Genomic DNA, 60,948 nt, shown 5'->3' on the forward strand with positions numbered 1-60,948 from the left:
TCCTCTGTTTCTCCATCTGTTAAAGGGGGAAAGAGGCCTGACTCCTTCACATATGTTGTAAGTATGGAGGAGATCCTGAAGGCATCTGCTTTTTTTTTTTTTTTTGAACTATAGGGCTCCTCTTCTTGCCAGAGTCTGACACCTTCAGAGAGGCCCTTGATAGGCAGCTTACCTCATGGTGCTAAGTTATCCTTAAAGGTCATTGAGGAGAGTTGAGGAATTTGGCTACAGTGGATCCATCACTAGGTGACCATGAAGCTAGAGTATTTGCATCCTTGGGTAGTGGCAAGGAACAGTGAGGTAGCCTCTCTCAGGATATTGGGAGTGAGGGGTTTAAGTCTAGAAAGGAGGGGTATGGTCTGCATTGTGTCTCTGTGGAGATGCTAATCCTAGAGGTGGCTATGATGAAAACCTTGCCTGGCTGAGGGTAAGGTGACCAACATTTACTCCCAGCCCTGACATTTATTATCTGTGTGATTTGAGACAAGTTGTTTTGAATTTGGGGCCCTCAGTTTCTTTATGTATGAAAAAGGGCCATGTGAATGTAACCTATCTGGGTCCTGTCATATAGTGGACTTTTGGTAAATAGTGGTTGACATTAAATCTGATAGTTTCATACCTCTCAGGGTTAACACCATATATTCCAATTCTCTGAACAATAGTTTTTGGGTGGCTGTAGTGAGTGTGCTGGGCCATTTTGGAAGGGAGAATATGTTTGTCTTGCCAAGTATAAGATTGAGTGTCACTGTTTTGCTTTCTGGGAATAATGGCTAGACAGATAAATAGATTTATGGCAAGGTATGTCAGAGAACAGATTTTCTTTCTCCCCCCCCCCTGCTCTTTTATTTTTTCTTGTGAAAGTTTCCTGATTATTCTTACTTTAGAATTTTTGGGAAATTCCCAAAAAAGGAGAAAATAAAAACATCTGCCTTCCTACCCAGAGATGAATTCTACTAACATTTTGATGTATTGCCTTCCATTCTTCTTTGAAATAAGCATACTTCTCTTTCTTTCTTTTTCTTTTTTACAGAGCATACAATTTAATCTGCCTATTCATTTATTGTAGCATACTTCCTAGATCATTACATATTCCTTAAAAGCATTTCTATTTGCTACATAATAGTCTGTGGCATACATGTGTCATAATTTTTTTCATCACTGTCTGTTCAATAGTTAGACATTTAGGTTCCTTCCTCTTTTCTCCAAAGACACACAAAAAATATTTGACTATACTTTTTACTATTAGATTCTTAGAACTCAAGTTCCTGGGTCAAATAACTAGCACATTTAAAAGTACTATTAGTGGACAGTTCAATTTACCTTCCTTAAAAAACAAGCTGTGGTGCCTCAGGCAGCTGTGGGTAGCCTGGGTGAGGTCTGTGCTTGTGGGCAGCTTGGGTGAGGTGTGTGCTCCTGGCCATTGTGTAGGTAAGGCTGCCTCCTCACTGCTCACTTGCTTCCTGGCAGACTGTACAATCAACCCCTTGTGGCTCCCCAGTGAAATTTAAGTAATGGGTCAGCCTTTCCAGTGCTTCCCTCTGTCAGGAAGTTTGTCTGTGAATCTAACCTAAATCTCATCTGCTGCATTTTAAATCTTCACCTGCTGCCAGTTCCCCTCAGTGGAGTGGAGCAGAGCATTGCTGTTTACCATCTTGAGGCAGCCCTGCTCAACTCTGGCCACCAGCCTTATGTTACCCTGGAGGAAACTCGAGGGTCTCTGGCTACTGCTGATGTGACTGGGAGGGCGGTCCCTGCATCAAGTTGCCACTGATAAGGCCAGGTAGGATTTCTGAATCCTGGAGTGCTCATGCTATGGAGGCCTGCATGCCGGCCTCTCTCGTGCTTTCTGCAGGGGCAATTAGTATTCAGAGTGGTGCTCTCCTATTGACACTGCGGGTCTATCAGATTCATTTTCTGGGGGAAAAAATGTGGCTGAGAAGGGATTAATTGTGTTTCATTCCTAAGAACATTGGCCAAGTGGTAAATGTGTGGTGAAGGAGGGTGGGCAGGCAGGGAGGGGAATTTCAGGGCATGCTGGAAATAGGACAGACAGTGGTTACTGTAGGAGGGTAGGGTCCCAGATAGGATCCCACCCTAGGCTGCCCACCTTTAGCATCAAGCAGCAGCTGTGCCTTTTGCTGGAATAGCCTGGGCCACCTTTCTTTGCCAGTGTCCTTTGTTGGGAGCTGACAGCTTTATTACTGGGCAATAGGATGTTAATTTGAAAATGAAATGAAATGAATATAGTTGGAACTTTATGGACAGCAAGAGTCCTCTTGCGTCCCTTACTTAGGCATTTTAGAGCTAGCTGGCAGTAGCCCAACAGGGTGATGCAAGTCTCACAGAAGAGAGACTGGGAATTGAGCCCTTGCAGCACCTGTGGGAGTATCTGCATCCCGTGGGAAGCCCATAGGAGATGGAGCTGAAGCCCCCCAGCATGTGGTGCAGGTTGACTGACCTCCTTCAGATCCTGATCCCACCTGAATGTTAACTCTTGATGCTCCCAGTTTGACTTCCAGAAGATTTACGCTCTTAAGAAGAGGTGCTTTGTTTTATACTCTGCTGTTCCTCCTTTAGTGCCTGGCACAGGGTTGTGCTGGATTGAAATGAAACCAGCATTTAAGAGACAAAACCCAGGGGTCTATGCACTTATTAAAGAGGTTTTTCTCTGAGATTCAGCTCCCATTTAAAAATATCCACGTCAGATTGTTATTCCTCCTTTTGAAAAGGGAGAACCTTTTCTTGACTCTCTTTATTGTTATCCCAGATTCTCTTTGGTGCTGAATGTCACTGGTACTTTCAGTTTACCCAGTTGGAGTCGGAGCCCAAGGTCCCCACTGCACAGCCTTAGCCCAGTGAATATTATCCCTGGTTTCACTTAGAATCCCTGGGGGAGTTTCTAAGAGTATTGACATTTGGGACCCAATGCTGGGCGATTAATTTCTTTGGTTTGAATTGGGGCTCTGACCTCATTTTAAAAACATATCATAGGTGATTCTAATGGTCACTGATTCTCCAAGGACATGGAGTAAGGTGTGTCTGTCAAAGCCTGTCAGCAATTTCCTTCATGGGAAGATAGTAGGAGAAGCCTGTGTGATAGCTGCCACGGAAGCTTGCTCCTCTTCTTTTTGGTAAGAAGGAAGAATAAAATGACAGATGAGAGCACTGAACCTGGCCATTCATGAGAGATGAGAAACCTCTACAGAGGCTCCTTGCAGCTGTGTCACTCTGCCTGGTAATTAAGCAAGTGACGTGGACAGGATGAGTGTGTTTTAGTTAAGGTTAAAGATGAAAAAGGGAAGAAGTAGGATAAGAGTCTATTTATATTTGGTTCATCAGCCAGGGCCTAGATGCACTTTTTTCTTGAACATTTAGAGCATAGTGGGAGAGGTGGGGACAGGGCTTCAGTGGCAGAGGGTGACTTCAGTTTGCACTGTAGAAAATAGTCAGGTCAAAGGATTGGGTGCCTGCAGTAAATGTTCAAACTTGTTTGGCTCCCTGAAATCCCTTCCAGACTGGAATCCCTGAGATTCTGCCAGTTTCTTTTTGGATGTTAAAGCCACCTTTCCCCAAAGGAGTTAACAAAGGACCAAGTTATTGGATAGAGCCCCTTTGCCACATGTTTGGGTTTGCCTGTGGGTTCCTTTTCAAGACATGAATATGTTTATGATCCTTGTTGGCTAATATATTTGACTAGATGTTCTAGGTCCTAGTACCTTCTCTCAGTTATTTGGGGTATTTGGCACTTTGCTCTGTGAGTGGCCTCTCAGGTTGATGGGCTACTTTTCAGTTTATGTGTGCTTCTTTACTTCTTCTGTCTCATGGATGGGCTTCCTCACCAGCCCTTTCTGCCTTGGAGAAGTTGGAGTTCCTTAAGAGAGTCCTTGTCACTTTCTCATTGTGAGGAGGAGGCCTCTAGGTTAATACCTGGGGTGCGATGGCACCATTCCCCAAACTTGTAGATCCTGCTTAGGAAAAGCTACCTACATTGTTTTGAGTTTTTTTGTGACATTTCAGACTGTAATTTGGCAATCACTTATAAGAAATTCCCTGGGGTGCTTGTTAAAAATGCATACTCCCTGGAAATGGAACCTAGAAATTTGTATTTTAGCAAGAATTTCAGGTTATAATCAGGTATACCTGTGTTTGAGAATCACTCCAGTAAAAAACAAAACAAAACAAACCACAAAAAAACAAAACAAAACAAAAAAACCAAACCAAACACAACACAGACACACTGTTTTATAGTAGGGACATATGACAGAGTGGTTAAGTGACTTGTCCGGGATCGCACAGTGAATCTGAGCTGGAGTCAAACCTGGAGAACTTGAAGCCAAGTCCAGAATGTTAACACTCCTTCATGTTTGCATCGAGCTTTGTTCTTTGCAAGGCATAGCCCATCTTCTGCCTCTCTACTTTGCTAAGATGGAAGAGTACTATCATGTTTTAAACCAAATTATTGCTTGCTTCGGGCAGCTATCTTGAACATTATGGGATGTTTAATAGCATCCCTGCCTTCTAACCCTTGGATGCCTGTGACCACGAAAAAAAAAAAAAAAAAAGTCTCCCGGCATTGCCAGATATCCTCTGGGGGACAAAATTGTCTCAGTTGAGACCACTGCTTTCATGGGAGAAACTGTTTTTCAGGGATGTACCCTATTGGCATCCTATGACATTTTTATGTTTGGGGACTTGACTTTTAAAATTTGCATAGTTGGCTTCTTTCTGACTCAGCTAATGTGCCAGATTATACACATAAATGAAGCCACATAAAATATAAGCTCACTTCTCATCTGTGTTTTGGCCTGCAGAGGAAAGGCATAAATCAACCTGGAAAAACCACTGGCTTTGGACGCCAATCCACGGTTTGCCTGCCAGCCTTGTGCTTTCTAGTTGTGTGATCTTGGGCAAGTTGCTTAGCCTTCTCCATCGCCTTCCCTTATCTGATTATGATAGAAAGAAATGTTTGTTGTGAATGAGAATTAAGTGATACCTTGGATGTGGAAATGTTTATAAAACATTACTCATCTATTAAGTGGCAATGATAAGATTCAGGTCTAATTACCAGCACTTGAGATTTTCTCAAATTTAAGAAGTGTAGAACTCAGTACAGCAATTCTAGACTTGTATTTGGCCAAGTATATTACCCTCATCATCTTTCTGCCCATAAAGTTAATCTTCCCTTTTCTCAATTTAGAATTAATCTTCCACTTCTTGGTGACCATTGCAGTATCGCTTTTGGGTCATTGTCTCTGCAAGATTGGTCATTAGGTTATTTCCTTTCACTGGCAAGAGCTAGTTTCTTTTTATGGTGGGATTTCTGAAGGGCTGTCAAATATTTTATGCAAAGCAAAATGCATGACACTTTCTCTTCCCTCATTGCTGGCACCCAGGGAGATGCAAGGTCATTGGTGCATGAGGCCTGAATTCAGGTAGTGAAGCAAGACTCAGTCTACAGAGAGACTCATGCAGCTGAACTTGGAGAATAGCTCAGATAGTGCTCTATTTTGTAGATAAGGAAACTGAGTCAGAGAATGGGCTTGTGTGAGGTGTCCCAATGGCAATAAGAGAAGAACCTAGGCTCTCCAGTTTCCAGACACTGGGCATAGGATGCTGCTGCCTCAGATGGTGAGGTGGGGGTGAGGCCCCTGTCTCTTCAGGGTGCTGTGGGTGCTTTCTTTCACTTTATTTTCTTGTGAAATGATCTCTTTCTGCTCAGTAATTTATGGATGGAATTTCCCCAGAATACACATAGCACATGCATGATTATCACTGATTCTTACAACAGACCATCTTGAGGGGGAAGGCAGTGAACATAAAGGTTCCAGCTTCTGTGTGAATGTATCACAGAAGAAAACAGCCTGAGAAGCCAAAGCTAGCTTCCTTCCTTCAGTAACATGAAACACTATTCCCCATCCTCACGGTTTCTCCCTCTGATGTGCTCCCATATTCATCACTAATATTATTAGTATTATTGATACTTGCTGCTATTGAGTACTTACTACATCTTGATACATGTGAAATGTTTAGCACAATATGCATCTCATTAAATCCACTCACACAGAAGACCCTTTAGCTGTCTCCATTTTGTGAGTGAGGGAACAGGTTTAATAACATACTCAAGGTCACAATAGAATGAGAATCAAATCCCTTTGATTTATGAAGTCAAAATTGACCTACTCCTTCCCTTAAACTCCTGATTTCTATAGGGGTGATTACAGTACACCCATCTGTGTACCACCACAGGGAAGGTTTAAACAACACACATTTATTTTCTCACCTGGAGGCTGGAAATCTAAGATTAGATTGTTGGCCTGCCTACCTGCCTGTGTGCCTTGCTTCCTTTTTAATGGTACTGGGGATTGAATCTAAGGGTATACTGAGCTACATCACCAGACCTTTCTCATTTTATTTTTGAGACAGGGTTTTGCTCAGTTGCTCAATCTTGCCTCAACCTTGTGATCCTCCTGACTCAGCCTCCTGAGTGGCTGGGATTACAGACATGTGACACCATGTTTTCCTAGGTTTGGTTTCTTCAGAGACCTCTCTTCATGTCCTGCAATTGTGCCTTCTCACTGTGTTTTCACATGGCCTCTTTGGAGTGTCCAAATTTTGCTCTTATAAGAACCCTAGTCATAGTGGATTAGGGCCCTCATTTTGTTTTTGTTTTCCAGATCAGGGAGGGTGTTGGTCTCACTACATTGCCCAGGCTGATGTTGAACTCCTGGGCTCAAGTAGTCTTCTGCCTCAGCCTCCTCAGTAAGTGGGACTGCAGATATGAAGATCTTATTTCTAAATATGGTTACATTCTGAAGTTCTGGGGTGTTAGGACTTCCAATTTGAGTTTTTTGGGGGGATAGAATTCAACACATAGCAGGCCCGTTTGTTAGGTGGCCAGTTTAAACTGTTAAGGCTTTCTTGACTGGGTGACACCCAGCTCTAAGCTGCCTCCCTGCCCCTGGCAGTGTCAGGACCCTTAAAGAAGAGCTGCCTTGGGCTGGGGTTGTGGCTCAGTGGTAGAGCGTTTGTCTAGCATGTGCGAGGCACTGGGTTTGATCCTCAGCACCATATAAATATGGATAAATAAAATAAAGGTATAAAAATGTGGTATCTGCTTAAAAAAAGAAGAAGAAGAAGAAGAAGAGCTGCCTCTTATGCTGGAAGAAAGAAGCTTGCTGCCAGGGCCCCCTACCTTTAGGAGCTAGGGTCTGGATTTGATGAGACAGATCTAACCTAGAGCCTCATCTCTAGAAGATTTCTGTCTCAGGTAAATTAAACCCTTCATACTGAAAATGTTTATAAATGTTCTGAATTTGGGTTTACTCAGTGTCTAATCCAAAATCCTCATGATTCTGGAAAGGATAGAGTAGGAGCTTGGGAAAGAACCTTTAAAGGGATATAGTATAGACAGGTGGAAAACACATAACTGAGTGAGTCTCCCTTCCCTCAACTCCCCCCGCCCCTTTCTTTTCTTAGTGGTACTAGGGTTGGAACCCAGGGGTGCTCTACTACTGAGCTACATTCCCAGCTTTTTTTTTTATTGTGAGGCAGGGCCTTGCCAGGTTGCCCAGGCTGACCTCCAACTTGTGATCCTTCTGCCTCAACTCCCAGAGTCACTGGGATTACGGGACATGCGCCAGTGTGCCCAGCTTGCTCCAGCTCTTTGAAGGCTTTCTCACCTAACCTTTCACCTGCAGTGCCATGGGCCCTGTGTGTGGGTGTGTTTCTACTTCCCTGTCCCTTCTGGAGGAAATGCTCACAGGTACTGATGGGGAGTGAGGGTTCCTGCAGGTCCCAGCCACAGAGAGCCCCATTCTGCTGTTGCCTTGGACTCTGCCTCAAAAAAGGCATTGAAGGTAGAGGATGGGGACCCAGATTGCTTAAAGGGAACTTGCCTAATAGATATTTTGGGCAGAGGACTGAATTTAATTTTTTTTTCTTTTTCTGCTGTGAAGATAATATAGCTACATTGCATTGAAAGTTGGATAATAAAGAGAAAAGCACCCATGTCCATTTCACTTTATGCATCTATGGCTTTTTGGAGAAGGTAGAGAAATAATTTTTATTTATTTTAAATAGGTATGCATAACACGACACAAATTTGACAGGGTACAAAGCAGTGAGGCAAAGCAGTCTTTCTGTACAAGGACTTTTAGTCATGTTGTACAGATGGTTTTGACTTTTTCAGTTAGCATTTCATCATCTGTCCAAACAACATTCTATATTCTCCATTTTAAAGATTTTTTTAAGTTTTAAAAAAAGAGCAATGGATGTAAGATATATTTATGAAATTTAATTCTTGTATAAATAATGGACAACAAAATACCAAATTACTAAAAATGGTGGCATATTACAGGTGGTTTTTGTTTAAGCTTTTATTTTCTAAAATGTCCACAAATGAGCAGGAATATTCAGAGAAATATGTAGAAGAGATGTTTCTATAATTTTAGAGTTAAACTTTTGAACTATTTTTATCCAGTCTTCATTTCTTGCATTTTATAAACAGGATTATATTTTATATATAATATGTGTCTTGCCTGATCTTCATTACATAAGCAAGTATTTAACTTAGATTTTTAAAAAGACTTTGTTCTCTCTTTGTGGTACTGGTACAAAACCCAGGGGTGCTCTACTACTGAGCTATATCCCCATACAGGGTCACTAAATGGCCCAGGTTTACTCCACGCAAACTTGTGTTCCTCCTGCCTTAGACTTCTCAGTAGCTGAGAAGCTGGGATTGCAGGTGTGTGCTATCAGGTTTTTTTTTTTTTTTGTTAACTGTCTCAGACTGTATTGGAACTTCTGGTTGTAAGTGATCCTCCCACCTGGGCCTCCTGAGTAGCTGACCTACAGTACTCACCACTACTCTCAGGTTAGACTTTGTTCTTAATTCCTATACAATGTTCTGTCCAGTTGAAACACCATTATTTTGGTTAACCCCTCCCTGATAGTTATCTCCATTTTTTTTTACTATAAATATAATACTATTATGAAAAAAATAGGAAACAGCATTTAGAAGTGTCACCCTTGGGGAAAAAAATCATGGTGGAGCTTGGAAGCACTGTATTCTTGGTGGATGAGTACACAGCAGGTACTCAGCCTTTGCTTTTGCCTAATGAATGAAGAGACACGAGTGAAAGAATGTTCTGTAAGTGATTTCAACAAATGATAATGTGAAAGAATAAAGACTGTTTAAAGGCAACGAAGGCCTGTCAACAGGCACCCCAAAATGAATCGCAAAATCCAAACCTGTCATACTCTGATAGCTTCAAGGTTTTTGAGAAGGTTCTGTAATTTCAGCTATGAAAAATATCAGGGATAGATAGTCATCTGCAAAATTAGACAGCAGGAATGTAGAGCTTGCTTTGTCTTTATACCTTGTCGAAAGAATCAAGTGATAGTAATAATTTTGTGGTCCCAGAAGAAAGGGAACATGGCGAGAATAATAGATTAGAGGGCTGTTTGCTGTCTGACTGTGTGCTGCTCAAATATATGGCTGCTGAAACTGAAACTATTTGTGAGAGGGTAGAGTGTTTTCTTGATTTGACTCTCTTTCAGAATTTAATGGGAAAATTCTCTGAAAAGTATCTCTCCTTATTTCTACTTGGAGTGCTCTATAATTTGGACCTTGTCAGAGCAGCCTGCCTATATTTTGAATTTGGAGCCATTGACTCCCCCTTTTTTTTCCTGCTGTGAGCTATTTATAGACCAAGAAACATAAGTGGAGGCCTTTTAACCTCTTCACTCATGACTAAAAGAAATTAAGAAAGGAAAGCAGCATTCTTTAGGATCCGTGATCCCTGAGAATTGGCAACAAAGAAATGAAAAATATTTTAATGCAGATGTCTGTGTGATGGTGATGCATGATGGAGGGTCAGAAAGAAACTCAGCTGCCAGTCCTCAGCAGTTTCTTGCCCTTTTCTGGGACCCTTTGTGGAAGGGGTTCCCCATTCACTTACCTGAGCATACATCCCAAACATGTTGTTTATTTACTCATTCCACTTGGTTCAGTGCAGCTATTGATCACCTAATGCTGTATGTCATGCAGTGTATAGGTGGTAGAATAGAGCCTCAACTAAGGCCTGTCTCCTTCCTGTTTCATTCAGGTTCACTGCTGTAGCTATTTTAGACAGAAATTGTGAGATACAGTGAATTAGGTTCTTATATCATTACTGGATGGGTAGTGGAGCAGGCTGTAGGCTAACTTTTGACAATGACAACCAAAACAAGACTATGAAAGTGATCCACTAATTAAAAGGTTTACTTTCCAAGTTTTCTCCTTTTTGAACTATCCTTGTACCCTGCCTCCAACTTCTCTGTCACAAATCTTGGACTCTCCATATATGACAAGAACTGTTCAAGGAATTCGTGGATTATGAAGTGTTAATCTTGGGTTATAAAATGTTAATCATCAAGTTTGTTATTAATAATGGTTACTTGCTATCCAGTTACTTTGTGCTCAGCTGTGTGTTAAGCCCTTTGCATGCCTAATCTCAATCCTCACACCTTCTAATAGTTAGTATTATTATCTACACATTACAGGCAAGGAACCTGAAGCTAATAAAAGTTAAGTAACTTGCCCAGGACAATTCAGTTAATAAATAACATTTGAATTCAGGTAATGTTCCTATGTGGTGATGCTTGTAGCTTAAAGGAAAAGCTGGACCAAACAAGATACACAGATGTCTGATAAGCACATGGAAAGATGCTCGACATCATCAATCATCAAGAAAATGCAAATCAAAATCATAACTAGATACCAGTTCACACACAGGATGTCAGAACTGTAGATATGTGTTCCAACCTGCCAGTGATATTCAAAACTGCAGATGGTACTGAACTCTAAATATATTGTGTTTTTTCCTATATGCTCAATAGTGTTGCCAGAGTTTATCTGCTCATGTTTTATGCCCAGGGGTGTCCTTTGCATGACTACTTTTACTCTTTAGGGCTATTAATAAGTAAAATATGGGTTACTTGCACACAAGCATTATGGTACCATGATGATCTGATAACCATGATGGTTACTAAGGGACTAATGGGCAGCTAGTGTATCAGCACAGATGTGTTGGACAAAGGTGTAATTCACATCCTGGATGGGATGAGCAAACACCACCGAGATTTCATCATGCTGAGTAGAACATCAAACAAGTTAAAACTTATGAATTTTTTATTTTTGGAATTTTCCAGTTAATATTTTTGGACCACTGTTGAGAGTGGGTAACTGAAATTGTGGGAAGTAAAACCTTAGATGAAGTAGGGTGGCTATCATATTTAAAGGAAAAAAAAACAGATAATCAACAGTCCTGGTACATATGTGGAGAAATTGGAACACTGTTAACAATATGCTATTGGTAAAATGGTGGAGCAACTTTGGACACTAGTTAGCAAGTTTTCAAAAGTTTAAATGTGGAGATGCCATATGACTCATCAATTCCACTCCTAGAAATACACCCAAGAAAAATGAAAGCATATGTTCACACAAAAACTTGAAAACAAATGTTTGTAGCAGCGTTATTTATAATATCCTGAAAGTGGATGTGAACCAGATGTCCATCAACTGATATGAATAAATATCATGTGGTGTATCCATAAAATGAAATATTATCTGGCAATAAAAAGGAATGAATATAATGCTACAAGAAGAATGTACCTTGAAAAAAATATGGCAAGGGAAAGAAAGCCAGTCATAAAAAAATGACATAGTTTGTTGCTGGGAGCCATCAGCCAAGTAGGTATGACAATCTCCTTGCCAGCGTACTCCCATGCTGTCTAGTGGAAGGACTTCTGAAAGGTGACCTTGCTCAAGGACCAGGGCGGTTTAGCATAATAGGAGATTAGGGTGTTCCCCCTTTAGAATAGGGCAGTTTAGCATAATAGGAGATTAGGGTGTTCCCCCTTTAGAATAGGGCGTATCCTGCTGCTGAGTTCCTCTTGAGTTCTTAGGGTCAGACAGTATATTTTGGGAGACAGAAGCCCATGCGGAGTGGATTTGGGCAGAGTAGTGGATTTGGGCAGAAGTGGATTTGGGCAGAGAACGTGGATTCCCCCAGAACGTGTTTGTAGAAGGCCGGTGTGAGATCGGGAATAAAGAATTGCTGTTTGAATCTACAAGCTGTGTGGTGGCTCGTGATTTGTGCCCAGCCAGAGACTGCGGCAGTTTGTGATCCTATTATAAGACAGACATGTCCAGAATAGAGAAATCAATGGAGATAGAAAGTAGATTTGTGGTTGCCTAGGAATGGAGTGAGGGGGTGATGACTAGAGATAGTTTTTGTTGTTCTTGTTTGTGTTGCTGAGGATTGAACCCAGGCCCCTGCACGTGTTAGGCAACCATTCCACCACTGAGCTACATTCCCAGCCCTTTTAAAATTTTAAGACAGAGTCTTACTAAGTTGTCCAGGCTGGCCTTACTTTCAGTCCTCCTGCCTCAGCCTCTTGTGAGCTGGGATTAAAAGTGTGTATAACTAACCCAGCTAGGGGCTTTTTAGGGTAATAGAATGTTCTAAAATTGAAGTGGTGATTGTATAACTCAATATACTAAAAACCTTTGTATTGTATATTTTAGATGGGTGAATTCTTTGATATGTATACTATAGCTCAGAAAAGCTGTTTGCCAAATTCCCCACCACTCCCAACTTTCTGTTGGGAAAGACCATACTTACCAAATAAATTGCTAGGTGGGATTGTGGCTCAGTGGTAGAGCGCCTGCCTCGCGTACGTGGAGCACTGGGTTCAATCCTCAGCACCACATATATAAATAAAATAAAGATATGGTGTCCAGGGCTGGGGATGTGGCTCAAGAGGTAGCGCACTCGCCTGGCATGTGTGCACCTGGGTTCGATCCTCAGCACCACAGACAAACAGAGATGTTGTGTCCGCCAAAAACTAAAAAAATAAATATTAAAGAATTATCTCTCTATAAAAAAAAGATATGATGTCCATCTACAACTAAAAATTCAAGAATAAATAAACAAATAAGTAAATAAATAAATTGCTGCCAGGTGCTGTGGCGCATGCCTGTGATCCCAACAGCTCCGAAGGCTGAGACAGGAGAATCATGAGTTCAAAGCCAGCCTCAGCAATGGCGAGGTGCTAAAGAACTCAGTGAGACCCTGTCTTTAAATAAAATAGGGCTGGGGTTGTGGCTCAGTGGTCAAGTGTCCCTGAGTTCAATCCTTGGCACAATAAATAAATAAATAAATAGCTAATAAAGGGGATTTAGAGGAGTGTGAATAAACTCCACACAGTTTTCTTAAATTTTTTGGCTTACGTTGCTTTGTTCTCACTAAACTCCCCTGGAAAAAAATAGTTAATTGAGCATAAATTTAGTTAATATTTTAAATTTAGCATAAATTAAATATTTAGTTCCCAGTTGATTGTCTGGTTGGTAGACTTAGAGGTGTTTTCTTGTTGTTGTTTGGGTTTTCCCTCCCCTCCTTTAGCTATCAGCTATTCTATGTCCCCTCCCTCATTTTTCTCCATCTGGAATCAAAAATAAATTTTTTCATGCAGTACGTATTCCATTGGGTTATGCAAAAAGAACATAATATGTAGCTTCTGCGGGTTGTGCCACTAGTTGCAGAATTTCTGTTCTAGAAAATAGATTTTGGGGGGTCAAAAATAAGTGTTTACATAAGAGTTTATCCATGAGCTGGATTGGTGTCATTATAAAGTCATACCCGGGAACCTCCTGCCCTCCACCTTCTCATTTTTTCCCGTGTCCTTCAAGTCTGCCCAAGGACCACCAAGTTGGTAATGATCTGAGGTTTTTATACAATTTTGGGTGCAACTTTGTTTATAAGGAAAAGACAATCTGGTGGTGATGGTGGGAGGAGTTGTATAGTTAGGTGAAGCTGAATAGGAGTAAAGGAAGAAATGTGATAGAGTGTCTATGGGCTTAGGTAATTTGTTTCAGTTTGTTGTACAGACATAATTGCTAATGCCAGACTTCATAATCTACTTGCAACCTAGTAAAACACCTAATGAAAGTTACAAGGCCTTAACAGAATGAGAATTCACTCCAGTCCTCTCCTTTGCACTCCACTGAGGGCTAACTGGACCATGCATTTTTTTTAAACAGTGTTTATGGATAAAGAAAGTAAAATTTATTGAGATTCAACTGTATGTTTGAAGGCAGACTATGCTGTCATGTTAGTAAAACAAAGCTGAAGATTTACAACCTGTAACAGACTTAAATGTAGAGAGTTCTTTACCCGTTATGCATTAAGTTGGCAACTTGTAGCATGACCTGGATTTCTTGGGCTTGAATGTGGCACACAGTAGGGCTTTCAGGCCTTCCTATTTACTATTCCAAGAATGTTCAAAAGCAAAGCCCAGGGCCTTCTCAGGTAATGTGGGGAGTAGGGAGTTAGGGGAGGAGCAGCTCCACCAGGGCTCCCTGCCTCCCTGCTGCTACCTGGGACCACCAAGAACAGCCTGGAGAAGCTCACAAGTATGGTAGGCCAAGAAACCCCAGAGATCAAGGTTCAGTTCCCAGCTTACCGCTTATGAGAGATCTTTGCCTTTAGGCGAATCACTCACACTTCTTAAGGTTTTTCGTAGAAATGGTCCTACCTGCTTTACATACTTTACATTCAGAAGTCGCAAATCATATGGAAGGCACATAGCACAGCACTTGAAACAGCAGCCTTTAGTAAGGATTATTATCTTTCTTCCAATCTGCTTTTCTTTTTCACCTTCTTATTTCCTGACCTCATGTCTGCACTAGGTTAGCAGAGAAAATTACCCAGTTTTCTTCACTCCAATCAGGGGTTACCTATTGTTATTTTATGAAAATATTTTGTCTCCTACTACTATTTTTATGTTAAATTTTAGTTTATATTTACCACATTTCCCTAAAGTAAAACCCACTGGAGCAAAAAAAATAAATAAATAAAAATAAAAATAAAAAATAAATTGTTAATTCTGGAATAACAGTGTCCAGTAGAAATTTTTGCAGTAATGGAAATGTTTTTGATTCTTATTGTTCTTTTGCTCTTTCATTTAGAGTTGCAGATCATTTTACAATGATCCATGAAACACTAAGAGATTGCAATTGGCACATTGAACTTATAGATTAATTTAGGGAAGAATCACCATTTTTTACCTCATTGGCATTTCCCAGCTCTCTGTTCATTTAGCTTTTGAAAATGCTTTTCAGTAAATCCATGTTTTTCCCTATGAAAGTCCTATTGAAGGTTTATACAGAGCAGAGTGACCACTGTAGGTCTGGATGTTGGTCTGGGTGGCCATGAGCACTGTGAACTAGAGAGAGCAGAGTCTAGAATCAGGGAGGCCATTTAGGAGGCTGTTGGGGGTAGTCCAGGTAAGAGAGGTCAGGAGCCTGAGACTGTGAGAAGGAACAGGAACCAACCCATGCCAGAGACATTTCCTAGGAAGAGATGGGCCCTTTTTTATTCTTTCAGGAAAAAATAAAGCAGAGTAATAATAATAATAATAACTTGCTGCTATTATTGATAACTTTCTATTGAATTGGCAAAGTATCGGTATGTCATGGTCATCATGGCTTTTCCTTGTAATGCGCCAATGTAGGAGTTACTACTTCTGTCCTCCAGACAAGTAAACAAAATCTCAGAAAGGTTAAGTAACTCACCCAAGGTTACACAGGGTACTGTGCTGGTATTCAAATCTAAATTTTCTCCTGTCCAAAGATCACTGAACACTAAGGTCTAATTGTGAGCTATGTGAGAATTTATGAAAGTACTTATGAAAATGTACCAGACATTTTGAATTTTATGAATGAAATAAAAATGACTAAAATTCCTGTTCTCAATCATAATCAGAAAATTAAATTGGAATGTTTACCTAGTTTTATAATGTTTGATAAAAGATCCAGACAAGTCTGAATTTATGAGATCTATAAAATTCGAGCTGTGGAGAGGGTTGGAGAGTGCGCTGTGGGAATGTAGGGCGAGTCATGTGACTCCACGGAAAGCAGCAAAAATATTTTTGAATTCTCAAAGTGTTCCTGGTCATGTATTTCTGGGTAACATTTTGTGGATGTTTTCTTCTATCAGTCAGGAAAAAAAAATGAATGGCCTTAATTAAAATTTCTATTGTCTTTGCCACAGAGGAAGGAAGCCTTTCCTTGGTTGTCATGGTGATGTCTGAATACATCATGGAAGTGGGTAGTGATTGCTACCCAGAGCCCTGAAATGAGCATTTGTTATTTTACTTACTCCCAGAGAGGCTTGCCTTACCAAACTGCATATTTCCTTAATCGCCTTTTAAATTCACATTTGAGCCAAATGTGTGTGTGTACAAGGGAATGCTCACCACTGCAGTCACCATTACAGCCATAAAGTCTGAAGCCCCATTTCTAATTGCTTTGTGTTCCTGAAGCAAAATGGCATATGTGATGTGCTCATGAACACTCCCAGAAAGTAATTAGGAACTATCAGCCTTTCACATGGCACAGCGGGACAGATTGCTTTCTGCCTCCCCCCCTGCCCCTCCCCTCACAGGCATTCAGAAGTCTTGCAGGATACACCTTCTCTGTGGGGTAGCCCCTTTAAAGCAGTGGGAACTTAATGCATTGCAACTTTGAATGCTGCCACTTATCACCAGTCCTCCACAATCCCATCCCTCCCCGCACCCAGCCAGCATACTGAGCCATCATGCTGCATGCTGGTAGAGTGTGGCTTTCTGACAGTAAAACCAGGCTCTTTGGTAGGCTTTGAGGTTTCTGCACAGTATGATTGGGGTATAGGATAGTGGGGTGCAGCTGGGTAATGTGATGGGTTTTCCAGAGCTGTCTGCAGTGAGGTCTAAGGAACACAGGATGATGATGTCTCCCACACCCACCTGGATGTCTATTCTGTAACCTTTCATGTAGGATGGTGTTGTGACAAACAGCAAAGAATTTACCATCAGAGAACCAGATGCAAGTCTTAGTTCCCTCCTTAGTCAATCATATTAAACCTGGGGTAAGAGACTTTATTTCCTCCATAAAACGGTAATAATGACAGTAACTACCTTTTCAGGTTATTGTCAGCTGTCAGTGCTTTATAAGCTGTAAATTCTAATTCATTGGCTATTTATTTAGCTTACATTGTGTGTGATGCTCTGAGCCAACAGAGGCAGAGTAAGCATGGCAGCAATTATCAAAATGGGCAGTAAATGTGATCCCACTGTGCACAAGCAGGCCCTTAACTCAGGATGGTGTCAGGGAAGGCTTCTAGAACAAGGTGACCCTTGCATTTGTCTTGAAGGACAAATAGATAAAGAAATAGGGACCCAGCCTTCAATAAAAGAGAATTGTGTGTGCAAAGATACTGAGGCAACCTGCAACCTGGGTATCCCTGTAAGAGTGCTGAACCCTGAGGCAGGGAAGAGACAAAGGGCAAGTTTAGAAGTCTTACAGATAGCTGTGGGAGAATCACAGAAAGTGAATTAGGGCCAGGTGTGGTAGTGTGTGTCTATAATCTCCACAACTTGACTGTGGAAGCTGAGGCAGGAGAATCAAGTTTGAGACCAGCCTTGGCAATATAGCAAGACTTTCAGCAACTTAGTGAGACACTGTCTTAAAATAAAAATGAAAAATGACTGGAGATGTGGCTCAATGGATTGAACTATGGGTTCAATCCATAGTTGTTTTTTTTTTAAAAAAAAAGAATTTTAAAAAAGAAAGTGAGTTGGGAATGGGTGAGTGGGTATGGGTATAGGAGGGTAACTTGAAGACCAGTGTGGTCATCCCCATATGGTTGTAGGGAGGGAGAGGATGGGCCAGACTGGGGATGTAGGAAGTAGAGTTGACTAGTCTTGAAGATGGATGAGGAGTGAGGGAAAGATGTAGGTTAACTTCCAAGTCCTAGTTGGTGTTACTGTTGATATTTTGGAGGGACAGATTTTCATTGTGTGGGATGGTATTGTTTAGCATCCTGGGCCTCCTGCTCACTAAATGTCCCTCACCCCCGGTTGTTGTGATAAGAAAAATGTCAATGCCATTCTTCCAAATACCCCTGGTAGAAAATCATTAAATGGTGGTAACATTCACCAAGATGGGAAATAAAAGATGGGTAGTAGTTTGGATATATGATGTAATTTTGCCTAGAGGACATTGTGATAAAAGTGTCCTGTAGACAATTGGATTTAAGGATCTGGGACTGAAGAGTAGGCAACAGCGACAGATTTAGGGGTGTCAGCTTTTCCCAGGGAGGAGAATAGCATAAAAAAGCAGGTAGGCAGAACCTTGGGAATCATTATGGATCTTGCTTATTCTTGTGAACTAGAGATCTGATAGTATTTAGGGCTATTTTACAGTAAGGGAAAAATTAAAGTTCTGTAAGAGCAAATGATTTTTCCATCTTACTCTTTCATCTTATTTACTTATTTGCTATTAATTGATTTATGAATGAATGAATAATTGGGTCTGTTTTAGTCTGCTTTTTCACCACTATGACTAAAAGACCTGACAAGAATAGTTAAAGTGTAAGAGTAAAAGAAATTGAAGTTAAAAAGTGAAGGACCAGGTATTGTTAAATTCCTCTGCTACACCCTGAGGCAGTTAAGACAACGCCCTACTAGGCTATTTTGCTGATTCATAGCCTAGAGCATACAGGGCCCGAACCAATCAGTTTGAATGTGTACCTGCTTAGGAATAACCAATCACCCCTGCCCAATCTGTTCCCGCTAATAAATGTACAAATCATGTCTCAGATTTGTTGTTCAATTTTTCTGCGCCTCATGCTGATTTGTTCTGATGTATGCAAAGCCCCCGCCCTCCCCAAGAAGTGTACTTAAGCTCTGCTCAACCCCTGCTTGGGGCTCTTGGCTGCTCACCCTTCTTGAGTGGGCCGGGAGCCCCAGCGCGTTGGAATGGATCCCCAATAAACCCCCTTCTGCAATTGCATGAGTCAGTCTCTTGGTGGTCTCTTCCTCCGACGTTTCGCCAGACCCTTACATTTGGTGCGTTGGCCGGGAAATGCGCATCGCCGGACAGGGAGACCCCAACGGACTGCTTTAGGGGGTAAGTAAGTAAGGCGCCTCTTCTTCTTCTTCTTCCTCCTCTTCTTCTCCTTCTTCTCTTTGTTGTTTTTCCTTTGCGATCGCTCAGGGCTTGGTTTTTGGCTCAGTGGAGTACGTGAGCTCTCAGAGCTTTTCTGGTTTTTCGGTTTGGGTTGGCAGGGTGGCTGCCAGCGGAGAGCGTAAGTTCTCCCTGGTGGTGGTGGACAGATGTGTCCTGAAGCCACAGGCCACGTTCTCCAAGGGACGCCTTGGAGGACTCGGGGAGGGACGGAAGAGCCCTCATCTGGTAAAGGGACGGAAGTGCCCTTAGAGGGACGGAGGCGCCCTCGTCAGGTGTTCTGCTGCCAACCCGTCTGGCTTTGCCGGCCATTCTTTTTTTTTTCAGGTTAAGTTGACTGTCTGTCTTTAATTTTTGCTTCTGAACTTGTGTTAAACGTTTACTGTGTGTCTGTGTCACGTTTGTATTGTCTCTGTTTGAGCAACATCCAGTATGGGACAAAACCATACCACGCCTCTGTCCCTGTCCATTCAAGGGCCCAGAATCTTTCTTTTTCAGTGAAACACCAGACCTGGCAGACACTCTGCACTTCTGAATGGCCCACCCTCGGAGTTAAATGGCCCCCAGGAGGGTCCTTCTACCTCCCTCTAATCTGCAAAGTCAGGGATATTGTCTTTCAGCTGGGGCCGCGTGGCCATCCAGATCAACAGCCATATATTTTAACCTTGCAGGACCTCTGTGAATTTCCTCCCACGTGGGTGAAGCCTTTTCTTGTCCCAGCTCCCATTCCAACCCCCTCCCCCACGATCCAATCACTCAAACCTTCCGCTCCTCCCCCTGGTCCCTTCATTCTCCCTGAGTCACAGGACTCTTCTCCCCCTCCTTATCCTCTACCCATGCTCCCAAACCCCCAACCCATCCTAGATGACCCTCCCGCCGCTGACTCGGTTACCCCGCCGCTAGAGGTAATTGGGTCAGACCCAAGCCCTCCCAGGGATTTCCCCGTGGCAGCGGCAATGGCAGCAGCGGCAGCAGCCCCTCCCCCACCGGAGGAACCTGAACCAGCTAAAGGAACCTGCAGGCGGCGGATAATGGAGAACTCGGAAGCCCTGGTGATGCTTCCTCTTCGTCCCTATGGGCCCACGATAGATGATGGGCGCGGGGGAGAGATGCAGGCTTACCAATACTGGCCTTTCTCCTCCTCAGATCTGTACAACTGGAAAAATAGCAATCCCCCTTTTTTTCTGAGGACCCCACCTGACTTACAGGTTTAGTCGAGTCGCTGATGTTCTCACACCAGCCCACTTGGGATGACTGCCAACAGCTTCTGGGGACTCTCTTCACAACAGAGGAATGGGAGAGAATCCTCTTGGAAGCCCGAAAGAATATTCTTGGACCAGATGGGAGACCAACTCAACTCCCTAACATCATCGAAGCTGGCTTCCCCTTAAACCGACCCAACTGGGACCCTAACACCTTTGAAGGTAGGGAGCATCTGTCCACTTATCGCCGGGCTCTTGTAGTGTGTTTTTGAGCGGCCGCTAGGCGGCCAACTAATTTGGCCAAGGTAAGAGAGATAATTCAGGGACCCAATGAATCTCCCTCCATGTTTCTGGAGAGAATTATGGAAGCATATAGGAGATACACTCCCTTTAATCCTCAGGCAGAGGACCAAAAGGCATCTGTTGCAATGGCTTTTATTGGACAGGCTGCCTTAGATATTAAGAAAAAGTTACAATGTTTAGATGGACTACAAGATATGACCTTAAGAGATTTAGTCAGAGAGGCTGAGAAAATATATTATAAGAGAGAAACTGAGGAAGAGAAGGAACAGAGGAGGGAGAAAGAAAGGGAACGCAAGGAAGATGAGAGAAACATAAGGCAGACTAAAGCATTGGCTAAGGTCCTGGTCACAGCCGCAGACAGGCCAGAAGTTAGAAAGCAGGGAGACAGGAAGGAATACCTGGGCCCACGCCAAAGGCTGTCCCTGGCCTCAGATCAATGTGCCTACTGTAAAAAAAAAAAGGACACTGGGCCAAAGAGGGCCCAAAAAGAGGCAATCACGTCAGCCCGCCATGCTGACTCTAGAAGATGATTAGGAAAGTCAGGGCTCGGATCCCCTCCCCGAGCTCAGGGTAACTTTTGAGGTGGAGGGGACCCCAGTGAACTTTGAAGTAGATACAGGAGCCGTATATTCAGCCCTCAAGGCCCCACTGGGCCCTCTATCTAATAAAAGATCCTTAGTTCAAGGGGCTAATGGCAGTAAATATCGGGCTTGGACAACAAAGAGGACTATGGACCTAGGAAGGGGAAAAGTTCACCACTCTTTCCTAGTAATCCCAGAATGCCCAGCCCCATTAATGGGCAGGGACCTACTCACCAAGCTCAGGGCTAAAATAACCTTTAACCCCGATGGTCCCCAAGTGGAGTTTCTAAACCCTTCAGTAAAGACCCCCATAGTCACGGCTCTGACTTTGTCAGTAGAAGATGAACATCAACTCTTCACGGCCCCTGGGACCGATCAAACAGGTAGACTACCCCAGAGATGGATAAAAGATTATCCTAATGCCTGGGCAGAAACTTCTGGGTTAGGTCTAGCCATAAAACAACCTCCAGTAGTAGTAGAATTAAAAGCCTCTGCCTCTCCAATCAGTGTTAAACAATACCCTCTAAGCAAAGAAGCTAGGGATGGGATAAGACCCCATATTCAGAAATACCTGGCTCTTGGGGTCCTAAGGCCCTGTCAATCGGCCTGGAATACCCCCCTGTTACCAGTAAGAAAGCCAGGAATTGGGGACTACCGTCCTGTTCAAGACCTGAGAGAGATCAACAACAGAGTGCAGGACATTCACCCCATGGTGCCTAATCCATATAATTTGCTTAGCACTCTGAATCCGGAGCAGAAATGGCACACTGTGCTGGACTTAAAAGATGCTTTCTTCTGCTTGCCCCTGCATAAGGACAGTCAGTTGTTGTTTGCTTTCGAATGGATAGACCCAGAAATAGGAACATCTGGCCAACTAACCTGGACTAGACTCCCACAGGGGCTCAAAAACTCCCCCACTCTCTTTGATGAAGCTCTCCACAGGGACCTCAACGACTTCAGAACTGCACACCCCGAAGTCACCCTACTCCAATATGTGGATGATCTGCTGCTGGCAGCCAATACCAAGGAGAACTGTGAGTCTGGGACCCAAGCACTATTATCCGAGCTTGCTCAGCTCGGATACAGGGCTTCTGCCAAAAAGGCCCAAATTTGTCAACAAGAAGTAATCTTCCTGGGTTATTCACTTAGGGGTGACAAACGATGGCTTACTGAACCCAGAAAACAAACTGTTGTGCAGATACCGCCCTCATCTGATAAGAGACAGCTCAGAGAGTTTCTTGGGACTGCCAGCTTTTGTAGGTTATGGATTCCTGGGTTTGTGTCTTTGGCTGCCCCTTTATACCCGCTGATAAAGGGGGATGCCCAATTCCAATGGACCCCTGAACACCAACAGGCTTTTGATAATATCAAAAAGGTGCTGCTATCCGCCCCAGCCTTAGCTCTCCCAGATGTAGAAAAACCCTTCACTCTCTACATCGAGGAAAAGAAAGGAATAGCACGGGGAGTGCTCACTCAGACTTTGGGACCTTGGAAAAGGCTGGTAGCATACTTATCAAAAAAATTGGACCCAGTGGCTAGCGGGTGGCCCCATTGCCTAAGGGCTATAGCAGCAGCAGCCCTTCTAACAAAGGATGCTGATAAGTTAACACTGGGGCAGAAGCTAACCATCATAGCCCCCCATGCCCTGGAGAGCATCATCTGTCAGCCTCCAGACAGGTGGCTATCAAACTCCAGAATAACCCATTACCAGAGCCTCTTGCTTGACAAGGACAGAATAACGCTGGGACCCCCTGCTCCACTCAACCCGGCTACACTGCTGCCAGAAGAATCATCAGGACCCGTCGCTCATGATTGTCAACACATACTGGCAGAGGAGACCAATGTACGACGAGACTTAAAGGATCAGCCACTGCCCCGCCCTGAGGTCGTATGGTTTATGGATGGGAGCAGCTTCCTCCAAGAAGGTAAGCGGCAGGCTGGAGCAGCAGTAGTTAGCAAAACTAATGTTATCTGGTCTTCTGGTCTTCCAGAAGGAACATCAGCTCAAAAAGCAGAGCTAATTGCCCTTACAAAAGCATTGGAGCTAGCATCAGGCAAAAGAGCCACCATATACACTGATAGCCACTATGCATTCGCCACTGCTCATGTGCATGGGGCTACTTACCAGCAAAGGGGGCTATTAACCTCCCCTGGGAAGGAAATAAAGAACAAAGATGAGATCCTCCACCTTCTCTCGGCAGTAAAAGGCCCTAAAGAACTAGCTATAGTGCACTGTCGGGGCACCAGAAGGGGAATGACCCCGTGGCAGTTGGAAACAGACGGGCAGATGAGGAAGCTAAGCTGGCAGCCCTAAACGGAGTGACCCTGTTAACTGTTTCCACGCCGGGGGAACAACAACCAGGAAACTTGGCTGCGCGGGAACATTCAGGCAACTTATGGCCTGGGGACATGGACACCGAACTCCGGGATCCTACAGAGCCAAGTTCACAATTCCAAAAAGCCCAACTTTACATCAAAGATGTTCACCAGCTCACCCATTTAGGCTCAAAGAAGTTACAGGCACTCTTGAAGGACAAAAGAAAGGACTTATTGTTGACTGGCTCACAAAGAAAAGAAATAGCTGAGCAGGTGACCAGAGCTTGTCAAGTCTGCCAATTAGTTAATGCATACCCATCCAAGCTTCCTGTAGGAAAGCGCTTATGAGGGACCAGACCCGGGCAGTTCTGGGAAGTGGACTTTACTGAAATCAAGCCAGCAAGGTATGGACTTAAGTATCTCCTAGTCTTTGTAGATACTTTTTCAGGATGGGTCGAAGCCTTCCCCACGAAGAAAGAAACTGCTCAGATGGTGGTCAAAAAGATTCTGGAAGACATCTTTCCAAGATTTGGACTGCCTAAGGTAATGGGCTCCGATAACAGACCGGCATTTGTGGCCCAGGTAAGTCAGGGATTGGCCAGGACCCTGGGGATAATTGGAAGTTACATTGTGCCTATAGACCCCAGAGCTCAGGACAGGTAGAAAGGATGAATAGAACCATCAAAGAGACCTTAACAAAATTAAGCTTGGAGACCGGCATAAAAGATTGGACTATGCTCCTACCTTATGCACTGTTTCGTGCAAGAAATACCCCCTGCATCTCTTTGTGTAACCTTACCCCCTATGAAATTCTCTATGGTGCCCCTCCTCCAATCAGGGACTTGACCCCAACCCTGAGACTTAACGATTCCTTTCACACCCCCTTGCTTAACAGACTTAAAGCCCTTGAACACACCCAGCGATACCTGTGGAAACAGTTGGCCACTGCTTATCAGCCCGGAGACAAGGGAACCCCACACCGATATCAAGTGGGAGACTTCGTCTTCGTGAGACGACATCAGGTGTCATCCCTGGAACCCCGCTGGAAAGGACCATACCAGGTGCTGCTTATAACGCCTACAGCGGTGAAAGTAGATGGGATCACTCCCTGGATCCATGCCTTCCATCTCAAGCCTGTGCCCTGTCCAGACTCCGGCTGGAAACTGGAACAGACTGGTAACCCTCTCAAGTTGTGTGTCTGGTGTGGGTAGGGCTATGGATTCTTCCCCTGACCACCTGCAGCCCTAATCCCCATCAGCCTGTTCAACAACACTGGCAGATTATAAATCCCACTGGACAAGTAGTATGGTCTATTTCACATATAGCCCCCCTATGGACTTGGTGGCTATCTCTCCATCCGGACATTTGTCAACTGGCCATAGGCCTCTCTGACTGGGACCTCCCTGACATAGAGGACCCCACACAGATCCCGTTTGACCCCAAGCCAGGGCAACATTCCCCACACCATATGTATCATGGATGTCATTGCCCCTATCATAGGTGTAGACTAGCCAGTCTTGATTATTATGTGTGCCCAGCTGATTTCTGAAGCCGCAAACAGGTCCGAATCTGTGGAGGGCCCAATGACTTCAATTGCAAATCTTGGGGTTGTGAACAAACGGGAGCTGCATGGTGGAAACCAAACTCCCCAGACAGCATGATTCAGGTAGGGCGAAATGACACCTGGATACACCCTAGGAACTGTTTAACTAGCCGAGTGTCAAACACTCGCTGTGGAAAAAAATATTCTATGTAACCCCCTCAATATAACTTTCATCTCCAAAGCAAGGGGCTACCTCAGGACAACATGGCTTACAGGAAATAACTGGGGAATGCGGTTCTGTGTTTATGGCCCCACTTATGACTTTGGTTCACCAGACTTAAGCAGGAAGAAAATCCCACAATAGGGCCCAATCCCCTCAAGCCAGGAATTAAGCATCCCAAACCCCCTTTGCTTAGAACTACCAGAACCCCTCTTCTATCTCAATCCTCCAGGTTTCCGTCTTTGTCTACTTCCCCAGTCCGGAGTATAGCTGACTCCTCCCCCTGGGAATTAATTAAAGGAACCTTCGCGGTACTGAATTCCACACAGCCAGACCTCACCCAATCCTGCTGGCTATGCCTCTCTGCCGCGCCCCCTTATTATGAAGGAATAGCAGTTAATGGGACTTATGCTGTGAAGACGCAGAGTTCCACCTGTAGTTGGGGCAAAAATCCAAAGTTAACTCTCCCAGAAGTAACCAGGACAGGTTTATGTCTAGGGTCCCCACCCAAAAGTAAACAGCACATATGCACCCAGATAGGAGAAATCAATGTCACGCAGGGCTTTCTAGTCCCTGAGAAAGGAACCTGGTGGGCGTGTGACTCAGGATTAACTCCTTGCATTTCAGTCCAGGTGTTTGACAGCTCAGTAAATTATTGTGTGATGGTGCAAGTACTCCCCAGGGTGCTTTTTCATGATGCAGAATCATTTGAAGGTCTAGTAGGGGGACAAATAACCCGTTTCCACCAGGAACCAGTGTCCCTCACTCTAGCCATATTGTTGGGGATAGGAGCTGCTGCAGGAGTAGGTACGGGAGCAGCTGCTATGATCTGGGGGTCACAACAAATGGCCCAGTTAGAAACAGTGATAGATCAGGGCTTAAAAACATTAGAGACTTCTATCACAGCCTTGCAAGAATCTTTAACCTCTCTCTCTGAGGTTGTTTTGCAGAACAGGCGGGGGTTAGATCTTCTCTTTATGAGGGAAGGAGGCCTCTGTGTAGCACCAAGGGAAGAATGTTGTTTTTATACTGACCATACTGGAGTTGTAAAAGAATCTATGAGTAAATTAAAAAAACGCCTTGAAGAGCGCCAAAGAAAAAGGGAAACTCAACAAGGGTGGTTTGAGTCTTGGTTTGCCCAGTCCCCCTGGTTAACTACACTCCTATCAGCCCTAGCCGGACCCTTGATCATTCTTATGCTGTTACTGACTGTGGATCCCTGTGTGCTTAACCGCATAGTTTCTTTCCTCCAGGCTCAGATAGGACAAGTGTAACTCATGGTAATCAGGCAGCAATATGCTCCACTGGCAGAAATGGAAAATGAGACCCCTCAATAATTATGATCTATCACTTTTAAGATTAAAAGTAGTTGGAAAAAGGAGTGGGGAATGTAAGAGTAAAAGAAATTGAAGTTAAAAAGTGAAGGACCAGGTATTGTTAAATTCCTCTGCTACACCCTGAGGCAGTTAAGACAACGCCCTACTAGGCTATTTTGCTGATTCATAGCCTAGAGCATACAGGGCCCGAACCAATCAGTTTGAATGTGTACCTGCTTAGGAATAACCAATCACCCCTGCCCAATCTGTTCCCGCTAATAAATGTACAAATCATGTCTCAGATTTGTTGTTCAATTTTCCTGCGCCTCATGCTGATTTGTTCTGATGTATGCAAAGCCCCCGCCCTCCCCAAGAAGTGTACTTAAGCTCTGCTCAACCCCTGCTTGGGGCTCTTGGCTGCTCACCCTTCTTGAGTGGGCCGGGAGCCCCAGCGCGTTGGAATGGATCCCCAATAAACCCCCTTCTGCAATTGCATGAGTCAGTCTCTTGGTGGTCTCTTCCTCCGACGTTTCGCCAGACCCTTACAAAAGGAAGAAAAGTTTATTTGGGGGCTCATGGTTTCAGAGGTCTTAGTCCTTAGACTGCTGACTCCATTCCTTGGGACCTGAGGTAGAACACAGGGGTGAAAAGGGGAGGCAAAGGAAAGTGGTTTCTCACTTGGTCTCTCTGAAGCAGAGAAAGATCTCTGCTCAACAAAAGACAAAATATATACACCAAAGGCATGCCTTCCTCCACACACCCTACCTTGCCTATAGTTGCTAATTAGTTTATCCCTGTTAGGGGATTAATTCACTGATTGGGTTAAGGCTCTCATAACTCAATCATTTTACCGCTAAACCTTCTTGCTTTGTCTTACACATGAGCATTTGGATGACATCTATCCAAACCATAACAGGATCTCACTATGTTGCCCATGCTAGTCTCAAGATCCTTGGTTCAATCAATTCTCTTGCCTCAGCCTCTGTCCTGAGAAGCTGGGACAATAGGTTTGTACTACTGCACTTGGCCCAAGTTTCTCTTTTAAACAATTTTGGTCAATTCTCTCCTTGGTTCAGCCAGTATCCCTTTTGAATTGGGAACTCTTTTATTATCTTGCTTTGTGGCCAGTGGATCAAAGTGTCTCAATGATTGGGCTGATATTATCACCACCTTAGCTTTGTGCATCAGTAAGGAGGCCTCTAACAATCTGCCTTTTTCCCTGCAATGGCAGATTTTCCTTAGTGCCCTTTGTATTCTTGGTTCACTGATTAATAGACACTTGAGGAATTGCAGGGAGGTGTTTAACATGCATCAGATACCATCACTAGCAGAGAATGCGATTCAGTGAGCACTCTCACACTGCAGTCTGCATCCCTCCCCACTGACACAATTTGACGCTGGGGAATTGGGTCTGGATCTGGAAAAACACAGTTTAAATATGTGATTAAGAATCAGTGATATGCAACTCTCTCCAAAGTAAGAGGTGCACAGGACAGGTGGATGGTGCAGAGGCAAGGATGCTTTGCACTCCTGGTTTCTTTACATTCCCTTCAAAGGTTAAAGATCATCAGCAAGTTCTGGTATCTAACCTGCAGGTTTCCAGTCAGTACCCATGCCAGAGTACTGGGACTTCCAGATAGGAATGTGGGGGCCTGGGGGTTTATTTTCAGAAGGTGGAGAACCTAGTAACATCTATTAAATCCTCCGTAATAGAGCTTTCTTCTTACCTTGGAAATGTAAAGAAACTGATTTTGTCATGTTATCTTCACTGGGAATAGTCTAACCTTTGACCACAACTCTGCAATCTAAAGGCCGGGGTTTGAATCCTGGCTCTGTCCCTATCTGTGTAATAGTCACAAGCCCCTTAGTGGTTCTGATCCTCAATTTCCCCATCTATAAAATGGAGATAATAATACCTACCTCCTGAGATGATGCCTGCAGAATGCCTAGAATATATCATATGACAAGCTCATTGATGTCACTGTTATGGATACCTCTCGTTTATCTTACTTGATTCCATATCCGTTACCCATGCTCCCAGTTTTTGGTATCTGTAGGAGACTCCAGCACACTGGCATGGTGGGTCCTCTGTTAGGGCTGGGGGAGCTCGTAGGTTTTTCTTTAGGGAGAAGAGATCCCACCAAGAGTATCTATCCTGGGGTTCACCTCCTGATGTCAGGCATGATTTAGAAAGTATCTATAAACGTACACTGCTGGTATACAGTTGTTATTGGAACCCAGTTCTGGCTCCAGACTCTTTTAACTGAGCTTGGTGCTTCTCTCCTACCCCTTCCTCTCTCTTTTTGTTTTACCCCTGCCTCTGTGAAAGACCTAAAAGAAAAAGAAAAGAAAGAAATACTAGTATAAAACCAGAAAGGTATATCAGGATATTTTTCCGTAGGCTCAGTGGCGTGCTCTTACTGGCAACTCCTGATACTTGGGGTTCTGTGGGTCAGGCACCTTCTTCCTGCCATGTTCCTCAAGCTGGGACTCCCTTCCTGAAAGGGCATCACTAGGAAATTGAAGAGGAAACGAGTTTGGCTGGGCTGGTTACCAGAATCATCCCATCTTGCCATTTTCTAGAAGTGAGATAGGCAGAGGGAGCCCCTCCCTGACTTGATGTCCAGAGTCCTTCCCTGGAATCCTTCCCCTCAGCCAGGTATGAAGTACCTCAGACCCTTAGCAGTTTCCCCCTCCCTAGCTCTTGGGTCTCTGGAGTCCCTAAGCTCTGTCAATAGCATTGCTAGGAGACTCTTGGAGGAGACAATTGGGAAATAGGAGGCTTTCTGGTAGCGGGAGGTCTGAAGCAGGGTGTGTTGAAGACTGTGGGGAAAACAGCTGCAGGAAGCTCCTCCCACTGGAATGTGGCTAGGCTGCTTTACCTCTTATGCCCTGGGTAACTCTTTTCCAAACAAAGACCCTATGCTTTAATTCCTCACGGATGTCTCCTGGGCTCTGGGCGCAGTGAGCCCTCAGATCTGGGTGCTGATACTTTACAGAATGCCCCAGTTTATTGAGTAGAGTGATTAAAGGTCAGGATTTATGTGGGTCACTGTGCACTGCACACCTGCCTTTGAAGTCATGCAGCGGACTTTGTGCCTGCTCTTGATTTCCTCCTTCTGTTACTGCTCTGACTTTAAAGCAGCATGGGACATATTACTGTCTGTGTCCTCCTTGTAGTGGGTTCTAGAGTGGTCCTGCCTCAATGTCACAACTTCTCAGGACTGGAAGAGCTCCCTGAATTCATCATCTCCAACTTTTTCCTACTTTATAGATGAAGTGACAAGTCTAAGAGGGAACGCCACTTGTCTCCTTTCTACCTGTCTAGTATTACTTACCTTAAACAATTGAAATGCTCCCAGTAAGACACAGAGGAAACATCGTGATGCAGGAGAAGAGTTTGGCTTTCTGGACTTGGATTCTAGTGGGAATTCTAACTCTTTCCAGCTGTGTAGCCTTGGACAGATGATTTAACCTCTCTTATGCTTCAGTTTCCTAAGATGATAATACCTTATGGTGTTGAAGTGACCATTAGAGACAATACATCAGAGGCAAACACACAACACACACAAACATCTTGAATAGTTGTAACAGTAGGTATTCAGGAAATGGTGACTATTACTTTTGTTACAGTTCCAGTGGTCTCTTAATGGGTCCTGATCATTAACTGGAATATTAAAGCTGTGTGCCTGGAAGAGAAAACTTGAAAAATGAATGGGATTGGTGCCCTTATAAAAGTGGCTTTAGGGAGTTGTTTGCCCCTTCCACCATGTCAGGAAAGCAGCAAGAGGTACTATGAGGAATGGGTTCTCACCAGACACTGAATCTGCAGCTACCTTGATATTGGACTCCCCAGCCTCCAGGACTGTGAGAAATACATGTTAATGTTTATTTAAAAAATAAAGTAATGAGAAAAGCTTGACATAGAAATTGTCAATTGTAGTCTAAGCCTCCTGTGAGAAAGGACTTGAAGAACCTTAAATAGCCTCTGTGGTAGGCGGTGACCATCTGCTCTTGCTGCCAGGTCCCTGGGACCTGCCAGGCTATAGATTCTCAGCCATTGCTCTGGACAGTACTTTGCTTTTACTTTCCCACAACAGGTTTCTCTTCATGCTCAGGGTCTTTACATCTTACCCATGTATTTCAGACTTCTCTGGACTCATGTAATTGCTGCATAGGTGTATTTCATGGATTCATAGATACACAGAGCTGGAGCGGAACATATGGCCATCTCCACAGATTACAGGCCTGGGGGCTGTGTTCCTTTATTACCAACATCCTGGCCAGGTGTTTTTTTTGGCTTGGACTTAGAAACTTCCACCAATAGAATGCATCCAGCTAATGTGATGGTTGTTGACACTTAATTCTTGAAAAAATATGCTTCCCAATGGCTTCATCCACAGATCCTAGTTCAACTCTTAGATCTCAGGAAACAAATAAGATAGCTCTGCTTCTTGATAGTGCTTCAGAGATGAAGGTAGCAGTTGTGTGCCCTGAGCCTACTGAGGCCATCAAACTCCAGTTCTTCCAGTGAATGTGGCTTTGACGCATTTAAGCCTTTCCAGGCCTGGCCCATCTCCCCTGGGCTTACTCCAGCTTTCTACTCTGATCTGTAGATGTGGTTCCCAGAAATGGAAGAAATATTTGGTTGGTGTCTGATCAGTTTCAGAATTGAAAAACATTTTATGTCCCTTGTTTTCGACTCTAGTATTAACTGAGCCCTAAGATCCTAGTGGCCCTTGGGACAGTTTTTCCACATTGTTAACTAATTGGGTTTGTAGTAAATTAAGGCCACTAAACTAATACAGATTCTGTGTTAGTTTCCTAGGGATTACATAACAAGTTGTCATAAACTGGGTGACTTAAAACAACAGAAATTCATTCTCTTCCAGTTCTGGAGGCCAGAAATCCCAAATTAAAGTGTCAAATGGGTTGGTTCTATACCAGTGTGTCTCTGTGCTTCTGGTGACTGCTGGCATTTCTTGGCATACCCTGGCTATGAATGTGTTCCTCCAGTATCTGCCTCTGTCTTCACTCAGCTTCTCCCCTAGGGGATTTTATAGACCACTCAAATCCAGACCAAGGATCCTGAATTTCTGTGCAAGGTCCTTTGGCTGGATGCAGGGATTCCCAGCTCTAACTTTTTTTTTTTTATGTTTGCTAGTGGAAATTCTTTACTGGAAGATGGATTTTATTTAAGGAAGGAAATTAACTTTAAAACAATGTATGATTTCCCCCCCCCTTGACCCTTGTTTTCAGGAACCTAGTTTTAATTTATGGTTCGGTAATACCTATGACCTCCAGCAATTCTCTTAATCTTTCCAAGCCCTAGTTTCCTCATCTACAAAACAGAGATTGGATGAAGCCAGCTCTGAGTCATTTTCAGCTCTAAAACTCTCAATATTATGATTTGGAGAAAGCAAGGATTACCCTCTGTGAGAAACTAAGTCTCAAGTTGGCTTCATAAACCGACTAAGAATTTATAGCTCTTGACTAAGAAGACAGATTATCATTCATGAATTTGAAAATCTGAATAACTCTGTCCTTTTGTTCACCTCTAGCAGGATATAGAGACTGAATTTCTCCATACCTCCTTTCCTCTTCTCAGTTACTCACCTTTCAGGTGTAAGACATTGTGGGATTGGTATCTAGTCTGCTCTCAAATATTTGTTAAATGAATGTACAGATACACTGATGTTAGTCATTGTTGGGGGGTTGAGTAAAGCAATAGGCTTCAGGTCTGATCATAGAGTAATTATGAGCCTTTTTGTTTTGGCAGTAGTGGGGATTGAACCCATGGGTACTTGACCACTGAGCTACCTCCCCAACCCTTTCTTTTCTTTTCTTTTTTGAGACAGGGTTTCACTAAGTTGACCAGGCTGGTCTTGAACTTTTGCTCCTCCTGCTTGAGCCTCCTGATTTGCTGAGATTACAGGTGTGTGCCACTGTGCTGATCTAATTATGAGTCACGTAGGATTTCTCCTGAACACCCAGTTAAAAAAAAATATTTTAAAAAGACAGAAGCACCTTTTTATGATTGTTTTCCAGAGTGGTTTCCTTATATGTGATGTGAGGGGCTGTTGAGGCCTGGATTCCAGGGCTTGGGCTCTAAAGACCACAGTAGGCTTTGCATTTTGGGGGATGTTTAGGGAGGTCTGTGATCTGGTCCTAGGCAGTACTGGGTCAAATGCTTTTCTGGAGCCCCTACCTACTGTCAGAGCCCCTTTGGATGTCTGTCAAGGCTGCATGCACTGGCACCTTTCTTCCTTTGGATTCTTTAGGGATGGCACTACTTATAGTGCCTTTCAGGATTTTTCAGTGTCTGGAAGGAAGAGTTGTGGTGTGAGTTTTGCTTCTTTGGGAGCCCAGGTAGGGAAGCCAAAGGGTAGGTATACTTGCTTAGTTGTTGGGAAGATTTTTCTAAGATTTTTTGTGAGAAGGAAAACTCTTGACCAATTTTGTGCCATCTCCCTTTAGTTCTTACTCTAATTCAAGAAACCTTTACTTTTTTGTGATGCTAGGATTGAAACCAGGGCCTCATGCATGCAAGGCAAGCACTCTACCTCTAGGCTATATCTCCAGCCTAAAATCTTTACTCTTGAAACAGTCTTCTTCCTAAAAGGAATATCTTCTCTAAAATGAGTGGTGTAGGTACAAGATGGGGGTTGCAAAACTCATATGTGTATAGAGGCTTAGTAACCTGCATTTATGTGCTCTAATTTGCTTTTTAAATACTCATAACACCCCATTTATATTTTTTTCCCAGTATGACTGATATGTGGGTATGAAGAAATTACTGTAAGAAAATTAGAAATGTGGGAGAGATGATAAGTAGCACTAGGTGTTCATCTCAACATTTGGAATCAGTAGGAAGTAGTGGGGACTTCAGTGAACCAAAAGGTTCATTCTACTTCTCATTGGGCCCAGTGTTTCTACAGTTTTTGTTTTTCCAAAATGAGCTGGATTTTTATATGAAAAATTTCTACTTTCAAACTTTGGCTGAATTTTAAATACCTATATAGCACAAATAAAATTCATTTGGGGGACAATTTATAAATCATCATTTGAAATATCTGATACAAATGCGGGTAGGCTGGCATATGGGATGAGCTCCTGATTCATCTCTCTTGAAGGGCTGCTCTGGGAGGTGTGGGGGCACTAGGGGAGCTGCTATGTTCACCTTTGCATATATATTTGGAGAAGGAGCCCATGATAAGTAAAATCAAAAGCAAATTGTAGAACATGTACAGTTTTATTCTACTTCTGTAGGTATTCCATTTATGTGTGTATAGAATTTTAAATGCATAGAAATCTCATAAATGTAAAACCCAAAAAACAACACAAGCATCTGGTAAAGGAAGCTAACTCTGGAAGTGACACTGAATTAGAGGCAGAAAAAGGAAATGCTTTTTAGTTTATACCCTTCTGTAACATGTAAATAATTTTCAGAAAATAAGATGCAAAGAGTTGGAAGTATATATGGCTTATGAGGAATATAAGCCTTTGGTGCTGAGAATGTTGAAGAGGGAAAAAATTAGAGTGGCCTGGAGTGATCAGGAAGGGCCACTTGGAAGAGAAGGGGCCTGGAATATTGGGCAGAATTCATGAGGGAGGAGGACAACAGGAGACAAAGCTCAGGGGTAGAAAAGGCAGGTGACTGGTGGACAGATAAATTTGGCAGGACCCAGGGGTATAGAGAAGTGGTAAGAGATAAGGAGGCTTCAGCAATGGGTGGCCATGGAGGGTGTGTGGGTAGGAGATACTGGAACCAGAACTGTGCTATAGCACAATTCATCTGGCAACAAGGAAAGCAGGACCAGGGAGTTTGGAGGAAGCACCTCAGGGTCACTGCTCTCATGTGGCCCCTTCTTACACCCAAGTAGCTGTCACTGATTCCTGCTATGGTGTTGCCTGGTGAATGAGGGTTAATACCTAGGTACCTGATGAATAAGCTCTTGTCACTTCCTGTTCTTCCACTCCCTAGAGTGTGAGCCTTGGAAGCCTGCCAACCTCTGCTGGTACCTGATGTGGCTCCTCTACCTCTGAAACTTACATGACTCCCAGACATTTTGGAGAATCTGTAAAGCATGTGGTCAGTGACTCATGTATCCGCACTAAGAAAACGTCCCCATTTGGAGTTGGGTAGATTTGGTTATGTGGTCTTGGAAAGGCTCTTGACTAATTTAGACCTTGATTTTCTCATTTGCAAAATAGAGCAAATAGCACACCCTCTAGGGTTATTGAGCTAACCAGGTTGATTGATGCCTAGCTAGTGGATGGGCTTTGCAATTCTATTGGCACCTACTTCAACTGTGCATGTGTGATACATATGAAATATGTATCTGTTGATGTTCATATCAGTCTATCCATTGGATTATAAGCCTCTATTCAGTGGGGTGATTAATCATTGTTTACCCCTGAAGCACTCAGAGTGCTAAACACGTAAGTATTTTGTGCTCTTATACCTAATCCAGTCTTTATAGCAATTGATTTTTGATTGATTAGGATGTATCTATTGGCCATGACATATTTCTTCCATGGCTTAAACAAGTTTTGTCAAAACAAATTCCCTTAGAATATATGTTAAGAAGACTTGCACAAGTCATTGATTTGTCTATTTTGCTGTGGCAGTTTAATGTTTTGTGGGACTTGAGGTTTATACAATTTTGAAGGCCTTCTTTAAAAGTACATAAAATTGCTGAAAAGTGTGTTGGACCTTGGAGGGGCCTCTAAAACTTGAGCTTCATTAGTGCTATAGTTAATCATCTCTCTATATAGAGATATTCCTAATATTGCACTATAGGCAGTATTAGAATTATGAAGGATATAGAGATTTCTAAAAGGAAAAAAAGTAATGGTGATAATGGAAACAAGTTTTAGTAAAACTGTCATCCTAAGTAGACTCAAAACAAAAATTTTCCCCCCATTCTCATTAAGTGAGGATTTATTGGGCACTACTGAGCATTGGGACATAGCTGTAAAAGCATTAGTCTTTGCCCTGTGGAGATTATATTCTGTTGATCACCTACATGTAACTCACAGATCTATGTAGGTTGCAATGAAAAAAGCCTCCATGTAGATTTATGGGTTTGGTGCCTTAGTTTCTCTTTCTGGCCCCTCTGCCCTTTTCCTTTCCATGCCTGTTTTTGAGAATGACAGCCAGATGATGAAATTGGTGCTGAGAGAGCCTTAGCCATCCCAAGCAGTGATGAAAGAATCATAGATTATTACCAGGGTGTGTGGGTATGGTGGCTTGTAAACTGCTCAACTCCTTCCCTGTCCTGACTAGTGTGAAATACTGATGAAAGAGTCATTGTTTCTCCATCAAAGATAGGCTCTGTCTGGGGGCTTATTTCAACCCAGAGCTAGAAGTTGGGTTGTTGCTTAACTTTTGATTCTAGAGAAGCAGCCTAAACCCACCAGTCTCTTAAGAACAGAAGCACTGGGCCCTACAGACCAAAGTGCCTGCCTTGCTTTACCACTAGCCAATGCTCCCTGTGGCCACAGTGAGGCAGTGACTCAGAGCTAGAACTGTGTTCCTTCCTGGTTGCCAGATTTTGTGTAGGGGGTGGAGAGGAGGGAGAATGAATGAGCAGGAGCAAGTGCCTGCTGGATTTGTAACACCTTGGGAGGCAGCTGCTCACGAAGTGAAATTGAGAGAGAACTGGGTGACTGGGAGTCTCCCTCCCTGTGTGACTTGAATCTGGATTTTATAAGGCTGTGGCCAGAAAAGACATGATTCTGAACATGGAGCTCAAAGAGAGAGTGAGCCTGTTTGCTGCATTTCCCAGAAAGAACGAGAGAGCAGGTTACTCCTGAACTGGTTTCGTAGGGGTTCAGTTTGCTGCAATATATTTTTATCTGTGAAAGCCAAGTAATGATAAAGAAAGAGAGTTTTTGATGGTTGGGAATGCCTGCAGTTAAATAAAAACAGTGCAATTTAATTAGAAATAAATAGGATAAAAGTAGCTTTAACTACTCCCTGATATTAGTACAGAGAACATTCTCTTGGCCGGTGAGAGTGGGGAGGACCACGGTTGTGCTTCCATCTCTTTGTGTTTTCAGTTACAGATAGTGTCGTTAAATTTCAATCTGTGGCTCCTTGGATGGCAGTAGTTTGAGATGATCCTTGGTGTCTTAAAATGTTACAGCCAAATGGAAGATCTTTACAGCACTTGGTTCAGCCTTCTCATTTTACACTTGAGGAACCTGACTTATTTAAGAGCTAAACAGAAGCATAAAACTGAGTATTCTGAGGTTGAAAGTGTTTCCCCTGAAGTTTTACAACTTCTGTAGAATGTGTGTCCCTGGCTCAGATGGGCCTACTGGGGAGGCAGTTTATTTTAGGCTGCACTTTCTGAACCATAGGACTCAACTCTATGAGGGACAGAAGTGGGACTGAAGGCAGGTGCCTGTTGACCTTACGTCACTTTGCCTGGCAGGCAAATTCTTTAAATAGAAATTAAACAGGGTGCTGGGTGTTATGTCTTAATGCAAATGGAAGAAAATGTATTCTTGAGCCTCTGTCCTGCCATAGGCTAATACTGCTGGAATTTGCAACATGGGAAAAGACAACTCTGCATGCCATTTTAGAGTTAGCAGAAGAAAAATATAGAAGGCACTGAAGTGTCTCCTGTGGGCTGGGCACATCATCATTACTCTTTACAACACCTTTGCAGTGTTAGAATTATCTCTCCTGCCACATCCTTTCTCTCCCTCTCTCTCTCTCTCTCTCTCTCTCTCTCTCTCTCTCAACACACACACACACACACACACACAAACAAACTCACCAGTGGAGGTCATGCACTGCCACATACTGGCAGTGCTGGGATTTGAACTCCATTCTGTGCAACTCTGATCTTTTTAAGGTTTGTGGAAACCTCATGTGGCCCTTCCAGGTCGGGTGTTTAATGCCTTCAATTTATAGATGAGGAAATGAGGGCCCAGAGACATTGAGTGATTTGTTCAGGCCATGGAACTGGTTGGTCAGAACAAAACTGATACTTGGTTCTTATTACATTGTTTCTCTGCCAACTTCCTTTTGAAAAAGCTAGGGGAATGGCTCCCTGGGTTGATTCCTCATTCTATGAAGAGTTTGACTCTAATCTTTTCCTGGGTATTGAGAACCTGTGAGACCTCAGGAAGCAGTTTGCAGCCCAGGTTACTGGGCCAGAGGAGCTCCTTCACAAAATGAGTTAGCCACTGAGAGGATCTGAAAATCTCTGGAGAAACCTATGAAACAAAGTTTTTCAAATTACGCTGGAAAATTTCAATCTGTTTTTGTTTTGGTATTCAGAATAGAATCCCAAGGGTGATTCACCATTGAGCTACATTTCCAGCCCTTGTTATTTTGAGACAAAATTCTGCTCAGTTGCTGAGGGTCTTGCTAAATTGCCCAGGTTGGTCTTGTACTTCCAAGTCCTCCTGCCTTACTCTCCAGAGCCACTGGGACTACAGGTATCTACCAGTATTCCCAGCTGGAACACTTCAGTATGTTAAGTCCAGGATTTGGAAAGTACAGACTTTCCTTTTTTTGTGAGGTATTCAGTTAGTTTGTGACTCTTTTATGCCTGGCTTTGTCCCCTTTGGCACCTTTGAATAAGGAGGACAGTTGATGACTGCCCTTCAGGTGATGGGCCTGGGTTTGGCTGGACCTACTTTGCCTAACTGGGCCTAGTTGGCTGCTGCATAGTTTGACTGCTGCATAGTTGGGTGTGGGGTATAAGTCAGATCTGGATAGCGTGGAAACAGGCAGGCTCTGTTGTGGTCTGCTCCATGCTCCCTGGGGGCTGGTGGAGGCTCCCAGCCCAAGGTGGGATCATTCATTAGAGCCTGTGGGCTCCTGTCTCCCATACTCTCTAAGGCTCTGTGATGCATTGGGTAGCTGCTATCAGCGAATAAGCTGGGTTCTACACAGCCTCTCCCTAGAGGTGTCATGGCCTTGTGCCTAGGTTATTGAGATGCAGGAGTTCAGGTGCTGCAGCATGGGCATTCTCATTCCTGTGCTGCAGTGACAGGAGTGGCTGCTCCCAACCCTCCAGGAGCTGAGGAGTAGAAGGTTGGGAAGAGGGGAGGAGAAAAAATGCCTGTAAAGTAAGTAGAGAGTAATACGAGTGTATAATCAGTCACCAAATTGTAGGCTTCACACCCCAAACTCTCTGGTTCACAAAAGGGAGAGAGAGGTGGTTTGTGTTATCCTTCTGTGTTTTTAATCACTCAGTAATTTCCTCTAGGGTGTTTGTATTCCATTCTTTAATTCTGTTGAATGTATTAACATTCATTTGCAAGGGTGAGGGGGAGTTGCAGGGGAGGGCTAATTTCTACAAATTATTTTGTAACGCAGTTCAGGAGCGCCAAGGATCAAGTGTTTGTGGTGTGTTGGTGTCTCACTCTTCCTTCCTCTTGCATTCTGATGGCTGATGGCTCATCTCTCTTTTACCTAAGTTCAGATTTCTGTAGGATTCCTGGCTTACTTCTAGGTATAACCTCAAATTCAAGGTAAGAATCTTCATAATTTTTTCTCATTCATTCTTTTGGCAGACATTTTTGGGCCCCTTCTGTGTACCAGGCGCTGTTATGGCTGATACAGTAGTGGAAAGACATCAAGGGTCTTGCTCTCATGGAATTAATGTGCTAGTCAGGGAGACCAACAGTAATCACACACGTACCTCAGTGAGAAAAAATAACACCTAGTAATAACTAAAAAAGGGTGATGTAATATGAAGGGACTGCTGGGAAGGGCTTGCTGATGGTGAAATTTTGCTGAGGTCTGAATGACAAGGAACGAGCTATGAGTGTGTGTGTGTGGGGGAGAACATCCAGGCTAAAAGGACATTGGGTATAAAGGATGTTAGATAGCAAAGAGCTTGGTATTCAAGGAGCAGAAAGGAGGACACTGTGGCTGGGGCAGGATGGGCCAGGGGAAGATGTTACACGATGATGCTGAGACTAGGCAGGATGCAAGTCATCTCATGCTTTGTAAGCCAAGGTAAGAAGCTTATTTTTACTCTGTGTCATGTGTCACTGTTGTAAGGTTTAATGTAGGAAAAACAACATGATCTCACTTGTATTTGTAAAGATCCAACAGGCTTCTGGTGAAGGTACAGAGGCCAAGGTAGAAACAGAAGGAACAATTAGGAGCTGTTGCCGCGTCTAATCAAGAGATGAGTAGGGTGCTAGCTGTAGATATGGAAAGAAGTGGATGAATGCAAAACACGTTTTGTCAGTAAGGCAATAGGATGTGCATACATCTTATACAGGGAGGTTAAGGTAAAGAAAGGAACAGAGGATGTCTCCAGGGTTTTGTATAGTGACTATTACTGGACTGTTACTGGAAATTGGGAAGCCTGGATGAATTTTGGGTTTGTGGGGAAGAAGGATCATTCTATTTTTCCTTGTTAAAATTTAGATGTTGGGCTGGGGATGTGGCTCAAGCGGTAACGCACTTGCCTGGCATGTGCGGGGCGCTGGGTTCAATCCTCAGCACCACATAAAAATAAAATAAAGATGTTGTGTCCACCAAAAAACTAAAAACTAAATATTAAAAAATTCTCTCTCTCTTAAAAAAAAATTTAGATGTCTATCAGTCATTGCCATAATCAAGGCACAGTCAGGTTCAGCAAACACTGAGTGCCTTTTATATGTCAAATGTTGTATAAGACTTTTTCATATATGTCTGTAATTGTAACCTTCCAACAATCTTTGGAATATTTGTGTCCCCTGTTTGCCAATGCAAGACTGAGGCTCAGAGAGGGGGTGGTTTGCTTTTATTGGAACCCACAGTTTCTGCCTCAGAGCTCTGGACTGATTTGTTGGCAGGGGCAGATGTTGAAGAAAGTCAATTAGTGCTGAGTTGATAGCTTCTACTTGGAGAGAGCATGGGGACCATGCATTGGCTCGTAAGGCCTGATTCCCATGCTTCTGGAAGAAAGGCCTGCCAGAGGAATGCCCATATGCATCCAGCTGTTATAAAATCTTAACACTTCTAAAAAACAGTGCTAATTTGAAAGACCATTTTAGTAAGAGTCTCAGCTTCCTTAGCAATGCCATATTAACCATGGTGACACTGTACTAAACAAGCTATTTTGTAAAAGCGTTAAATAAAATAAACTAAAAGCTTGGGAAATGTTGAGTGAGTGTGGCAACGCCATTTCAACTGTTGATTGCTACTTTTTTTTTTTAATCTTTTTTGGTACTGGAGATTGAACCTAGGCGACTTTACCACTGAGCTACATCTCCAGCTGTTTTTATTTTTTGAGACAGCTGTTTTTATTTTTCTCACTTAGCAAGGCTGGCCTTAAACTTGTGATCCTCCTGCTTCAGTCTCTCAAGTTGCTGAGGTTACAGGTGTGCACCACCGCATCTGGTGCTATGTCATTATTGAGAGGCCTAAATTAGCTGAAGAAGAGGAAGAGACATTTTCTTGTGTTCTTGAAGTTTCAATTTCCAGTTTTCAGCCCAAACTTGGAATATTATTAGGTTATGCAGAATTCTCAGTTTTATTGAGACACTTGGATTTAGAACAAAGATTGTAAATCTTTGCCTTACACACCTAGAGGCAGTGCTGGATGTGGCTTTAACCTGCAAGGTGACTCTTTTTAAGTGTTCAGGGAGCCACATTGAGGAGAAGGTTCAAGAGGTAAGTTCTGCTGAGCATGTTAATGAGAAGATCCTGAATAGAGTCCTTCTCTTGTATTTTAAGCTGTTTTTTCCCTTTAGAGTCTGGGCCAGAGAAGAGCTAGTATTGACAGAGAAGACTCATCCCACTAGCATGCGAATACCACTACTGTCAGAAAATCAAACTTATCGGGGTTCTCTGACTGCCACTGTTGGACATCATTCATACAACTCCAGAAATTCCTTCCATGCCAAAAACACATCTTAATAAGTAATTGGAACCTTCATGTTTAACCAAACAGACTTACTGTTCACATTAGACTCAAAATCTATGTGAATACAAAATTGGTCTTGAAAAAACATTGCAAGAAATTGTGGGACTTTACATTCTGACTAGTCTTGTTTGTGGTTGTAGATGAGTTCTTACGTTGCTCAAATTCCAGTTCTCCCTAGTCCTCACTTTATTTTGTTACCATGTCTCTTGTGTTGCTGCCAGTCTTCTGTAGGGCCTAACCCAGTCCTTCTCTGCCCTTGGGCCTGTGAAGGCATGCTTATTTACCTGGATGGTTACCCATGGCCCGACTTCATGGAGACCATCCTTCCTCGCCACCTTCATATGTGTTCCCTGATTCTTCTCCAATGAGATTGCCTGCCATGCTTCTTTGAGGGGCCATTTCTGGAAGAGCAGGAATTGAAATTGAAGACTACATTATGTTTTACCTCATTTTCCAAATTGCTTTCTCAGTAGCCTGAAGAGAAACAGAAGCGCTTATATAGAAGAGAAAGAGTTTCAGTGCTCCTTTGAAACCAGTCATCTGGCTCCCATCCTGGTCATCTGTGTATTACCAGGGAGCAAGGTGGCAATTCAGGTTTAAGAACGGGTATTTCAGGGGATGTGTCTGTGCCTGCTAAGTGCTTAAGACAGGGTGATAGGATATGAGACTCTTCGTGGATTTTAGAATCAGAAAATGGAGCAGACTGGGGGCTTTAGGACCAATGGATCAGGGAAAGCAAGTAAAGCTAGAGGACTTGCAGAATCTGAATGAGTTTAATGGGCAACCTTCGTTTGGAAAGGGTGAGCCTGGAGGATTGGAAAGAGTTCAGAAGTGGGTGATGTGGAAAGAACTCAGAAGTTGACTGGCTGTGGGCAAGCTGCCTACCCATTGTGGGTCTCACCTTCCTCACTTGTGGCCTGGTGATGATACTTAACCTGCCCTACCAGGTATTTGGGAAGATGGAGTGGAATAACCCAGGGACCTGACTCCTGTTCTGTTGCTCAAAGAGTGCTGATCCAGGAACTCTTCCATTAGTAAGCTGGGTGTACTTGATCAAAAACAATCAAATTTTAAAACCTCAGTGTTCAGGAAGTATTATGTTGGCTCACATATTTTCTCATTATGTCATTAATTCGCCCCTCCACCCGTTTTTAAAATTTAGTGTTCAAATAACGTCCCATAACTCAGAGCCTTGTCTTTCTTATGTGTATCATGGAAATAAAAATATCTGTCCTGCCTACCTTAGTGAGTATTTGCCAGGATCCAATAAGATGACAAATGTGAGCGTGCTGAAAACGTGGTGTAAACGCAGAAGGGTGGTGATGGTACCGTGGCCAGGAATGTTTTAGCACAGAGGGCAGCTTCCATATTAGGGAAGAAAGTTTGGGGAGCTGCCTCTAGATTTGATCAGATGGCAGATATTTTCTTTTGGTCAACTTTTAAAAATTATTTTCCTTCTAATGTTAGAATGCAAAATTCAATTTAGTGCTTAGACTTTGCAGCTCAGTATTCATTTACCCAAGCTCTGAGCTTATTTAAGCAGATACAGATTGGGGATGGGGAGCCCAGGAATTGCTTTGAAGGTTAGATAGTGTGTATGACAAGGTGGTTACCAGCGGATGGATCTACTTCAGGCACATAGAAAACTTGGCTGCATGTCCTCATCTACTAGAGATTTACCAACTGATCTTGTAGCTACTGAGGGCTGCACAAGTGTCTTCACTCAAAACTTTGGCACTGGGTCCAAGGGGAAAACAGGAGATAGGAATAGGGAATAGTGGTGAGTGGTACTATTTTTCTCATGTCTTTTCTTTAGGGCTTTCTGATCATGTCCAGGAAGCTGCCAGCCGCACAGATCCCTAAGGGAAGGCAATGTCCAGTTATCTTCCAAAAAATATTAAAAACTAGAGGACCTGCATTTATGTCCCAGTTTTATCAGTTATTGACAGAGTTATTTATTTATTTAGCTGTATACTGGGGATTGAACCTAGGACTTTGTGCATGCTAGACAAGTGTTCTACAATTGAACTGCATCCCCCAGCCCAACAAAAGCTTTTTGTGCAAATCATTTAACCTCTCTGAGCCCAGTTTCCTCATTCGTAAAGATGGGGGTTCATGATGTTAACAACTGAGCTGTTAAGAGAAGGCTTTGTAGACTGTAAAGTCCTTTAGAGGTAATAGTGTATATTGATGTTATTGCTTTATTGTTATTCCCATTACAACCAGGGTTTGTTTTCTCTCTCTCTCTCTCAAAATGAGGCAGGATTAGATTATAATTTGCATTTTCAAGTTCCCCAGTGAGTAGAAATGACTCTAAAAGAAAGTGGTTGCAAATAAACCCTACCACTTGAACATGATGCAGGGATTTCTGAAACAGGTGTTAAAGGGGCCCTACTTCTATCCTTTACCTCAGATGCTCACCTCTGAAATCTGCTTTTCTTAGGAAAAGACCAGCCTGCTGCCCGCCAGATAAGGTCATAGAATTCCACGGGCTCACTTGAGAGTAGGAGCCCAGAAAGAGAGGCCAGCTGTAGTTGGATGGGTGGGTAAGGGTGTGGTAGGGGTGGCACACAGTGGGAGGGCCAGGAACAGCCCTGCTTCACATTTGGCTCATTAGGACCCAGGCTGCTCTAGTCCTGAGTGCCCAGCTTATCCTAGGCACTGGGCAGAGTAAGGAAAACTTTATAGGTCTCAAGAACTTTTCTTTTTTAACTTTTGTGTTGATTTAGACATCTCCAGGGAGGCTAAGGGCTCAATTTGGAGATGGCAATAATATCCTAACAGAAGCATTTTGGTTGTCTGTATTAAGAGGTTTAAAAAGTGACTATGCCTTTTGATTCAATAATTTCATCTCTGGGAGTTTAACACAAGGAAATAATTTGAGTTTCATAAAAAGCCTATGCTCAAAGATGCATGGATTATAGTAGCGGTGGGAGAGGCACCCCAAATGTCCAGCATTAGAAGACTATGATCTAAAATATAAGCACCATGGAGTTGGAACTTTTTTGTTCCCCTTGTGTCTCTAGTACCAACTATAGCACTGCCTGGCATACATGTGCCCAGTGACACTTTTTGAATAGTTATATGAAAAAAAATTATCCATATGGTAAGACTATTATTTAATTATTTCAAATAAAGAAGCCTTAATGAAATAGGGTATTTTCTACATTAATAAGATACAGGGAGAAAATATATATCACCATTTTTTTTAAATAGAAAGAAAAAGAAAAACAACTCATAAGAAGATACTCAGCTATAACTCCAGATGGGGACATCATGGATGATTTTTTTTCCTTTTAATATTTTATAAAATTTTGAAAACAACTGGGTTTGTGATTAGAAATTTTTAAATTTTTTTTTAAATAAAGAAAAGAGGATGTTAGTTTAGTTTATTCATGGAACAAACTAGCAGCCTCTAGAGCTCACTCCTCCATCCTAAAAGAACCAGGCGGCCTTTGTCAACATACAAAACACCTACAGACTTTGGTTGTGTCTGTCAGCTTGGCTTGGAAGCTGATCCCTGCTAACTTCAAAAGGGTGATAGAAACTCCAGTGTTGAAATTGCACAGGTCATGTTGCAGAGACATGCCCAAATGTTTATTATCCCATCATTGAACTGAACACATTTTGTAGTAGAGAAAAGAATTTTAAGAAGATAGAATTTTCTGGGCGGGAAGTTAATTCTTAGAATTCTTTCCCTGCTTTATGATTGTTATAAGCTGTTGAAAGTGTCTTCTGCTTCCCTTCATTCTTATTTTAGCTCATGCTATCTTAAAATAATTTGCTGTTCAGCCCCTCAGTGTATTAGAGTAAGTACTTCATGAAATGTCTCCAAGATACACAATCTTCCTTGAAGTCAAGACTTCCTTGGAATTAAAATTCTTGTCTTTAAGGTGGGCTTTGGCACCTGAGTTGGAAATTCTTGATTTTCCAATGTAACTGCATTTGAGAGATTAAATGCCTCTCTGAGAAAAGGCCCACTTCCCTCACTGTGTGAGGAGTGATGGTGACCTAGGGTCCCCCAGATGTTACTGACTGGTTGTGTTTGTAATCCTTTTGTTAACATGACTTCTCATTCATCATATCTCTCTCTCTCTCTCTCTCTCTCTCTCTCTCTCTCTCTCTCGCCATATCCAGCACACCACAGCATTCAGGCATCCTGTGACCGGGCAGTTTTCTCCAGAAAACAGTGAATTCATTCTTCAAGAAGAGTAAGTATTTTTATATATTCTTCTAATCCAGGCACAGTTTGGGGGCTTAAAGGTATTTGCTTAGAACACAGCTTATTGGACTATTGGAGTGGGTTTGTTGATTCAATGTGAAATGTGGGAAGAATTTTATTTTTCAATCTCCAGAATTCTATCAGAGGACGATGTGGTAAAGGAGAGATGATATAGGGATATGCTGAGGTTGGTACAGTCAGAGCCTCTTAAAAGTTCCCTTTCCCCTGAAGCATCATCTAACATATTAGCTGTGCTCTGACTAGACCACTCATCTGGTATGAGAATAAATATAACCTCACACTGAGAGTCAGTCTCACAGGTAAGCCTCATGAGAGTCCAAAGCTGGGGTCTATATGTGAGGAAGCTGGTGATACCACTATCCCTGAACATTTTGAATCCTGTCTGCTCTGTTCCTAATATGGGAACTTTCCTGCTCCACAGTTCAGTTTCAGCTGATGTCTGGCTAGTTGCTCAGAGGTGAATTCTGTCACCAGGGATTGTCTACTTAAAAATACATGTACAACCCAAGCAGCACATATTATTTTCCCAAAAAATGAAGGCAAGAAAAGTGCATAAGTTGTTCTGCTCCCTTTTCATCTGTGACAATTCTATCTGAAGAAAATATTTATTTTTGAGAAGCAAAGGGATAGGGATATTAGCTTTAAGTTTTAAATAATTTTTTCCCTACGTTCTGTCACTTAAATAAAATGTGATCTTAAAATAAACCATCAGTATTTATATTTTTGTAGTATTTTCCTGCCTTAGTACTTACTGTTTTTGAATTTTTTAATTATGGAAAAATTTAAACATATAAGTGTTGAGAGAAGGCAGTAACTCCAATGTGCTCATAATTTTATTCCATCCATACCCTCCCTTTCACCCATTGGATTATTTTGAAGTAAATTCAAAACATGTAATTTTATCTCTATAGTATTTTCAGTTTAGATTCATTATCCTACAGAACTTTTAAAATTAGAAATTATAGATTTCTAATTTTAAAAGTACTGACTTTTCTTGCATGTTTACTCTGTGCTGGAGGCTTTACATGCATATCTCGTGTAATACAGTAATCCTGAGTGGTTGACCATCATCGCTCTTTAGAGGTGAAGATACTGGGAAGCAAAAAAATAAAAGTCACTTGTCTCCTTCAAACACACCTAAAACTTGAACATAAACAACCATCTAGCTATGGTCCAAATGTCTGCATTCCTCCCAAGATTCACAGATTTAATCCTAGCCTCCAACGTGTCAGGAGTGGCCTCTAGGCAGTGAGTGGGTAGAGGGGCAGAGCCCTCAGGAATGGGATATTAGTGCCCTTGTAAAGGAAACCTCAGAAGCTGCCTCATCCTTTTGCTACCTTGCGAGGAGAGAGCAAGAAGGTGTCAGCAATGATCTTCTGTGATTTATCAGAATGTGCCTTCAATACACAAAGACTGCTGTTGCAGGTTTCATCTTGTTGCTGCATGATACATGCTAGCTACTGCAAAGTCACCAAGGAGCACCCACCCAAAGTACCCTCAGATAAGACACTGTTTAAAGTATCTATACTTTTTTCTACATTCATCATCAATTACCCTGATTTTAAGAAGTTTTAAAAATCAGATTACACTTAGGCTATGTTTTGGATAAATGTCCCATAAAGGCCCATGTGATAAAGGTCAGGTCCCCAACTTGTTGTTACTGGGAAGTAACAGAACCTTAAAAGGTGGGACCTACTTGGAGGTCTTCAGGTCACGAAGGGGGACTTTGAAGGAGACAGTGGGACCCTTGCCCCTTCCTCGTCCTCTTTCACCACCAGGCCATGAGGAGAGTCCTTCTACTTTGTCACCAGTCCCACCCGAGGCCTAAAGGCAATGGGCTCATCTCATCAGGGACTTGATCCTCTAAAACTGTGAGCTAAAGTAAATCTTTTCAAAGTTGATTAGCTCAGACATTTGTTATAGTGACAGTTGACTGACACCAAGTAGCATTAGCAGTTTATCTATTTTGAATATTGGAGCTGAAATGTCATTATCATCTGGTGAAATTTAGCATCAGAACAGTATAAATCTAGGGGCTGTGCAGGGGGCTCAGTGGCAGAGTACTTGCCCAGAGCATGAGGTCCACTTGCTCTAAAGAGCAGTTCTGAGGACTGAGTACTTTCTGAAATCATTAACCATCTCTTCATTAACAAATTGTTAAATTCTATAAAAAACCCAGACTTTAAAAATTAAGTTCCTACAGAACATGAGAGTAAAGCAGAAAAATTAAAGTACTAGTAATTTTCCATCAATATATCATGTAATCTCTTGGAAAACAAACTTAGATCTATCTTCTTTTCTTAGAAACAAAATTATCCCAATCATTATCTAAAGCATGTGGAAAAAGAAGAAGAAAAAGAAGTATCATTAGTACTTTCAACCAGTTTGGGATGGAATATTGCCTATTAGTTTAAAAGAAAAACCAAAAGAACCTAGTAAATGTACTAGAAAATTAAAATCAGGAAAAAATTTGCCCAAAATGTAGGATAATATGTGTCCCTGAATTTTTGCCTAGTGACTACAATATTTTCACATTTTTTAAGAGAGAGACAGAGAGAGAGACAGAGAGAGAGAGAGAGAGAGATACAGAGAATATTAATATTTATTTTTTAGTTATCGGCGGACACAACGTCTTTGTTTGTATGTGGAGCTGAGGATCGAACCCGGGCCACACGCATGCCAGGCGAGTGTGCTATCACTTGAGCCACATCCTCAGCCCAACTTTCACATTTTTTATGAACTGTCTAGTCCTTGCTAAAACATAGCCCAGAGATATGGAACATGAAAACAAAAAGAAAGATATAACCAAAGAGAAGAAGAGTCAGAAACAGAAAAGCCACATCCTTTGAGCCTTGCTTGCCCCAAAGCGTGCGGTGGCACCTGGGCGCTTGCTGGTGGGAGTGAAGGGACTAGGAGTCCCCTGCCTCCAGACTAGGACTCACTGTCTGAAACCAGAGCTGGGACAGGGGCTGGGCCAATACAACAATAAAAGAAAGATGAAATTAAAATCGTGGGAAGTATGCTCAGTGGAGCACACAGAGCTAGCCGCAGTGGAGACAGCAAGTGACCACTTCAAGTCAATATTGAATCTAGAAGTCAGTATCTTGCAGGAGGAACTTTACCTTCCCATTTGCAGCCCTCATAGTCGGTCACCCTGGGGACAGAATGGTAAGGTGATCAATAACCCCTGGAGTAAGAATAACAGAGTTCCAAGAGGGGGAATAAAACTCAGCAGTCAGCTAGAAGGCAGCAAACCCAGAAGCGTGTACTCACGTCTAAGCTAAAGTAACTCAAAAAATTGCTAAGGACTTAAAACATGCATTTGTATTGTTCAGAGAAATAAGGGCAGGGGCAAAATTGACTTTTTAAAAAGGAAATTACTTAATGAGAAGAGGCATAAATCCAGTAAAACAAGGAAAGTCAAGGGCCTTCTGCAGGGTGAAGCACAGTAGGCCCCAGCACCAAGCTCCCCTGTAGCAAGTGGCAACTGAGAGAGAAAAATGACAACTGTATTTTTACCAACATGAGAGGGTTGCTAAAGCAAGAAAATGAGATGAACTGGAACTCCAGAGCAGGAGCTCTTTCAAAGTGAGGAACAAAGTGACTGCTGGTTTCTTCTCAGGGGTCATTTGTTGATTTGGGGACACGTGCTAATTCTACAGGTGCAGACTAAGAATTGTGACTGGGCTGCCTTAAGGGACTCTACCAAGGGAGCAAAGCCAGCAAGGTTTGTAGGAGTCAGTGTGTCCCCTTTAAGGAGCAGAGTGCATGTGTTATGGGTCCTGGACACAAGGTTAATTTTTCCTAAGGGACTTTGCTAAATTGTGGGCTGTGCTTAGAAGCCTGAGAGACCAGGCCAGGTGTGTCTAAAGCCACCTTGAGGGCTCCACTGGTGGCATGTGAGAGAAGAATTCTGCTAAGCCAGAATGCTTGCTTTAAACACAAAACTCCAGGATGGGTAAGGAATCAAGGCCAAAAGCACCACACATTAACATCTCCCAGGGAAGTGAATTAGCAAGTCATCAGAGCTGAGCAGAGCTGACCAGCCAAATCATGCCAAGCACAGACAGGAAGCAGAGGCCTTTCCAAGGTCAGCAAGGACCCTAGCCCAGTTTGCTCTCACCTGTAACAGTTCTTCACCAGCCTGGCCAAGCAGGGAGGGGGAAAGCCTTCTCTGCCACCATGATCATCTATCACCATCTGGCATACAATTAAAAAATTGTTAGATAGGAAAAGGCAAAGAATAGGAGATTAGTAATCTAGAGAAAAAAGATAATTAATATAGGCTGAGAAATTACCCAGAGGTTAAAATAACTGTGATTAAAATATTGGAGAAAACAGATGTATATAAAAGGGTGAAAGATGGAGAATTCCAACAACAAATGGAAGCTACAGAAACCAGGAATAAAAATTCCATAAGAGAACTAAAGAACATAATTATTAGACATTAGGGATTCTGGATGCATTCACTACTATCCTGATTACAACATAGACAGAACAGAAACTCACGACACACAGAGCCTGACAACAAAGCAAAAGCTGGTGGCCTAGTGAAAAAATGAAAATTCAATACACACTACTACAAACCCATAAATGGACAGAAGTTCCAAGGGCAGTTGGAGGCATGTGGCAGAGTGGAAGATGAAAATGCACACCCCATGGCCCAGCAACCTGGCCCCCAGCAAGTGGGCTGCAGTACCTCTCCCTCCTTTACTCCTAGTACAGGTTCAAAAGGACGCTTGAGAATGTTCTCAGCAGCACAGCACTGCTTCATGAAGTAAGACAGCTGTGCACATGAAGAGTTTGGGCATTCTTTCAGCTAGGCTGCGACAGTCTAGATGGGCAGCAGCATTGTGTGCAGCTCTCCCTCAGAGGACAGCTGGCATTATGGTATGTAAAGTGCCACACAAAGCACGAGGGTCCATATAAAAAATTCATCAGAAATGATGTCATAAAGAAGCATATGCCTAACAGAAGGGATACGAGATACAACATATGCCTAACAGAAGGGATGCGAGGACAACTCAAGGTAGAAGTCGAGAGAGAGAAAAGTGAAGAACCATCAATGCTACAGAAACAGATAAAAAGCTGGGAAAGAACAGTCCATCATTGAGGGACTCTTATTTGACACAACAAGTGTCAGGGTGGTCTCCCAGTTCGCCATCTTGTCCTACCAATCCCCGCTGCTTTCCACCATGGACTCGAGTTTTCTGCTGAACTCTCAAAACCTTGACAACTGATCTTAAATTGTCATCACAGTTTCATTCTGTCTATGCTTCATATGGTGTGCCCAGGAGACACTCTTTCTTCCTACTCCACAGAGCGACACAGGAATCCATGCCACACACAGAAGACTCACTCCTGGTCCTGCAGATGTTGGCCTGAAATGAACACAGGCTCTAACATGACCAGGGTGGGGGTCGGGAGTTCCAGCTCTGTGCCAGACATCTCCCACAAAGACCCCAGGGTTCAAGGCCCGAGAGTAGGTTTACCCGGAGCTCCAACCAGACCCAGCCTTCAGGCACCCTCCAGCCCCTCCCCAGGTCCTGGATACTGGAAGGCACCTTACAGTCCCAGGTCACCAGGGAGCTCCACTCTAAGCCACCTCTAGACAAGGGCCATCCAACAAGACACACAAGGCCCTAACAGAAGTGGAAGGGGCAGGAATGGAAGAAGCCAGTCCAAGAACGTGATCTTTTCAACTTAGTTCCACTAACAACAGAACTGGAAAAATCATCAAACTCCAAAATTAGTTAAAAATACAATGAAAAAGCAACAAGAGAAATTAATGTGTCTTATTTACCTCAGCTATTCTTGCTCTACAGAAATACGAATTCAAGCTTCATGAAGGTAGGACTCTGCCTACTCTGCTCACTGCTGGATCTCCCACAGACATCAACCTAACACAGCTCACCTGATTTAGTAATAGATACTTTTTTAGCCATTTACTTTTTCTTCAGTTTTTCTTTCTATTTTTCCCTATATTTTACTCTTAATACTAGGTGAAATGCATAATATTGAATGAAATTTTTTTATGAACTGTCCTTAAAAACACACAGCATTTGCTTTCAATATTTGTGGTTAAGAACTAATGATATTAGGGTTAGAGTTGTGGCTCAGTGGTAGAGCACGTGCCTAGCATGTGTGAGGCCCTGGGTTTGATTCTCAGCATTGCATATAAACAAATAAAGGTCCATCAACAACTAAAAGAATATTTGGGCTGGGGCTCAGTGGTAGAGCACTCACCTAGCACATATGAGGGACTGGGTTTGATCCACAGCACCACAAAAAGGTAAATAAATAAAATAAAAGTATTGTGTCCATCTACAACTAAAAAATATTTTAAAAAATAATAATTGATATTAAAAAAATTTCATGACAACTAAATCTAAGAAATGACATACTGTGCCAAGTCAGAAGGGAACATGACAGTATGGAACTAGATTAATATGAAATTCCTTTTACCTCTCTTTGTTATTCCGGAAAATGGAACTCTGCAAATTAGTACTTAATGTTAATACACAGTCATATCATTGCATGTAAGAAGTCAGCATACAATATTATGTATTTCACCTAGTATTAAGAGTAAAATATAGGGAAAAACAGAAAGAAAAACTGAAGACAAAATAAGTGGCTAAAAAAGCATCTATTACTAAATCACTTCTCTGAAAGTTCCCCAGCTTAGTGGATCTGAGAATAAGGTTTTTTTCTTTATCAATTTCTCACTACTAATAAATTGTTTCACATGACTATGTGGAACTATCAACATTATCATATTTTAAATGTTAAGAAAATAACAATATAAAAGCTGGTTTTGGATTTTGTTTTTGTTTAAAGTGAAAAAAAGATTTTGCGTATCTTTGCTTATATTTATATTTCATCTCATCACATAGCTACTTCTATCTCCCTCAAAATACACAACTCCTTGAAAAAAATGGTCCTCTGTCCCACTGTCTGGCTATTAAATTACAACTATACATGCCCTGATAGAATATGTTCCTATTAAAATTCCTTGAAGGACCTATTTAAGAAGTCAGGTGACTTAGTCAATTTTCTGCTTCTGCAACAAAATATCAGAGAATGGAGAATTTATAAACAAGAGAGGTTTATTCAGTTCTCCATTCTGGAGGGTGAGAAATCCAGGATGGAGGGGCAGCATCCACTGAGGGATTTATTACTGGTTAATGTGGTAAAGGGGCAAGCAAGTGTAGACACAGGAAATATAGGATGGAAACACAAAGTGATTAGCACCCACTATCAAGAATAGCACCTACTGTCAATCAGAAAAGCAGTGCTGGTGCGGTTTTCACACACAGCTCTAAATGCTTCTTTCTTCCCTTCGATTAGATAATAACTGTAAATTACACAAGAAAAAGAAAATATGAGGAACAACTGAGTAAGAGGAAAATTTCTTTAGAAAAATCAATGATTCTATAGTGAGAGGTATGCTTAAGTATTACAACATCAAAAATATATAGTTATCAGGATTTTAAACATTTAGGTGTTAGAAATTTATATATGCATTCCAATAAATTACAAAATCATATAATTTTAATTAATTAGGGTCTTCTTGAATTCTTTGAAAGTAATTGTTTTAGGTGTCATCCAAATAGTTTATGAACTTACTGATGACAAAGAGATTAAAACTCAGGCCTTCACTATTGATGGTTATCTTGAGAAAAAGTAATAAAAGATGTTTTTGTGTAGAGATCATTGTCTCCTAAAAGGGAAAGTTTCATTTTCAAGACTCCCTCACTGGCTCAATCACAGTGACTGCAGAATGGACCTGCTCCATTACACCTGTCATCTCCCATCCGTGCCACAAGCATTAACTCAGACATCCTCATAGACTGGTGAATGATGTAACAGTTTTAAGCTTGATTCTGATGACCAAAGGATGCACCCTGACTTCCACTAGACTGCACTGACAGATTAAAAGGCCCCAAAAGTCCTATACTTCTCAAAAGCAAGACTCTGTATGCCGAAGTCCGGCTGCAGCAAAATAACCAGGGGGTGATGAACAACTGTGTACATTGATACAGCAGGAGTAGGAGCCGTTTATTGTAGGACAGGAGGGGTATATATACATTCCACACAGCATACCTTAATTAACATAAACTAGATACAGCAGTCAACCAATAAGGAATCTCCACACTTAATGGCTCGCTGGTGTTACTTCACAAACCACTCCCTCTGCAAAATGCCAGGTGCCATTCTGACTTGTTCACAGACGCTAACATCTGTGAGTGTAATAAACCCTCACAAGTTTAAGTTCTACACTATCATTCCTCATTTTTAGCCACACCGTGAACCAGCCGTCACTCTCCAACTTCACTGCACACCAACTTCTACATCACTCCTCTTTTCATCAAGTCCTTAAAAGAAACCTATTATTACAAATATGGAGAGAGATACTTCAAATGCCACTTAACTAGCTTGGACAGTTTACTTCACTTTCCAACCCTCAGTATCCTCATACATAAATGGGATTGACCTCACAGAACATTATGAAGATGAAATGGTTTAATATTTATAAAACTCTTAGAACAATGACTAACACTGTTTGCTATAATTACTAAATATTATCAGCATGCCTTCAAACTTTATAGATTTCATGACACTAGATTTGAGGAGACCATAAAAACAAGCATCCCTGTTTTCAGAGCTACTTAAAACTGTTCCAATTGTCCTGGAGACACACTCATACAAACCTCCCGTGCACAGTGTTCCATAATCCTTGGGGCACAAACTTTTACCTGCTAAAGCCTAGTTAATATGGGGAGAAAAAGGTGTGTGGCAAAATGAGTCATTCAAGTAGAAGGGAGTCAACAGCCAGCACACAATAACAAATTGCCACTTTCACAATGACCAAGGAAGTGACAGGCAAAAATCATATTTTCAAGAAATTATGTTTTCTTGAGCAGATTTTGAATCTGCAGCCACTTCAAAAAGCAAATTGCTTAGATCAGTCCACTCACCATGAACAAATGCTTAACTAAAACTAGGGGGGAAAAATGTTCTCTGCACCACTCACTAAAAGCACTAAAATAATCCCAAATTTTCACTGTTATAAACTTATAATTCAACTTTTCAATAAGTTAATATGGAAATAATCCCAAAAACACATTAGCAAATTTTCTTTAGATTCTCAATGCCTATAATGCCTTTTAAGGAGAAATTTTCATGTAAAAAATAATATGCTATAAACAAAAAGGTACTGGCTTCTACACTGAGAGTTCTTCTACTTCAGCTCATAGTATAGATAGTTCATCCTCCCTGAAAATGAGGCCTGGTTTCCAGGCAGCTAACTGTTCTTCTTTATCATAAGAACAGACTCCCCTTACCATTGACAGTTACTGTTAGAAATGGAACATTCTGTTATTAAACTACAATAGTTAAGACTTACTTTTAATCTATATATTGTGCATTACAAAGTTCTGTTTCTCCCATACTAAAATAAACAGTTGTACTCACAACCACCGATTAAGCCCAACTGCACAGCACTAGTAAAAGTACCTCAAAAAAAAACTAGCTAAAAATCACTAATTGTTGCACAGAAACCTAAACACTATGACATTCTTTGCTGTTACCTTTTGAATGCTTCTGCTGGGTTCCTCTCACATTCCCCAGGCTGTAAGCGGCTTTGAATGTCTGGATCTCATAGCTTGTCCTCATATCCTTGGAGTAGTCCACTGTGGCATATCTGGGCAACCAGACCTCTAATGAACCCTACAACACACAAAGTATCAGAGTCCTGGGCTTTGAAGAAATGAAAGGCCAAAGCCTGGCGATATAAACCTCTCTGCAAGCTTGTAGGTGAACTTGGCCATAAGAGTTCAGTACACAGGGCTGTCTTGCCACTACCAGGCCCTCCTACCAACAACACACCCCAGGCAGCTGCCTTCCCTGAGACAGCACCAGCATTATTCCCAGAATTCATCACAAGCAATGGTGTGTTGACAGCACTACTGCAGTAGCTGGATTTCTCCTGGAGGCAATGCTGAAGCTTGTGGAAAACCCACTCCCTACAGTAAAACTGCTTCCCGTGCAGTAAACTCGTTTGGGGCATTTTGCAGACTTTTTCTTCCCAAGGATTAGTCATAACAGGTTTTCTATCTTCTACACTGGCTAGGAGCTAGGTACACCAACATAGTCTTTATATCCATTTGGACATAACTGGCATTTGAATGACAAAAGTAACCAGTTACAGAAAAATTCAACAGTCACAATTTATCAATACAATGTGCATGACTGTAGTTGCTTCCATATTCTTGATTAGCAAGAATATATTAATTGTGAACAGATGCAAAAACAACTGGTTTCAAAGCTTGCCAATAGTTTTTGTATATCTTGATGGGTCATAGAGCTCCATCGTTATGTCTGGAGTTTATGTGACTGTGGAGATTTAAAGCATACAGATGAAATAATAAATCTGGAAAACTCAAAAAGAGAAAACTCAGTCTTTCAATATATAACCAATGCTTCTCCAAATTTCAGTGTTAATTGTGTGTATGAAAATCAGATGTAGAAAAGCTGTCCATTATCTTAACCGTCATCAAAGAGATAGCATTTATATAGTACATAGGTAGCTCTGTATTTCCTGTTGAAGGATGACCACTCCAAGTACTAGTTCTTGCCAGTTTTAGGCATCTGGGCAACTGTGAGGGAACTGATTCAGATTATCTCTTATGTGGCAGACAACACAAACCACTGTTTACACCTCCTTAATCCAAAGCATTCATAAAATGCATTTTTCAAGACAGTAGATTCTTAATAAACGGGTTCCTGGGTCTTAAGATGTCCAGGTAATCCACAATTTCCATAAGTACCTAAAACGAAACAAACAAAAATATCTTAGTGCAAAATGCCATATATTAAAAGCTTATTTACAGTTCACCCTTCAATCTCAAAAATCCATACACCTCATCTCTGGCACTTTCAAGAAGTTGGGACACTTACCCCTCAAATATACTCGTTCTATTTCCCTTTTGCATTATTTTCTTCTATGGTTGTAATTCCTAAGCAGCCAGATTTTAATAATTTAATATCGATTTTTGAAACCTTTTCACCCTAGAAAGGGAGAGAAAGAGACTTGACGCACTTGATGGAGTGCCACCCTTCATTTTGGCCAGAAGGCTCTGAGGCTAGCTTGGAGGAACAGCGCCTCCAAGGAAGCGCTCTCAGCCCGCCCTGCAAGGCAGTCAGGGGCTGTCGACTGGACTCCCGCACTTCTTTGTTGGTAGTTTGCAAAATCTAGGAAAAGAACACCAGGGTTGCGGCTGGATGGGAACCGGTTAACAGAAAAGGGAAGGCGAGGATCCCTTCCATGATTGATGAATCAAACACAGTACAGCGTGACTCCTTCCCCACGCTGCACCAAGGGCGACGCGCAGGACGGGGTCAGACGCCACCTCCCGCTCTGCGCAGCGGCGAACTCTTCCTGAGCACGGCGTGGGGCAGCAGCGCCGGTGGGGCAGCCCAAGTCAGGCTCAGCCGGGAGACCAAAGGGTCCAGGTCCGGCGCCCGGGCCCCCGGGGCTGGCCGCCTGGCAGAGACCGCACCCTGCACCGCGGTCCCCTGGTCCAGCGCGCCCACCGCTGCCCGCCCCGCCCCTGGGGTGTGTCCGCGGGAAGGTGGGGGGTCCTCGGAGCCCCTGTGAGGCCCGCCGCCGGCATCCAGCGGGGCGCCCCCAACCCTCCTGGCCCGCGGCTAGAGGCGAGCCAGAGCGGAGGTGGCAGAGGGGAGGCGGGTCTCCGCCAGCCCCGCTGCAGCCGCGCGCTGCCGACCAAGGGAGGGCCTCGCTCCCGCCGCCACCGCCGCCCTTGGGTACCTGGGGCCCCACTGCCGCCACCGCCTCAGGCACTGGCTGCGTGACACACCACCGCAAGCAGCGCTCCTGGATCCCGCTACAGCCGCCTCCTCTGCTGGCCTGCGGTGTGCTCCCAGCTGCAGATCCGCCTGTTGGCTCCCGGCGACGGCCAGCTCCGGCTGTCCCAGCAGCCCGGGCCTTGCAGCTCCTCAACCCCACCTGCCAGCGGCCACCACCGCCGCCATCTTCACCCGCCCCTGCCCCGCCCACCCTGGAGGCCCCGCCTCCTCACCCACCCGACAGGCCACACCCCCAGCCCTGGCCCTTCCTAACTCGTGGAGGAGCGCTTTGCCCCCTGCTAGCTTCGCTTGCCCAGGGAAGGTCGCCTTGGGCGCACAGGCCTCGCCCTGAGGCCCCCCCCCCCCCCCCCCCCCCCCCCCCCCCCCCCCCCGCCTTCCCTGGTGGCCCATGCCGGCGCATGCTGGGCCGCTAGGGACCCGCTTATTCATGGCATGAGGCTTGATTTTTAGCTTTAACTTATGTACCCTTAATTTACTGGTTCTTTTTCCAGAACACAACCAAAATGAAAGTCAAGTTTAATTTTTCCATAATTAGATGAAAGTTGATTTTATGAAACTATAAATTATGATTTAACCAGACAAAGACACATCACAGAAAGAAAAATTCAGACCAATATCCCTGATGAAAATAAATGCAAAAATTCTCAATAAAATTCTGGTAAACTGCATACAAAATCATATTAAGAAGATAGTGCACCACAACCAACATATGAAAATCAAAAAACATAATTCATCAAATTAAGACTAAGAAACAAGAGGGGCTGGGGATGTGGCTCAAGTGGTAGCGCGCTTGCCTGACATGTGTGTGGACTGGTTCAATTCTCAGCACCACATACAAACAAAGATGTTGTGTCCGCTGATAAATAAAAAATAAATATAAAAAAAAAATTAAAAAAAAATGCCCATACTAGCTGGACAAAATAGACATTCACAGTGATAACAATAATGTAATTTACTAATGGATGAAAAGTCTTAAGATTCTATAATTCTTTAATTATTAAAAAAAATAGTAAATTTAAAAATATCAATATTAAGTACAGAATGGTAACTAGAGCCCAGGTCACAACAACACCCTCTCCTGGAACTGAACCCTTTACCCAGGGTAGGTTTCTACTAGCTGCACCCACATTTGGTGTATATGACCCAAAGCTTTGAATTAGCCAAAAACCTGACCTAACCCAGGCCAGTTCCTCTCATATAGAAGACTTGAACTATGAACTGCAAAACACACAAAATAGGAGATGCTGATGCTAAATCACTTTTTTGGTAGAAAGATGACAGAAGATTCTCAGAAGTACCATAATAATTATAATTATATTCCCAAAATTATTTATTTATATATATATATATATATATATATATATATATATATATATATATATATATATAGTTACCTTTATCTTTAACTATGGGTATAGAATGGTAAAGAGTACTTTAACAATCTATAAACTGGACATCTGCTTCAAAGTAAGGGGGGAAAAAAAGTAACAGAATGACCAGGCATGGTGGCACATAGTTGTAGTACCAGCTACTTGGGATGCTGAGGCAGGAGGATCCCTTGTGCCCAGGAATTCAAGGCCAGCCTGGGCAACACAGAAAGATGCCATCTCAAAGAAACAACAACAACAACAACAAAAAAAAAAAAACTAAAAATAATAACAGACTGGATTTACCCTCCCTTTTTAACAACTAAAATTTCAAAAAATATCATTACTAATTTTCAGATATCTTTTAGTGCACAAAACAGAAAACTGCCCCAATGTACCAGCCAGGGTTTTCATAGTGTGGCAACTGGAAAAAAGAAACCTAGGCACTTTCCTGAAATGAGGAGACAAATTTTTGAGGCTTGGGACAAGGTCAAAAGAGTCCACAAAAAGAGTACTAGGGAAAAGGAAGTTTTTCAGAAACAAAACTCTGAGCAACTTCAGAGGGTTCACTACACCCATGCCATCCCACTTCACCCAAGTATTCAATGGAGTGTTGACCAGTGTGCATATAGGAGGAAGGTACCCAAAGCTGAGGACAGGACCACACAAAATAAAAGGTAGAGGTCCCAGGACCAGGAATAGTTGATATCCACACCATCCAGGGTGGATAAAAACACCTAATAACCAGGCTATGGAATATAGTACTCGGAAGACAATACCACAGCAGTGAAGTAAAACGAACAGTAGCTAAAGGCAACTCTAAGCTTAAAAGTAAGCCTTCATTGTTCATACTTGTTTGCAAAACAAATCAACAATGTTCTAAAAAAATTAAAAATTTAAGTAGATGATATTTAAGAAGAGAGACTATATTTGGGACCATAAAGCAAGTTCCAATAGATTTTTTAAAAATCCAAATCATACAACCAATATTCTCAGGAATTGTGTTATCAAAATACAACAGAAAAATCATTAGAAAATACCCAAGTATTTTGAACCTACGTAACACACTTCTAAATAAGAAGAATTAAAGAAGAAAAGAAAAACCAAAAAATATATTCAACTAAATGAAAATGAAAATAAAACTGTTTCAAAATAAAGGAATTTACTTTGTGAGACCATTAAGAGAATAGAAAGACAAACCTGGAAAAATTACAGTTACCATACGATAGAAATACAAAAAAAAAAAAATCCTCAAAACTCAGTAATAAGAAAACAACACAAGTAAAGAAAATATAAGGAAAATATCTGAGTTTCAACAAATAATATACACCCATGGAAAATAAGTACATGAATTCATTCTAATAGAACATAACTGAGTTGTGAAATGCATCCACCAATTTCTAAAAAATCAGACTTTACTTCCAAATTAGAATATGCTGATGTTCTAAGATATTGTCAATAGCTCCATTCAGTTATCCTAGGGAAACTGTGTGCCATCAGATTGAATTTTGTATCAGCAAAGCCAATCAATACAGTCATGAATTTGTGTGTGATTTGGGAAAAGGCATATATAATTTACTCAAGAGTGACAGAGAAAGGTGTGTGCAGTTTTGATTTTATTAAGTTAGTCAAAGTGGATCTCACTGAGAATGAACACACACATACACACACATGAAGAAGGCAAAGGAATCAGAAAGATACAGTGGAGAAAAAATACCAGAGGCAGAACAAACTCAAAGTACAAATGTTTGAAGGAGAATGTGAATGTACTACAGGGATAGCAAAAAGGGCCAATGTGGCTGTAGTTGACAGAGCTAGGGGCAAGAGTTACAGAGGATGAGGTCAAAATGTGGAAAGAAGGGATTATAGTCATATTATATAGTGCCATATCAGTCCCTAGAAGGTCCTTAGTTTTTATTTGCATGACTTTAAAAGAGCAGAAGAATGAAAAAAGGGGAACTATGAGTAGACTATCCCTGTAGAGGGAAGACTGACTCTTGGAAAGCTGAGGTTTAGGAATTGATGTTGT

The 60,948-nt window shown here is 42.5% G+C and overlaps 2 pseudogenes; one reads left to right on the plus strand and one right to left on the minus strand.

Moving 5' to 3' along the window:
• Nucleotides 1-19,884: 19,884 nt before the first annotated feature.
• Nucleotides 19,885-25,357, plus strand: LOC143389811 (uncharacterized; annotated as a pseudogene).
• Nucleotides 25,358-55,249: 29,892 nt separating this feature from the next.
• LOC143389791 (ankyrin repeat domain-containing protein 50 pseudogene) lies at nt 55,250-55,765 on the minus strand (annotated as a pseudogene).
• Nucleotides 55,766-60,948: the final 5,183 nt, after the last annotated feature.

The sequence above is a fragment of the Callospermophilus lateralis genome, unplaced genomic scaffold (genome assembly GCF_048772815.1).
Source record: "Callospermophilus lateralis isolate mCalLat2 unplaced genomic scaffold, mCalLat2.hap1 Scaffold_65, whole genome shotgun sequence".
Lineage (NCBI taxonomy): Eukaryota > Metazoa > Chordata > Mammalia > Rodentia > Sciuridae > Callospermophilus > Callospermophilus lateralis.